At 47.2% G+C, this 71,595-nt stretch overlaps 2 protein-coding genes and 1 non-coding gene across 4 annotated transcripts; 1 reads left to right on the top strand and 2 right to left on the bottom strand.

Annotated features, from left to right (window-relative positions):
* Positions 1 to 4,185: 4,185 nt before the first annotated feature.
* LOC138097276 (U6 spliceosomal RNA) lies at positions 4,186 to 4,292 on the bottom strand. The gene has a single exon (XR_011146476.1). It is a non-coding gene; the product is annotated as a U6 spliceosomal RNA (small nuclear RNA).
* A 31,409-nt stretch (positions 4,293 to 35,701) lies between these two features.
* On the top strand, positions 35,702 to 38,464 carry LOC138096207 (protein VAC14 homolog). Its single transcript, XM_068992295.1, has one exon. It carries the CDS (start codon positions 35,702 to 35,704, stop codon positions 38,051 to 38,053), a length of 2,352 nt encoding a protein of 783 aa, XP_068848396.1. The 3' UTR covers positions 38,054 to 38,464.
* Positions 38,465 to 42,406: 3,942 nt separating this feature from the next.
* On the bottom strand, positions 42,407 to 70,798 carry ZFP1 (ZFP1 zinc finger protein). 2 transcript variants are annotated; one of them, XM_068992772.1, is made up of 5 exons: positions 70,727 to 70,798; positions 64,950 to 65,027; positions 64,798 to 64,856; positions 48,343 to 48,469; positions 42,407 to 44,205 (listed from the first exon to the last, which is right to left on the bottom strand). In XM_068992772.1, the coding sequence occupies exons 3-5, from the start codon at positions 64,810 to 64,812 to the stop codon at positions 43,121 to 43,123; spliced, it is 1,227 nt and encodes a 408-aa protein (XP_068848873.1). In that variant the 5' UTR covers positions 64,813 to 64,856; positions 64,950 to 65,027; positions 70,727 to 70,798; the 3' UTR covers positions 42,407 to 43,120. The 2 variants fall into 2 exon arrangements, with proteins under 2 accessions (XP_068848873.1, XP_068848874.1); XM_068992773.1 differs by lacking the exons at positions 64,798 to 64,856; positions 64,950 to 65,027; positions 70,727 to 70,798 and having other exon boundaries at positions 42,407 to 44,203; positions 48,343 to 48,433.
* Positions 70,799 to 71,595: the final 797 nt, after the last annotated feature.

Here is a 71,595-nt window from a genome sequence, read left to right as displayed (position 1 = left end):
GAGGACAGAAGAGAAAGGACCCTGTCTTGGAGGGGTAAAGCTTGCGGATTGCCAGAGACCACGGGAAGTGGAACTGGTGAGGGCAGTGGGGGTGGCTGGTAACTGGTCGGCGGGGTGTGCAGGCCAGGGCAGGGGGGCACAGAGAATCAAGCAAAATGGGGTCCCAGCTTGGTCCATTTCAGGGGTCACTTGCTTAAGGGTGACCTAAGAAGAGTCTCAGAAGGCTCTTCTGGTAGCTTCCTGGCTGTACGGAGGCTAGGTAGGGCTCTGCTGGCTCACTGCCAAGGGCCCAGGTTCAATCCCTGGTGGGGGAATCTAAGAAGTAAGATCCTGCAAGCTGAGCAGCACAGCCAAAAAGAAAATGAGTCTGTCCTGATGAAAAGCGAGTGCCCAGGTTAGAACCAGTAATGGCTGGCGATGCAGAGGGCACAAGATACACGCCATCAGGGAAGAGACGACCTGTTTGAGGGGCAGCCACAGCCGGGGTGGTGCGGAGGGGCCGGGAGTCAGAGGGCGATGGCTGTGGCTGCGGAGCGGTCAGCGGCCCAGGAAATCAGCCCGCCCGCAGAAGCGCTGAGTCTCCGCGGACGCATCTGGACGGCCTCCTTTGCTTGCTTTGGAATTAGAAGATGCAGTCCTTTATGGTAATCGCGGGGAGGCAGGGTTCCCCTCCCTTGAACCAAGTTGTTAAAAGTGTGAGTTCTCGATGCGCCCAATTCCTGTGGGCCTAATTCTCAAGCGGGTGGGAAGGGTCCCAGCGGGAGGGGCGTGGAGGGCCTGGCGAGTGTGGGGTGTCGTGCAGGAGGATTTCCAGTGTGGAACTGTTAGCACGTGCGGAAACGGGGGTAACCCTGAGCGAGTTGGGGTCTCTGATAATTCCTTCGATATCAGGGTGCCCTGCCCGGGCTTGCCTTTTGTGAGAAAATTGTCCCAAAGCTATGGATCGAACCCCCAGGCCCTTAGCCACAGCCCAGGGCTCTCCGAGGAGGAGGAGGCAGCTGCCCCACCCCCATCATCACTTGCTCCAGGAGCTCGGGTGCGGGACTGAGTACGGCGAAGCCACGTCCTCCAGTACTTTGGAAAGCCTTTTGGTGTCAGGCGTAGCCCTCCCCAGATGTCAGGCGTATGTCAGGTGTACCCCTCCCCAGAAGGTTCCGTTTCCATCTTACCAGAGGGGCTTCTGCAGGGAGGAATCTCTAAGCCAGGGCTTTTCAAGAGCGCATACAGAGCACACGCAGACTTTGGAGATCCTACAGGCCCAGACCATCAAAATAAAGCAGATAGTGAAGCAAGGTGAGTCACACAAACGCTGGGGTTTCCTAGTGCACATAAAAGCGACGTTTTATTTGTATAAAGTTCTTATTGCCAGTTGCTCAGATAGCAGGTGACAAAGCAGAGTTCTTAAAGTAAGTAAATTTCCTTAAACCTAAGGCTGAATCTTGTATACATTATTGAATTGTTTAATGTCCTGATGCCTAGCAGATTGACAGCTGCACGTTGGGCATGCTTTTTTTTTTTTCACTGCAGATTTATTTGGCAGTCTATAGTAAGTTTGTAAGCTTACATCAAATTTATGAATAAAGAACCATTAAAAATTTTTTTCAAGTTTTCTACCTGAAACTTAACACATTGTAAATTAACTATACTTCAATTAAAGATTTTTTTAAAAGTTATGTTTGCACTATACATAAATGGGCAGTAGCATTATGTCTAAAAAAATACAATGTATATGCCTTCCTTAAAAACCTTTATTGCTAAAAAGTGCTGAACATCATCTGAGCCTTCAGCAAATTGTAATCTTTTTGCAATAGTAACACCACAGATCACTGGTCACCATATCAACGATAACTGAAAAAGTTTGAAATATCGTAACAATTTTTGCAATGTGACACAGACACAAGGTGAGCAAATGCTGTTGGAAAAACATGGCACCAGTACACTTGGCTTGATGCCAGGTTGCCATGAACCTTCAATTTGTAAAACAAAACAAAATAACACAATATCCACAAAGTTGCTGAAAACTTCCCTGACCTAGGAAAGGAAACAGGCCTCCAGGTCCAAGAAACCTGGAGAGTCCCAAAGAAGATCCTCCCAAAGAGAATCAAGTGTAGCATTGACATATGTGTGTGAGCTAGACAGTTACCATGGGAACTGGAAAACTACCGGGAAGCTGCCGCACAGCACAGGGAACTCAGCTCGGTGCCCTGTGACGACCTAGAGGGGTGGGAGGGAGGGAGGGGGTATATATACACACACAGAGCTGATTCACTTTCTTGTACTGCAGCAACTCACACTACACTGTAAAGCAGTTATGTTGGTGTGTAGTCACTAAGTTGTGTCTGGCTTTTTTGTGACCCCCGTGGAGCCCACCAGGCTCCTCTGTCCATGGGATTTCCCAGGCAAGAATGCTAGAGTGGGTTGCCATTTTCTTCTCCAGGGGAACTTCCCGACCCAGGGATCAAACCTGTGTCTCCTTCATTGGCAGGCAGATTCTTTACCACTGAGCCACCTGGAAAACCCGTAAAGCAATTACACATTAAAAAAAAAAAAAAAAAAAACCCTCCCTAAGAACACTCTCCATTTGCAAAAAAAAAAAGGGGGGGGGACAAAAATTAAAGATAGTCTTAAAAGCAGCAAGTTATGTACAAAGGAACTCCCAGAAGGCTGTCAGCTGACTTTCTGGCTAATTGGAGGCAGAAAAAGGTGAGGTAATGGCTGCCCTGTAAAGCCATATCTGAGTTGCATGCTTCTTTGTGAGCTGCACATTCAGAGCGTGGTGGTGTCAGCATGATCCAAGGGTGGAGATTTTGGCCCTGACATCAAAAAAATTTGGCCCTGACATCATGTGCATTGGACACCCGTGCAGGCCCAGCTGGAGGGTCGATGGTCCCAACTTTGAACTTGGCAAGACTAGCTCCATGTTCCTGAAAAACAACTTAAGTACCTGTTACCATACAACCCTTATGTCATAGATATTACCCGTAGGGGGTGATAAAAGGAGTCTCACTACTTTTTGTGTCTAAGCTATGCAAATCTTCAGGAGTATGCAATTTGCAGGAACATTTAAGGCAAGCTTGGTTATGGGACATTATGTATTAAGCAAATTAGAGTCTAAGAGATCTAACTCTTGACTGCCCTCTGTTTCAACCTCACTGTGGGAGACATTTTCATATGGAATGCTGTGGACTGGATGGTTGTTAACGACTAAATGGGATTCTAGCAGTGTGCCAGTATCTTCCCACTTTTAAGATCGTTTTGCCATAAAGGATCCATGTTTGAAGACCACGGTGAAAGGAAAAGCAAAATGGAGTTGCCATTGCTAGAGAGCCTGGAGGCCCTTCAGGAATGTGGCTTTATGTACGTCTCAGCTGGGCAGAATCAGACCTTCTGGCCCCTCACCGTCATAATGGAGTCACTCAAAACATCCGCCAGAAGCTCAAGATGCTTGTCAGAGCCTTACCCTAAAATTACTCACCACAGCCTTTCTGCTTATCTCCCGGACCCTAAAATAATTTGCGAATCCTTAAGGACAGTATTTTCCAGCTTGCGTTCGAGTTGATCACAGTTCTTGCCAGGCAACTTTAATCCTCATGACTTCTTGCTTCTATAAGCGCCAACTCTCTTCCTGTGAACACGCTCTTGGTTTTACTTGAAGGTGTATCTTTTGAATTGGAATTCTTAGAACTCCCAATAAATTCTCTTTTTGTTGCAGCTTCCTGCACTATTTCTTGGTTGACAATTGTGATACTATGATTTACAATAAGAAATATATGTTTGATCTTCATCCCCATTTCTGTACAGAGCTCCTAAGACTTTTATGTTTGCTATTAAAAAAAGAATTGAAGTGTAATTGATTTACAATATCATATTAGTTTTGGGTGTGCAGCAGCACAGCAATTTTATGTGTGTGTGTGTGTGTGTGTGTGTGTGTGTGTTTATCCTTCTTCAGCTTCTTTTCCCTTCTGGTTATTGCAAAGTATTGAGTATAGTTTCTTGTGCTGTCAGTAGGTCCTTGTTGGTTATCTGTTTTATTTTAATTATTTTGGGGATTCAATAACTTTATTCAACAGTCAGCAGTTCTCATCCACATTAACCGTAGGGTTTTCAAAAGTGGTGACAGGCACATAGGTAACCAACATATAAAGCTTGTTTGATGAACCTTCCTTTGCATTATGTTTTCAGGACAAAAATACGGAATGCTTTGTGAATTTGCAGGTCTTCCTTGTGCAGGGGTCATGCTAATCTTCTCTGAATCATTCCATTTTTAGTATATGTGCTGCTGAAGCAAGCACTCTCTTTTATATATGCTAAGTCACTTCAGTCGTGTCCAACTCTGTGCGACCCCATAGTCGGTAGCCCACCAGGCTCCCCCGTCCCTGGGATTCTCCAGGCAAGAACACTGGAGTGGGTTGCCATTTCCTTCTCCAATGCATGAAAGTGAAAAGTGAAAGTGAAGTCGCTCAGTCGTGCCCGACTCTTAGCGACCCCATGAACTGCAGCCTACCAGGCTCCTCCGTCCATGGGATTTTCCAGGCAAGAGTACTGGAGTGGGGTGCCATAGTCTGTTCTTGCCTGGAGAAGCCCATGGACAGAGGGGCCTGTCTTAAACTCCATGGGGTTCTACACTCCATGAGGGTGTTGCAAAGAGTCAGACATGACTGATGTGACTTGGCACCCACTCAGTGTGTATGTCAGAGAAGGCAATGGCACCCCACTCCAGTACTCTTGCCTGGGAAATCCCATGGACAGAGGAGCCTGGTAGGCTGCAGTCCATGGGGTCACTAAGAGTCAGGCACGACTTAGCGACTTCACTTTCACTTTTCACTTTTATGCATTGGAGAAGGAAATGGCAACCCACTCCAGTGTTCTTGCCTGGAGAATCCCAGGGATGGCGGAGCCTGGTGGGCTGCCATCTATGGGGTCGCACAGAGTCGGACACGACTGATGCGACTTAGCTGCAGCAGCAGCAGCAGCAGCAGTGTGTACATGTTAATCCCAATCTCCTAAATTATTATTCCTTCTACCCCACTCCTTTCCTCTTTGGTAACTGTAAGATTGTTGTCTATGTCTGTGAGTCTCTGTTTTGAAAATAAGTTCATTTGTGTCTTTTTTTTTTAAAGATTCCAGGTGTAAGTGATGTCATATGATATTTATCTTTCTGTTTGGCTTACTTCACTTAGTATGATCATCCCTAGGTCTGTCTGCAAATGGCATTACTTCATTCTTTTTATCTTTTTAGGCCATGCCACCCAGCTCCTGAGATCTTAGGTCCCCAAGCAGGGATCGAACCTGGGCCATCAGCAGTGAAAGTGGAGAATCTTGACCACTGGACCACCAGATAAGTCCCTAGTTCATTCTTTTTTATGACTGAGTAATATTCCACTTGCTGGCTGTAGCTTTGTAGTATAGTTTGAAATCAGGGAGCCTGATTCCTGTGACTCTGTTTTTCTTTCTCAAGATTGTTTTGGCTATTTGAGGTCTTTCGTGTCTCCATAAAAATTTAAAACTTTTTGTTCTAGTTCTGTGAAAAATGCCATTGGTGCTTTGATAGAGACTGCATTGAATCTGTAGATTGCCTTGGGTAATATAGTCATTTTGACCATATTGATTCTTCCAATTCAAGAACCTCCTAAGACTTGGAATTTCTGATGTAATGAGAGCCATAAAGGTGTCTTTTGTTAATAGGGTGACTTTCAGAACTCACCTATATTTGGGGGCTGGTTGCCAGTGGAGACAGCCTTGTGGTTAGAGGGTTAGAGCTTCCAGCACCGCCCTCAGTGGGAGGAGAGGGGCTGGAATTGGAGTTGTCACCAGTGGCCCATGATTTAATCAATCGTGTCTGTGTAAGGAAACCTCCATAAAAACCCCAAAGGACTGGATTCAGAGAGCTTCCACATTGGTGAACAAGTAGAGATTTGGGGAGAGTGATGACCCTCAAAGCGACGTGGAAGCTCTGTGCCCCTGTCCATAATTTGTGGTCTATTCTGGCTGTTCCTGAGTTATATCCTTTTATAATAAACTGGTGATCTAGTGAGTAAACAGATTTTCTGAGTTCTGCAAGCCCCTCTAGCAAATTAATTGCATGCAAGGGAGGGGGTCATGGGAACATCTGATTTACAGATGGTCAGTTAGAAGGGCAGATAACAACCTGGATTTAAGACTGGCCTCTGAAATGGGGCCGGAGGCAGTCTTGAAGGACTGAGCCCTGAACTATGAAATCGAATGTAATCCCTAGGTAGACAGTGTCAGAACTGAGGTGAATATTAGGACATCCAGCCGGTGCCTCCGGGGCCTGAGAATTGTCCATTGGTGTGAGGAAACCCCCGCTCCCTCATACCCAAGGGGACTGGGTGTGCAGCACTCTCGCCATTGGCTCAGGCCAACTTTGCACAGCAGGAGACGGGTCTCAGGAGTGTGTCCATTCAGTGTGAGCTTTCCCAGTGACCCCTGTCATGGAGGGATAGGCCAGCCCCAGGCAGGGAATGTCCTCGTGAGGGGGAGGCCCTGGAATGAACGCTGGAGCCCTGGGCCCTTCCCTTCCCTCCTCTTCCACGGGAGGCCTCGACACCCGTCAGCCTTTCCCTCAGTGCAGGGAGGCCTCCTGAGGTGAGCTTCTTGGTGCTGCCCTGTTCAGAGGAAGGCCACGGGGCCATAGGATCTGTGGGATCTTGGAGGGAACAAGCTTGTAGCTAGGGTGGATCTTCACGAAGGTTATGGATTTCAGGGTCTTCAGAGATAATGGCCCGTTGACATTTTTTGGCAGCTGTGAGAACAGCTCAGAGCCTGACCTGCAGATGAGCAACAGCCAGTCAGCTCCCCTCTCTCCTTCCTACCGCACAGAATCTTTTTTTAAAAAAATTCTATTTGAGTGTAGTTAACTTACAGTGTCCTGTTTCAGGTGCACAGAAAGTGACTGTTACACATTCACATCGACTCAGTCTTTTCCAGATTATTTTCTCATACAAGTTATCACAGAATATTGAGAGTTCCCTGTGCTATGCCACAGGTCCTTGCTGGCTATCTTTTCTAAAATTTATTTTTAATTGGAGGATAATTGCTTTATGTCTGTCTTATATATAGTAGTGTGTGTGTTCATCCCAAGCTCCTGATTTATCCCTACGCTTACATGTCCCCTTTGGTAACCATGTGTTTTCTATACCTGTAAGTCTGTTTCTGTTTGGTAAATCAGTTCATTTGTATCATTGTTTAAATTAGATTCTGCATAGGATTTTGTCTTTCTTTGAAATATGTTACAAAGTATGATAGTCTCCAGGCCCTTCCATGTTGCTGCACTTGGCGTTATTTCATTATTTAGGGCTGAGTAATATTTCATTCTGTATATGTACACTATCTTCTTTATTCCTCCGTTGATGGGCATTTAGATTGCTTCCATATATTGGCTGTTGTAAACAGTTCTGCCGTGAACATTAGGGTCCCTGTATATTTTCTTTTCTTCTTTAAAATTTTACTTTTTTTAACTTTTAATTTTTATTGGAGTAGAGTTAATTTACAATGTGTTAGTTTCAGGTGTACAAGAAAGCGAATCAGTTGTAAATACACATTTATCCATTCTTTTTCAAACTGTTATTATTTCTTTACTTACTTTTTGACTTTGATGGTCTTCCTTGCTGCCCTCAAGCTTCCCATAGTCCTGGTGAGTGGCAGCCGCCCTCTAGCTGCCCTGAGCAGGGTTCTCACTGCGGCGGCTTCTCTGGATTCAGAGCACAGGCACCAGATCCTGCAGGCTACAGCGGTTGCAGCTTGTGGCCCGGTTGTGGTGCACGGGCAGCAGCTGGAATCTTTCCCCCGCAGGGATCCAGCCCATGTCCCCCACAGTGGCAGGTGGATTCTTAACCAGTAGACCCCCAGCATATTCATTTTCTTTATTCTCTCCTCATGCAGGATGTTCCAGAATACCGAGCAGGGCTCCTGTGCTATAGAGTAGGTTCTTATGAGTCACCCATGTTATGCATAGTAGTGTGTGCGTGTTGACCCAAATCCCTTAATTTACCCCTCCCCCTCCCCATATCCCCTGGGATAACCACGAATTTCTTTTCTGCATCTCTGACTCTGTTTCTGTTTTGCAGATGAGGTCATTGGTACAATTTTTTACATTCCACATATAAGCCATCTCATGTTTATCCTTCAGTGTCTCAGTTATTTGCCACAGCGTGATCATCTCTGGATCCTTCCATGTTGCTGCCAATGGCGTTTTTCATTCTTCCCTACGGCTGAGTAATTGCCCACATTCATCTGCGATGGACATTTCGGTTGCGTCCGTGCCTTGGCCATTGTAAACAGCGCCACAGTGTAAACAGCTCCCTCAGTGTAAGCGCTGGGGTGCCTGTGTCCTTTAGAAGGGCGGTTTGGGCTGGAATAGGCCCTGGAGTGGGATTTCACAATCTTCTACTGGCTTCGTTCTTCATTTTGAAAAAAACCTGGATACAGTTCTCCGTAGTGTCTGTTAGTGATTGCCATCCCCAGCAGCAGTGTAGGAGGGTTCCCTTTTCCCCACACCATCTCCAGCATTTACTGTTTGTTGATTTGGTGAGGACTGGTGCCAGATGATGGCTTGTTGGAGTTTTGGTCTGCGTTTCTTGAAGAATTAGGGAGGCTGAGGTTCTTTTCAGGTCCATGTTTTTTGCTTTTTTGTAAGTGTGAGCCAAATTTGCCTTTTGAAGTTGGCCCTGAAAGTCGGCCCTGTTTTAAATTCTTTTTCTATTACTTACAGCAAGATGTATCTTGAGGGTGGAGCCATTTAGAGTCTCACAGGCCTCCTGCGGAAAATGGGCCCATTAGCCCCAGTTTTAAAGCTGTGGTTCTCGTTTACAGCCATAAGGTAGCAGCAGTTCCTCATACTCCACTCAGGGTCCAGGGGCAAAAAGATCCTCAGCAAAAAGCGTGTGCCTGGGTTGTAAACGAATTGCAAAGTGCCAGAGCCAATACCCAAGGCCTCGAGTGTCATTACTTCTTACCCCTTCCTCTTCATCCCCAGATGTATCCTAACGTCTCCCTAAGTGCTGCACTGAGGCAGCTGCCCCAAGCGGCTCTCAGGAGGGAATTAGCGAGGAGACTGGAAGTGAGAAAACTGCCACCAGCAGATATGGAGACAGGAAGACTATTGAAAGCTCTTCCAGCCCAGAGCATCCAACATTTTTTGGGTGCCAATGGCTTGGTGTAGGTGTAGGAGAGCCCACCTAGATATGAAGCTCGTGGTCCCATCTGGAGAGGACTGGGCACTCAGGATCCAAGGGGGTTCATCTTCTGGCACGTCCTCTCCAGATCCCCCAGCCCAGCTGGAGTCCAGCCGTGGAGGTGACACCAGTCCAGGTCACTGAACCTGAGGTTTGATTCCAGTTGTAGCCTTTCATGTGATTTTTATTTTCTGTTGGGTAGAGTGGATTTACAATGTTGTGTTTGTTTGGGTGTCATGCAGGTTGTTGGGTGGAGCGGATTCACGATGTTGTGTTTGGGTGTCCTGCAGGTTGTTGGGTAGAGTGGATTCACAATGTTGTGTTTGTTTGGGTGTCCTGCAGGTTGTTGGGTGGAGCGGATTCACAGTGTTGTGTTTGGGTGTCCTGCAGGTTGTTGGGTGGAGCGGATTCACGATGTTGTGTTTGGGTGTCCTGCAGGTTGTTGGGTAGAGTGGATTCACAATGTTGTGTTTGTTTGGGTGTCCTGCAGGTTGTTGGGTGGAGCGGATTCACAGTGTTGTGTTTGGGTGTCCTGCAGGTTGTTGGGTAGAGTGGATTCACAATGTTGTGTTTGTTTGGGTGTCCTGCAGGTTGTTGGGTGGAGCGGATTCACGATGTTGTGTTTGGGTGTCCTGCAGGTTGTTGGGTGGAGCGGATTCACAGCGTTGTGTTTGTTTGGGTGTCCTGCAGGTTGTTGGGTGGAGCGGATTCACGATGTTGTGTTTGGGTGTCCTGCAGATTGTTGGGTGGAGTGGATTCACAGTGTTGTGTTTGGGTGTCCTGCAGGTTGTTGGGTGGAGTGGATTCACAGTGTTGTGTTTGGGTGTCCTGCAGGTTGTTGGGTGGAGCGGATTCACAGTGTTGTGTTTGGGTGTCCTGCAGGTCGTTGGGTGGAGCAGATTCACAATGTTGTGTTTGGGTGTCCTGCAAGTTGTTGGGTGGAGCGGATTCACAGTGTTGTGTTTGGGTGTCCTGCAGGTTGACTCAGTTCTGCATACACATGCATCTGTTCTTTTCTGGATTCTCTTCCCAAGAGCTTATGATAGAGTGTTGGTAGAATTCCTTGTTCTATCCCGTACATCCTTGTTCAGAATGCTCTCTATCGATTTGTGTATTTAGAAGTGTGTATGGTCTATTCCCAAATTCTACCTTATCTCTTTCCCTGCCTTCACCCCTCCCCGGACCCCTTCTTTTCCTTTGGTAACTCTTGAGCTTGTTTGCTGAGTCTGTGAGTCTGTTTCTGTTTGGCAAATCCTCACGTGTACCCATTTTTAGATTACACCTGTAAATTATGTCACACGCTATTTGTCTTTCTCTGAGTTTCATCACCTCTAGGTCTATCCATATTGCTGCAAATGGCATGAATTCATTCCTTTTTTATGGCTGATTAATAGTCCATTGCATACATGGAATCAGCGAACTAAGATGGACTGGAATGGGTGAATCTAACTCAGATGACCATTACATCTACTACTGCGGGCAGGAATCCCTCAGAAGAAATGGAGTAGCCATCATGGTCAACAAAAGAGTCCGAAATGCAGTACTTGGATGCAATCTCAAAAACGACAGAATGATCTGTTTGTCTCCAAGGCAAACCATTCAATATCACAGTAATCCAAGTCTATGCCCCAACCAGTAATGCTGAAGAAGCTGAAGTTGAACGGTTCTATGAAGACCTATAAGACCTTTTAGAACTAACACCCAAAAAAGATGTCCTTTTCATTATAGGGGACTGGAATGCAAAAGTAGGAAGTCAAGAAACACCTGGAGTAACAGGCAAATTTGGCCTTGGAATGCGGAATGAAGCAGGGCAAAGACTAATAGAGTTTTGCCAAGAAAATGCACTGGTCATAGAAAATACCCTCTTCCAACAACACAAGAGAAGACTCTGCACATGGACATCACCAGATGGTCAACACCGAAATCAGACTGATTATATTCTTTGCAGCCAAAGATGGAGAAGCTCTATACAGTTAACAAAAACAAGAGCAGGAGCTGACTGTGGCTCAGATCATGAACTCCTTATTACCAAATTCAGACTTAAAGTGAAGAAAGTAGGGAAAACTGCTAGACCATTCAGGTATGACCTAAATCAAATCCCTTATGATTATACAGTAGAAGTGAGAAATAGATTTAAGGGCCTAGATCTGATAGATAGAATGCCTGATGAACTATGGAATGAGGTTCGTGACATTGTACAGGAGACGGGGTCAAGACCATCCCCATGGAAAAGAAATGCAAAAAAGCAAAATGGCTGTCTGGGGAGGCCTTACAAATAGCTGTGAAAAGAAGAGAGGCGAAAAGCAAAGGAGAAAAGGAAAGATATAAGCATCTGAATGCAGAGTTCCAAAAAATAGCAAGAAGAGATAAGAAAGCCTTCTTCAGTGATCAGTGCAAAGAAATAGAGGAAAAGAACAGAATGGGAAAGACTAGAGATCTCTTCAAGAAAACTAGAGATACCAAGGGAACATTTCATGCAAAGATGGGCTCGATAAAGGACAGAAATGGTATGGACCTAACAGAAGCAGAAGATATTAAGAAGAGGTGGCAAGAATACACAGAAGAACTGTACAAAAAAGATCTTCATGACCCAGATAATCACGATGGTGTGATCACTCATCTAGAGTCAGACATCCTGGAATGTGAAGTCGAGTGGGCCTTAGAAAGCATCAGTATGAACAAAGCTAGTGGAGGTGATGGAATTCCAGTTGAGCTATTTCAAATCCTGAAAGATGATGTTGTGAAAGTGCTGCACTCAATATGCCAGCAAATTTGGAAAACTCAGCAGTGGCCACAGGACTAGAAAAGGTCAGTTTTCCTTCCAATCCCAAAGAAACGCAATGCCAAAGAATGCTCAAACTACCACACAATTGCACTCATCTCACATGCTAGTAAAACAATGCTGAAAATTCTCCAAGCCAGGCTTCAGCAATACGTAAACCGTGAACTTCCAGATGTTCAAGCTGGTTTTAGAAAAGGCAGAGGAACCAGAGATCAAATTGCTAACATCCGCTGGATCATGGAAAAAGCAAGAGAGTTCCAGAAAAAACATCTATTTCTGCTTTATTGACTATGCCAAAGCCTTTGACTGTGTGGATCACAATAAACTGTGGAAAATTCTTAAAGAGATGGGAATACCAGACCACCTGACCTGCCTCTTGAGAAATCTGTATGCAGGTCAGGAAGCAACAGTTAGAACGGGACATGGAACAACAGACTGGTTCCAAATAGGGAAAGGAGTACGTCAAGGCTGTATATTGTCACCCTGCTTATTTAACTTATATGCAGAGTACATCATGAGAAATGCTGGGCTGGAAGAAACACAAGCTAGAATCAAGATTGCCGGGAGAAATATCAATCACCTCAGATATGCAGATGTCACCACCGTTATGGCAGAAAGTGAAGAGGAACTAAAAAGCCTCCTGATGAAAGTGAAGGAGGTGGAGAAGGAAATGGCAACCCACTCCAGTATTCTTGCCCGGAGAATCCCATGGACGGAGGAGCCTGGTGGGCTACAGTCCACAGGGTCGCCAAGAGTCGGACATGACTGAGCAACTTCACTTTCACTTTTCAGTATCTCTGATAACCTGTTAAGTAAGTAAAAGTTTTGTATTAGGGTGAAGATAATGCTAGTCAAGAGATTTCTTTAGACCTGACCTGTTCATCTTGTTGTGATAATACATAACATTAAGTTGGTCTGGGAATATCATATATGACCTAATTCATAATTTCATAGCTTAAAAAAGAGCCAAATTTTAAAAGCTTGAATGATCAGGATAGTATTTATCAAATTTTAGTAATTACTGAATACATGAAAATACATTAGTTTCAATGTTACTAGAAATTAAACAGTACCTGAAGAATCAGCTTATTCAGCCAGAAAGCATGCATCTGAACAGCATGTCTTCATTCATTAGAGATATAATCGTTGATTACATGATTGTGAAATAGGATTGTTTTGTAGAATTCTGGAGATGGAGTTGAGTCTTTTCTGTAATCTCAAAGTACAGTAGACACTTCTCTGTTGTGGGCCCAAAGCCACAACCACTAAGAGCTTTAAACTGTCAGCAGCTGGAATCCCAACAAACAGCTGGATCAAACTTCATTAGCTAAGAACTTACATAGCCATGGGGAAGAAATGATTCCATGATTCCTGTACATAACTGGCCTGCCATCATTTGTGGAATACAGTCAAAAAGTAAAAAGGACTATTAAAAATCTTTGAACTTTATTTGGTAATTGTATGACCCTTGTATTGTGTCTCTGTTTTGGAACTCTTACTCTCAGATAAAGTAAAATGATATTTACTGGTAAAAAAAAAAAAAAGAAAGTGAAGGAGGAGAGTGAAAAAGTTGGCTTAAAGCTCAACATTCAGAAAACGAAGATCATGGCATCCGGTCCCATCACTTCATGGGAAATAGATGGGGAAATAGTGGAAACAGTGATAGACTTTATTTTTAGGGGCTCTAAAATCACTGCAGATGGTGACTGCAGCCATGTAATTAAAAGACGCTTACTCCTTGGAAGAAAAGTTATGACCAACCTAGGTAGCATATTCAAAAGCAGAGACATTACTTTTCTGACTAAGGTCCGTCTAGTCAAGGCTATGGTTTTTCCAGTAGTCATGTATGGATGTGAGAGTTGGACTGTGAAGAAGGCTGAGCGTCGAAGAATTGATGCTTTTGAACTGTGGTGTTGGAGAAGACTCTTGAGAGTCCCTTGGACTGCAAGGAGATCCAACCAGTCCATTCTGAAGGGGATCAACCCTGGGTGTTCTTTGGAAGGAATGATGCTAAAACTGAAACTCCAGTACTTTGGCCACCTCCTGCGAAGTGTTGACTCATTGGAAAAGACTCTGATGCTGGGAGGGATTGGGGGCAGGAGGAGAAGGGGACGACAGAGGATGAGACGGCTGGATGGCATCACGGACTCGATGGACGTGAGTCTGAGTGAACTCCGGGAGTTGGTGATGGACACGGAGGCCTGGTGTGCTGCGATTCATGGGGTCACAGAGAGTCGGGCACGACTGAGCGACTGGACTGAACTGCGCTCACCCCCAGTGTCTGTCCATCTCTGGAGGGAGGTTTTGACCACTTCTGTGCTTTGTCTGTTGTGGGTAGTGCCGCAGTGAATCACGGGATTCTCGTGTCTTTCTGAAGGAGGGTTTGCCTGAGTTAGGCCCTGAGTGGGACTGCAGAATCTTGTGCTGGCTTTGTATCTGGTTCTGAAAGGAGCTGCGTGATGTTCTGCGCCGTGGCTGTTAGCAGCTTCCATTCCCAGCAATAGCATTGGAAGCGTCCCTCTTCACCACACTGTCTCCAAGATTTACAGTCTGTGCATTTGATGAGGATGGTAAGCAGATGATAGCTCGTTTCAGTTGTGCTTTGCATTTCTCTCCATATTACAGAGGCACAGGTCTTTTCAGGTACAGATTTTGGGTGGTGTTTTTTTTTTTTTCTTTTGTAAGCATGAGACAAATTTGCCTTTTGAAATTGGCCCTGAATGTCTGGCCTGCTTGGAATTCTTTTTCTATTACCTACTGTAGGCTGTTTCTCCAAGGTGGGGGGTCATTTAGAGCCCACAGACCTACTGCATAAAACGGAATAAAACGTGCCCACCCCTGAGCTGTGCTCAGTCCTCTCCGACCTTTGCCGCCCCAGGGACTGTAGCCCAGCAGGCTCCTCTTTCCACGGAGTTTCCCAGGCAAGAATGCTGGAGTGGGCAGCCATTTCCTTCTCCAGAGAATCTTCCTGACTCAGGGATAGAACCCACATCTCTTGCATCTCCTACATTGGCAGGTGGGTTCTTTACCATTAGCGCCACCTGGGACATCTTAGCAAAAGGCATTTTCCTGGGTAACTAGAGTGCCAAGGGCTAGAACAAACACCCAAGGCTATTACTTTTTGCCCCTTACTTCTAGCCCTCCAGATGTATCCGAACCCGTAACTGCTGTGCTGAAGCAGCTGTCCCATGTAGCTGTCAGAAGGGACTCCAGGGAAGGAAGCTAGAAGTGGGGACCCCACCACCAGCAGAGGAGGAGACAGGATGACTGTCGAAAGCTCTTCCAGCCCAGAGCATCCGACATTTTTCAAGTTTAAAAGATGGGTGTAGCTGTAGGAGGGCCCACCTGGATGTGAAACTTGTGGTCCCCTTAAGAGGGGACCAGGCACTCCAGATCCAAGGTGGGGGGTCATTAGCTGGCATATCCTCTCCAGCTCTCCTAAAGTCCAGTCTCAGGAAGCAAGCCTGCTCAGGCCTCAGAGATGTGGCTTCCACCGAGGTCACCTGAGGGGAATGGGGTAGCTATTTGTCTTCGTGTAATTTTTATTTTCTCTTACAGCAGCGTTGATTTACAGTGTTGTGTTTGCCTGAGGTGTGCAGCAAGTGGTTCAGGTCTGCGTATATATGTATCTGTCCTTTTTCAGATTCTCTTCCCATAGAATTGTGACATAGTGTTGTGTAGTGCTCCTTGTTCTAGCCCACACTTCCTTGTTCAGTATACTTTGTTTCTGTCTGTCTATGTATTTGAAAGAGTGTCTGGTTTACTCCCAGCACCCTACCTTATCTCTGTGCCTGCCCCTGCCCCTCCCCTGGCTCCGTCTTTTCCTTTGCTAACTCCTGAGTTTGTATTCCAAGTCTGCGTCTGTTTCTCTCTGGTAAATTCATTCAAGTGCGGTCGTTTTTGGATTCCTCCTATGAGTGATGTTGTATGGTATTTGTCTTTCTCTGACTTAGCTGGGTCATCTCCAGGCCCATCCATATTGCTGCAGATGGCATGATCTCATTGTTTTTCATGACTGAGTAACAGCCCCTTGGCACATCTGTAGCCCATCTCTGTGTCCATTCATCTGTGGATGGACAGTTGGTTCCTTCCACTCCGTGGCTATTGTGAATACTGCCGCAGTGCACGCTGGGGTGCACGTGTCTTTCTGAAGGATGGTTTTGCCCATTATAAGCCCTGGAGTGGGATTGAGGCTAGCTTTGTCTGTGGTTCTGAAAGGAGCTGCGTGATGTTCTGCAGTGTGGCTGTTAGCAGCTTCCATTCCCAGCAGCAGCGTAGGAAGATTCCCTTTTCTCCACGCTGTCTCCTAAATTTCTCCTCTGTGGATTTGGTGAGGATGGTTGGTTATAGTTGTGGTATAGATTTCTCTAAGAATCCGGGTCTTTCCAGGTCCCAATTTTGTGTTTGTTGGTAAGTAGGAGCCAAATTAGCGTTTTGAAATGGGCTCTGAAAGCCAGGCCCGTTTGGAATTCTTTTTCTGTCACCTGCTGCAGGATGTTTTCCGGGAGCGGGGCTCAAATGGAGCCCCACAGCCCCACAGGCTTCCTGAGGGGAGTACGCCTGAAGTCCTGGTTTAAAACCTGCTGTTCCAGTTAATGCCCACAAGGCGGCAGCACTTCCTCATGCCTCTATTGGGGGAACCAAGGCAACCAGAGCCTTAGCCAAAGGCAAGTTCCTGGGTGGTGAACCGGGGAGCAGAGTGCCAGAACACACCCCCACGGTCTCGAGTGTCATCACTTCCTGCCCCTTACTCCTAGCCCCCCGGTCATATCTGAACCCCCAAATAAGTGCGGTGCTGAGGCAGCTGTCCCACGTAGTTATCAGGAGTGATTCTAAGGAAGGAGGCTGGAAGCGGGAACCCAACCACCAGCAGAGGTGGAATCAGGGACGGTTGAAAGCTCTTCCGGCCCAGAGCATCCACCAGCTCTTGGGTGCAAAAGGCTTAGTGTAGCTGTAGAAGTGCCCACTGGCTGTGAATCTTGTGGCGCCACCCAGAGGGGACCAGGCGCTCCAGATCCAAGGGGACGGTGGTTATTTGCTGGCACGTCCTCCCCAGCTCCCCCAACTCAACCCCAGTTCAGCCTTGGGAACCCAGCCTGGTCAGGCTCCAGGGAGGTGACTCCTGCCCAGCCACGGAACTGGAGGGGAGTAAAGTAACAGTTTGTTTTCGGGTTTATCTTCTCATATAATTCTTACTTTCTATGGGGGTAGAGCTGACTCACACTATTGTGTGTGTTTGAGGTATATATCAGGTTGACTCAGTTCTAGACGTAGGTGTACCTGTTCTTGTCTGGATTCTCTTCCTATAGGACTTACGCCAGTGTTGGCAGAGCTGCTTGTCCTATCCCACACACCCTGGTTCAGTATGCTTTGTTTCTCTCTACCTATCTGTGTGTTTAGAAGCATGTGTGGTTTAGTCCCAGCATTCTACATTATCCATATCCCTGCCTTCACCCCTCCCCCGGCCCCTTCTTTTCCTTTGGTAACTCTGAGTTTGTTTTTCTAAGCCTGTGAGTGTGTTTCTGTTTGGTAAATTTGTTCATGTGTATCCAATTTAGATTACACCTGTACGTGATATCATAAGCCATTTGTCTTTCTGAGTTAGTTTGATCGTCTCCAGGTCTATCCATATTGCAAATGGAGTGTTTCCATTCCTTTTTCATGGCTGAATAATACTCCATTGCATATACGTAGCATACCTTCAGTATCCACTCAGCTGTGGAGGGAAGTTCTGATCGCTTCTGCACTTTGTCTGTTGTAAATAGTGCCGCAGTGAATCATGGGATTCTTGTGTCATTTCGAAGGATGGTCTGCCTGAGTACAGGCCCTGAGTGGGACTGCAGAATCTTATACTAGCTTTGTTCTTCGTTTGAGAGGAGCTTCATGATGTTCTGCATCGTGGCTGTTAGCAGTTCCCATTCCGAGCAGTAACACTGGAGGCTTCTGTTTTCACCACACCCTCTCCAAAATTTATGGTCTGTGGATTTGTTGTGGTTGTGGTTTGCACGTCTCTATGTATTTTGGAGGCAGAGGTCATTTTGGTTCAGGGTTTGGTGCTTTTTTGTTATATATGAGACAAATTTGCCCTTTGAAAATAGTCTGGAAAGTTGGCCCTAGTCACAGTTCTTCTTTGATTACACACTGTTGTATACTTCTCCGGGAGTGGGGTCATTTAGAGTCCCACGGCCTGTTGAACAAAATGTGTCCATCCTTGTGCTGTGCTCAGCCATGCCTGATCTTTGCCGCCCAGTGAACCGTCGCCCGCCAGGCTCCTCTGTCCATGGGATTTCCCAGGCAAGGATACTGGAGTGGGCTGCCATTTCCTTCTCCAGGGATCTTCCCGACCCAGGATCTAACCCGCATCTCTTGTGTCTCCTACCCTGGCAGACCCATCTACCCCTCGTGTCGCCTGAAAGTGAAAATTGAAAGTCATGTCCGACTGCTTGCAGCCCCAGGGGCTATACAGTCCACGGAATTCTCCAGGCCAGAATCCTGGAGCGGGTAGCCTTTCCCTTCTCCAGGGATCTTCCCGACCGAGGGATCGAACCTAAAAGTGAGTCATGTCCGACTCTTTGCGACCCCAGGGGCTATACAGTCCACGGAATTCTCCAGGCCAGAATCCTGGAGCGGGTAGCCTTTCCCTTCTCCAAGGGATCTTCCCAACCCAGGGATCGAACCCAGGTCTCTCGCATTGCAGGTGGATTCTTTACCAGCTGAGCCACAGGGAAGTCCCCAAATGGGACGATAAGCCCCAGCTTTAATGCTGTTGTTCCAGGCATCAGCCACGAGGTGGCAGCACTTCCTCACACCCACTAGGGAAACTGGGCAACCCGAGCCTTAGTACCAGGCGTGTTCCTGGGCTGTAAACTAGGGTGCAGCGCCAGAGCAAACACCCAGGGCCTCGAGTGTCATCACTTCTTGCCCCTTACTCTTCTCTCTCAGTCATATCTGAACCCCCCACCCAGTGCTGCTCTGAGGCAGCTGCCCCGGTAGCTGTCGGAGGGACCCTAGGGAAGGAGGCTGGAAATGGAAGCCCGGCCACCGGCAGACGAGGAGACAGGACGGCTGCTGAAACATCTTCCAGCGCAGAGCATCGAACACTTTCTGAGCGAAAGGCCTGCTGTGGGTATAGGAGGGCCTGCCTGGGTGTGAATCCGTGGTCCCACCCAAGTGGACCAGGCGCCTCAGATCCGGGGGGCTCATTTACTGGCACCGCAGCCCCTCAAGCTGGCTGAAGCCCAGCTTGGGGAAGCAAGCCTGCCCAGGCCCCAGGGTGCTGAGTCCAGCCCTGGGCATCAAAACCAAGGGGAGTAGCCATTTGTTTTCGGCTTTATTCTTTCATGTAAGTTTTATTTTCTGTTGGGGAGAGCTGATTTACAATGTTGAGTTTGTTTGAGGTGTACAGCGAGTTGATTCACTTCTACACATCTGTGTATCTGTTCTGCTTTCGATTCTCTTCCCATAGAGCTTGTGACTGAGTGTTGGGTAGAGTGCCTTGTTCTACCCTATACATCCCTGTTCAGTGTGCTTTGTTTATATCTGTGTATTCAGAAGTGTGTGTGGTTTATCCCCCACATCCTACATTATCACGGCTCCTGCCCCTGCCCCTCCCCTGCCTCCTTCTCTTCCCTTGGTGACTGTGAGTTTGTTTTCAAAGTCGGGGAGTCTGTATCTGCCTGGTAAATTCGCTCATGTGCATCATTTTCAGATTCCACCTATAAGTGCTCTTTGTCTTTCTCTGACTTAGTTTCATCATTTCCAGGTCCATCGGCATGGCTGCAGGTGACATGGCTTCATTCTTTTAACGGCTGAGTAACAGCCCCCTCCAGCGTCTACTCCTCTGCGGATGGGAGTTTCAGCTGCTTCCATGCCTTGGCTGCAGTCAGTAGCGCTGCAGTGGCGTTGAGGTGCAGGTGTCTTTTTGGAGAATGGTTTTGTCCAAATATAAGCCCTGGAGTGGGATTTCAGGATGTTATGCTTGCTTTGTTCTTCCTTCTGAAAGCAGCTACGTGATGTTCTGTGTTGTGGCTGTTGGCAGTTTCCACCCCCAGCGGCAGCGTAGGAGGGTTCCCTTTCCCCCACCCCGACTCTAGCATTTACAGTTTGTTGATCTGCTGAGGGCTGGTGCCCACTGACAGCTCGTTATACTGGTTTGCGTTGCGGTTTGCATTTGTATATTATGGTTTGCATTTCTCTAAGAATGAGGGAGGCTGGGGCTCTTTTCAGGTCCAGGTTTCTGTTTTGTCCTGTGTGAGCCAAAATTGCCTTTTGAAATTGACCCTGAAAGTCAGCCCCGTTTGGAATTCTTTTCCTGTTACCTACTGCAAGCTATTTCTCGGGGGGTGGGGGTAGGGGAGGTGGAGTGGGCGACGATGGGTGGGGGAGGTGGGGTGGGTGGGGGGAGTGGGGAGGGGTGGGGATAGGTGGGCGGCAGTTGGTCTCTGCGGGCCTCCTGAAGAAAATGTGCTCATTAGGTCTGGTGTTAAAGTTGTTGCTCCAATGAACAGCCACAAGGCGGCAGCACGTCCCTCAGCCGCACTCCTGAACTGCGCAAGCAGAGCCTCAGTAAAAGGCATGCTCCTGGGCTGTAAACTAGAGAGCAGGGAACCAGAACACCCAGGGCCTTGAGCATCGTTACATTTTGCCCCTTATTCTTCCTTCTGCAGACATAAGCCACACGCTAAGTGCTGTGTGAGGCAGCTGACTTAGAGCAGCTCTGAGGAAGAGGCTGAAGTGGAAACCCCACCGCCCGTGGATGTGGAGACTATTGACACCAGTTTCCATGTTGCTGGAAACTGCATGGTCTGTTCTTCTTTATGGCTGACTAATGGTCCACTGCGTATACGTAGCACATCTCTAGTAGCCATTCATCTGTGGATGGGCACTTTGTCTGCTTCCACGTCTTTGCTCTTGTAAATAGTGCTGCAGTGAAGGTTGGGGTGCCTGTGTCTTTTTGAGGATGCTTTGCTTGGGTATAGTCTTCAGAGTGGGACTGCAGGATTTTATGCTAGCTCTGTCATTTTCAAAAGAACCTGAATGATGTTCTCTGCAGTGGCTGTTAGCAACATCCATTCCCAGCAGCAGCGTAGGAGGCTTTCCTTTTTTTCCACACCTATTCCAGCATTTATTGTTGGTAGATCTGGTTATGACTGGTATCTGGAAATAGATCGTTATTGTTTTGATTTCCATTTCTCTAAGAACCAGGGAGGCTGAAGTTATTTTCAGGTACTTTAAAAAGTGTGAGCTAAATTTGCCTCTTAAAGTTGAGTTTTGAAAGTAGGCCCTGTTTGGATTTCTTTTTCTATTTCCTGAAGCTGGATTTTTCTTGCTGGTGGAGGTCATTTAAAAGCCACAGTTCAGTTCAGTCACTCAGTGATGTCCGACTCTTTATGAAACCCCATGGACTGCAGCACACCAGGCTTCCCTGTCGTTCACCAACTCCCAGAGCTTGCTCAAACTCATGTCCATCGAGTCGGTGATGCCATCCAACCATCCCATCCTGTCGTCCCCTTCTCCTCCCGCCTCCAGTCGTTCCCAGCATCAGGGTCTTTTCCAATGAGTCGATTCTTCGCATCAGGTGGCCAAAGTTAGAAGCCACAGGCCTCCTGTAAAACGTACCCGTAGGCTGCAGTTTTAAAGTTGTTGTTCCAGACAAAGGCCACAAGGCGGCAGCACTTCCTCTTGCCTTCCTTGGTTAATGGGGGCACCAGGCCTTGGCAGTGGTCATGTTCCTGGGTTGTAACGTAGAGAGACACCTAAGGCTTCGGGTGTCATTACTTCTTGCCCCATCCTTCCCCCACCCCTCAGACATATCCCTACCCTCTCCAAAGTGCTGCACGGAGGCAGCTGTCCCAAGTAGGTACGATGGAGGACCCTGAGGAAGGAGGCTGAAGTGGGAACCCACCACCAGCAGAGGTAGGGTAACTGCTGAAAGCTCTTTTTGGCCACGGCATCCACCATTTTTGTGTGCAGGGGGGTTGACTTAGCAATAGGAGGACCTGCCTAGGGGGAAGCTCTGGTCCCATCCGGGGGGACCCAGGACCCAGGATCCAAGGTGGGGCTTGTTTACTGGCCCACCCTCCCCAGCTCCTACTGATGGGCCAAAGCCCAGGCTTGGGGACCAGCCCTGCTCAGGCACCAAGGGTGTGACGCCAGCCTGGGTCTCCAACGCCAAGGGGAATAATGTAGGCATCTGTTTCCGTTTTTATCTTTTCATGTAATTTATATTGTGTACTGGAGTAGAGTGTGTTTACAGCATTGTTTGTTTAGGTGTACTGCAGGGCGATTCAGTTACACAGACACACGTGCTTGTCCTTTATTGGACAGTGTTCTCATATAGCTTATGACATGGTGTTGAGTTCCTTGTTCTATCCAGTAGTCCTTTCCAGTATTCTGTTTATCTATCCGTCCTATCTGAAATGGTGAGTGGTTTACTCCCAACATCCTGAACGATGCAGTCCCTTGCATACGCAGTCCATCTTCAGTGCGCACTCATCTGTGGATGGGAATTTGTGTTTCTTCTGCGCCATGGCAATTGTACATAGTGCCGCGGTGCACGCTAGGGTGCACGCGTCTTTCTGAAGGATGGTTTTGCCCAGTGTAGGCCCTGGAGTGGGATTGAGGCTCTTAGGCTGGCTTTGTCTGTGGTTCTGAAAGGAGCTGCGTGATGTTCTGCACTGTGGCTCTCAGCGGTTTCCACCCCCAGCAGCAGCGTAGGAGGGTCCCCTTTCCTCCACACCGACTCCAGCACTCACTGTCTGTGGATTTGGTGAGGACTGTTACCAGATGACAGCTGGTGGCCGTTATGGTTTGCATTTCTCTGTCTTAGGGAGGCAGAGGTCTTTTCAGTTTCAGATTTTGTGTTTTTTTCCTAAGTGTGAGCCAGATTTGCCTTTTGAGATTGGCCCTGAAAGTCGGCCCCACTTGGAATTCTTTCTGTATTACCTGCCTCAGAGTGATTCCTGAGGCTGCTGTCAGCATTTAGAGCATCGCAGGTCTCCTGAGGAAAGGTGCCTTTACGCAGCTGTTTAAAGTCGTGGTTCCAGTTACCGGCCACAAGGGGCAGCACGTGCCCACGCCGCTCACTGGGACGGCCTGAGCCTTAGCGAAAGCCCTGTTCCTGGGCTGTAAACTAGGGTACAAAGTGCCACAACAGACACCCAAGGCCGCGAGCATCACTGATTCTCGCCCCTTATTCTTCCCCCCAGTCATATCCCAGACTGCCGGTGAGTGCTGTCCTGAGGCACCTGTCCCATGTAGCTCTCGGGAGTGACTTTAAGGAAGGAGGCTGAAGTGGGAACAGCACCCCCAGCAGAGGATGACTGAGGTGCGCTCCTCCAGCCCAGAGCCTCTACCACTTTTGGGTGCAAAAGGCTGGGTGTAGCTATGGGAGGGCCTGCCTGGGTGCGAAGCCTGTGGTCCCATCCAGAGGGGACGAGGCGCTCCAGAGCCAAGGGGGGGCTCCTTTGCTGGCACATCACGCCCAGCTCCCCAGCCTGAAGTCCAGCCTTGGGAGCCAGCCCTGCTCAGAGTCCAGAAGGTGACTCCAGCCCAGGCCACCGAACCCAAAGGGAAAAAGTAGCCAGTTGTTTTCGGTCTTATCCTTTCACGTGATTTTTATTTTCTATTGGGGTAGAGCTGATTTACAATGTTGTTTGAGGCGTACAGCAAACTGATTCAGGTCTACACGCACATGTATCTGTCCTTTTTGAGGTTCTCTTCAGCCATGGAGCTTATGACAGATTGTTGGACTTATTATAGAATTCCTTGTTCTGTCCCGTACATATTTATTCAGTACGACCTACTTCTATTTATGTATTTAAAAGTGTGTATAGTTTATTCTCAACATCCTATGTTATCATTGGCCACCTGATGCAAAGAACTGACTCATTTGAAAAGACCCTGATGCTGGAAAAAACTGAAGGCAGGAAAAGGGGATGACAGAGGATGAGATGGTTGGATGGCTTCACCGACTCGATGGACATGAGTTTGAATAAGCTCTGGGACCTGGTGATGTACAGGGAGGCCTGGAATGCTGCAGTCCACGGGGTCGCAAAGAGTCAGACATGACTGAGCAACTGAACTGACTGACTGATGCGGGTTCCTTTCAAAATGACAAAACAGCTAGCTTAAGATACTGCATTCCCACTCTGGGGCCCATATCTGGACAAAATCATCTTTCAAAAAGACACGTGCACTCCACCGTGGCCCTATTTACAATAGCCAAGGCATGGAAAGAACAAAAATGTCCATCCACAGGTTCAGTTCAGTTCAGTTGCTCAGTTGTGTCCGACTCTTTGCGACACCATGGACTGCAGCACACCAGGCCTCTCTGTCCACCACCAACTCCCATAGTTCACCCAAACCCATGTCCATTGAGTCGGTGATGCCCTTCAGCCCATCCTCTGTTGTCCCCTTCCCCTCCTGCCCTCAATCTTTCCCAGAATCAGGGACTTTTCAAATGAGTCAGCTCTTCGCATCAGCTGGCCAAAGTACTGGAGTTTCAGCTTCAGAATCAGTCCTTCCAATGAATATTCAGGACTGATTTCCTTTAGGATTGATTGGTTTGATTTCCTTGCAGTCCAAGGGACTCTGAAGAGTCTTCTCCAACACTACAGTTCAGAAGCAACAATTTTTGGCGCTCAGCTCTCTTTATAGTCCAACTCTCACACTCATACATGACCACTGGAAAAACTATAGCTTTGACTAGACAGACCTTTGTTGGGAAAGTAATGTCTCTGCTTTTTAATATGCTACCTAGGTTGGTCATAACTTTCCTTCCAAGGAGCAAGTGTCTTTTAATTTCATGGCTGCAATCACCATCTGCAATGATTTTGGAGCCCAAGAAAAGAAAGTCTATCACTGTGTCCACTGTTTCCCCATCTATTTGCCATGAAGTGATGGGACCAGATGCCATGATCTTCGTTTTCTGAATGTTGAGCTTTAAGCCAACTTTTTCACTCTCCTCTTTCACTTTCATCAAGAGGCTCTTCAGTTCTTCACTTTCTGCCGTAAGGGTGGTGTCATCTGCATATCTGAGGTGATTGATATTTCTCCCGGCAATCTTGATTCCAGCTTGTGCTTCTTCCAGCCCAGCGTTTCTCATGATGTACTCTGCATATAAGTTTAATAAGCAGGGTGACAATATACAGCCTTGACGTACTCCTTTCCCTATTTGGAACTAGTCTGTTGTTCCATGTCCAGTTCTAACTGTTGCTTCCTGACCTGTATACAGAATTCTCAAGAGGCAGGTGAGGTGGTCTGGTATTCCCATCTCTTTCAGAATTATCCAGAGTTTGTTGTGATCCACACAATCAAAGGCTTTGGCATAGTCAATAAAGCAGAAATAGATGTTTTTCTGGAACTCTCTTGCTTTTTCAATGATCCAGCAGATGTTGGCAATTTAATCTCTGGTTCCTCTGCCTTTTCTAAATCCAGCTTGAACATCTGGAAGTTCACAGTTCACATACTGTTGAAGCCTAGCTTGGAGAATTTTGAGCATTACTTTACTAGCATGTGAGATGAGTGCAACTGTGCGGTAGTTTGAGCATTCTTTGGCATTGCCTTTCTTTGGGATTGGAAGGAAAACTGACCTTTTCCAGTCCTGTAGCGACTGCTGAGTTTTCCAAACTTGCTGGCATATTGAGTGCAGCACTTTCACAGCATCATCTTTTAGGATTTGAAACAGCTCAGCTGGAATTCCGTCACCTCCACTAGGGTGTTCTCCATAGTGGCTGTTAGCAATAAAACACAAGCACCAGTTTTAAAGCTGTTGTTCTAGTTAACGGCCATAAGGTGGCAGCACTTCCTCGCGTCCCAGTCGGTGAACAGGGGCTACCTGAGCCTTCGCGACGGTCGTGTTCCCTGGCTGAAGTATAAAGTGCCAGAAGAGGCGCCCATTGCGTCGAGCGTCACTGCTTCTTGGCCCTCACTCTTCAGTCCTCAGCAGATCCCACTCACTTCCAGAGAGCTGTGCAGAGGCATCTGTCCCTGTTAGGTGTCAGGAGTGATTCTAAGGAAGGAGGCTAGAAGTGGGAGCCCCACCACCAGCAGAGGTGAAAATGGGGCTATTGATGGAAGCTCTTCCAGTCCAGAGCATCCACCATTTACTGGGTGCAGTAGGCGTGCTGCCTTCCCTGGAGGGCCTGACCGGGTGTGACGCCTGTGGTCCTATCCGGAGGGGACCGGGCACCTCAGGTCCTGGGGGCCCCGTTTGCTGGCACGTCGTCTCCAGCTCCCCCACCGATTAAAGCCCCACTTTGGGAGGCAAGCCTGCTCAGGACCCATGGACGGACCCATGGACGGGACCAAAGCGCAAGGATAAATTAGGCGTTTGTGTTATCTTTCATGTAATATTTATTTTCTAATAGAGTTGTTTTACCATGTTGTATTTATTTGAGGTGCTCAGCAAGTTAATTGTATTATACATATACATGGTTTGGTTTTTTTTTTGTTTTTTTCCTTTGGATTCTGATCCCATCTAGCTTATGACAGAGAGTTGAACAGAGTTCCTTGTTCTATCCCATACATCCTTATTCATATGCTTGCTTTCTGTCTGTCAAATCTGAAAGTATATGGTTCAATCCCAGCATCCTAAATTATCTCTGCCCACCCCACGCTTTCTCTTTCCCTTGGGTAACTCAGAGTTTGTTGTCTGACTCTGCAAGTCTGTGTCTGTCTGGTAAATTACTTCATGTGTATCCATTTTTAGACTCCGCCTCTAAGCGGTCTCATGTGGTCTTTGTGTTTCTCTGTCCTACTTAGCGTGATCACGTTCAGGTCCATCAGAGTGGCTGCGATCCGCATGGTTCCCTTCTGTCTTGATGACTGATAGTCCATGGAATATACAGGGCGCATCTTACGAGTCCGTCCCCCTGGGGAAGGTCACTGCCTGTCCAGGCCGTGGCGCTTGTCCAGGCCTTGGCTGTCTAAGTAGTGTCGTGTTGAATGTTCCGCTGCATGTGTGTTTTCGGATGGATGGTTTACTCAGATACAGGACCTGGAGCAGGATTGCAGGGTCTTAGGCTAGCTCTGCTTTTTGTTACGTGAGGGACCTGCATACCGTTCTCCATTGTGACTTTTTAGAGGCTTCCACTCCCAGCAGCAGCGTAGGGGCCCCCCTTTTCTCCATGGGGGTCTCCATGCATCGTTGCAGATTCGCTGATGGCTGGTGCCGGTGGCGCTGGTTGTCGTTCTGGCTGCATTTCTCCCGCACATCACCTGTGCACTGCATCGTGGCTCCTTCTACGTGCATGTCCCTTAGTGGCTCTCCTAGGCCGTGTGTGGACGAGTGTGGGCTGTCCCGATAGCCCTGAAGTAAATCTGTCCAGGTACATCGTTGCGTTTGTCCCCAGTAGAGGTTAGTCCACTTAAAGGCAAACAGAGATGAGGGGTGAGCTGGGATTCAAGAGGAGGCATCCTTGAGGTCAAGCACCGGGACCCACTTGGCATCTCCAGGAATCTGGACTAATACGCTGTAAGAATTGGCCGTAGGGGGAGTATCGGGTCACTGCCTCATCCACTGCTCTGAAGTTCTGTGTCATTCGACATTCCCCATTTGGCCGAACAACAGGCAGAACAGGGGATTACAAGGAGACTGACAGGGTACCAAGAGGCCATGTTTTTAAGAATTTATCTATGAGAGGTTGTAAATCTTATTTTGCTTCCAACTTTATGCAGTCCTGTCTCGTTAGGATAAGCGACTTCTGGCTTAAGGCTAGGTTTTACAGGTTGGATGCTTATAGCGTCCCCAGGGATTCCTTTGTCCTAAACTTCAGGTTCACTGCATGTAGAATATGGCTGGGAACAGGTTCTTGTTCTTCCAGCTGATTTGTCAAGAAAGTGGCTGCTTGGGGCCTAACTGTACTGTGGCTCTGAGGGAGCCGGGAAGGTGTCTCCTCAGTAGTGGGGCAGGACACCCCAACATAACCAGAAAGCCACATGAGGTCAAACACTGTTCAAACTGAGTGGGTGAGTGAAAGTCGCTCAGTCGTGTCTGACTCTTTGCGACCCCATGGACTGTAGTCCATGGAATTCTCCAGGCCAGAATACTGGAGTGAGTAGCCTTTCCCTTCTCCAGGGGATCATCCCAAGCCAGGATCGAACCCAGGTCTCCCGCATTGCAGGTAAAGAATCCGCCTGCAATGCGGGAGACCTGGGTTCGATCCCTGGGTTGGGAAGATGGAGAAGGAAATGGCAACCCACTCCACTCCGGTATTCTTGCCTGGAAAATTCCATGGACGGAGGAGACTCATTCAAACTGAGAGGCCTAGTAAGGAGATTGAGAGGCCAAGTAAAGAGACGGGTGTGAGGCTTTCCAGGGACTCTGCTCACAGTACAGCTTTTGGAGGAAAGCGGCCCAATGTGAGAAGGCAGGGCAGAGGAGGTGACTCCGGTATCAACTGGAGAATTGATTTTCTTACCTGTCACGTCACGGACCACCCAGGGCTCCCCGCTGGAGACAGACACCTGGCTGTGGGGGAGCCGCCAGAAGCCCTGGGCCCCGTCAGGTATCGGCGTGGCCATCTCGGGAGCAAGACCCCTGCGCCCCTTCAGGACGGGGACAGCACCGCTTGGAACGACCTGTCCGTCTGCAGGCTGGCAGGGGCTGAGGGCTCCTTCAGGCACTTCAGGGCCCACGGGCCGGTGACTTGCCTTTGAAGCATTTCCCTGGCTGGTCTTACCTCCTGGCAGAGGGTGAAACTTCCTTGCCCCTTGGGTTGTCCTGAGGTCACAAGTCATGGCTGACAGGTATGACCATCAGTTTCGCTTGAGCCCTGGCCTGTGTGTTTTCACGCTGGGTTCTCTCTTCCTCCTCAGCTTGTTCTTGATTATTAATACCCTAACCGACATCTCTAGGAGTTGGAAATCGGGGTTTGTGGGCCTCAGTGTGACTTCTGGAGACTGTGCCTAAAATGAGGGGCAGACTGGCTGATGAGGTGTCATCCCAGCTGCGTTGACTCTCAGGAGCAGATGGATCAGGATTTGTGAATATTCTGAAAGCCTGCACAAGGCGTCCCTGAAAGAGGACTGATTTTTTTTTAATCTAGGATCACTACTTTAACCTTTTCATAGTTAACTGGCTTCTGATACGCTTTCCTGACCCTTCTATACACACTGAGTCATGAGCTTCCCAGCTTCTGTTCCCTCCCGAGAGTTACAGTTCCGCTGGGGCTCCTGATCTGGGACTCCGACTCCACCCATAACAAAATGCCTGGGTTGGTCCCTGGCAAGCTGGCCAGCATGTGCCCCCGACTGCCGCCTGGCTCTCTGCGTTTCCTCAGGAGCACAGCAACTGGAGTGCACTGCTAGGACATCCTTCCGAGTTCAGTCACAGGCCAGAGTTAGAGCCGGAAACCCTTCAGCAAACTTGCTGGAGTCCTCAAGGAACCGGCCCAGTCTTTGCATTGGGCTCAATCGGTGCAAGAGAAGGGCCTATGTATTCTGATTGCCTCTTTGCTATTTACCACTTCCCTAAGAGAACATGGGCTTCCCGGTGGCTCAGATGGTAAACAGTCCACCTGCAATGCAGGAGACCTGGGTTTGATCCCAGGGTGGGGAAGATCCCTGGAGGAGGAGATTGCCACCCTCTCTAGCATTCTTGTCTGGGAAATCCCATGGACAGAGGAGCTTGGTGGGCTACCATCACTGGGGTTGCAAGGAGTCGGACACGACTAAGCAACCAACACTTTCACTTTTTCTTTAAGAGAGCATATTGCCCTGATCCTGGGTGATACAAAGTTCCACTACAAGTTGCCCAGAGGACTAGTCTCTCCCCTATGGGGTTACAGAGGGCATAAAGGGACACAGGGGCTGGAGTTTGGGACCCACCAGAGGGATCTGGGGAAGTGACTGGCTCTGGAGAAGCAGGGGAGACTTGGTTTCCCCAACCCCTGAGAGCTGGGGAAGTTTCAGTCCAGTTCAGTTCAGTTCAGTCACTCAGTTGTGTCCGACTCTTTGCAGCCCCATAAACTGCAGCACACCAGGCCTCTCTGTCCATCACCAAATCCCAGAGTTTACCCAAACTCATGTCCATCGAGTCAGTGATGCCATCTAGCCACCTCATCCTCTGTCGTCCCCTTCTCCTCCTGCCCCCAATCCCTCCCAGCATCAGAGTCTTTTCCAATGAGTCAACTCTTTGCATGAGGTGGCCAAAGTACTGGAGTTTCAGCTTCAGCATCATTTCTTCCAAAGAACACCCCAGACTGATCTCCTTTAGGATTGACTGGTTGGATATCCTTGCAATGTAAGGGACTCTCAAGAGTCTTCTCCAACACCACAATTCAAAAGCATCAATTCTTCGGCATTCAGCTTTCTTCACAGTCCAACTCTCACATCCATACATGACTACTGGAAAAACCATAGCCTTGACTAGAGGGACCTTTGTTGGCAAAGTAATGTCTCTGCTTTTGAATATGCTATCTAGGTTGGTCATAACTTTCCTTCCAAGGAGGAAACATCTTTTAATTTCATGGCTGCAATCACCATCTGCAATGATTTTGGAGCCCAAGAAAAGAAAGTCTATCACTGTGTCCACTGTTTCCCCATCTATTTGCCATGAAGTGATGGGACCAGATGCCATGATCTTCGTTTTCTGAATGTTGAGCTTTAAGCCAACTTTTTCACTCTCTTCTTTCACTTTCAAGAGGCTCTTTAGTTCTTCTTTGGTTTCTGCCATAAGGGTGGTGTCATCTGCATATCTGAGGTTATTGATATTTCTCCCGACAATCTTGATTCCAGCTTGTGCTTCTTCCAGCCAGCATTTCTCATGATGTACTCTGCATATAAGTTAAATAAGCAGGGTGACAATGTACACCCTTGACGTACTCCTTTTCCTATTTGGAACCAGTCTGTTGTTCCATGTCCAGTTCTAACTGTTGCTTCCTGACCTGCACACAGGTTTCTCAAGAGGCAGGTCAGGTGGTCTAGTATTCCCATCTCTTCCAGAATTTCCCACAGTTTATTGTGATCCACACAGTTAAAGGCTTTAGCATAGTCAATAAAGCAGAAATAGATGTTTTCTGGAACTCTCTTGCTTTTTCCATGATCCAGCGGATGTTGGCAATTTGATCTCTGTTCCTCTGCCTTTTCTAAATCCAGCTTGAACATCTAGAAGTTCACGGTTCCCGTATTGCTGAAGCCTGGCTTGGAGAATTTTGAGCATGACTTTACTAGTGTGTGAGATGAGTGCAGTTGTGCGGTAGTTTGATCATTATTTCGCATTGCCTTTCTTTGGGATTGGAATGAAAACTGACCTTTTCCAGTCCTGTGGCCACTGCTGAGTTTTCCACATTTGCTGGCATATTGAGTGCAGCACTTTCACAGCATCATCTTCCAGGATTTGAAATAGCTCAACTGGAATTGAGAAGGTTAGAAAGAGATAATTCCCTAGGCTTTTGATTATAGCAACCTCAAAGAGGAGCATTTTGGTAAAGAATCATGAATGCCTGAACATGGGAACCTCAGTCCATTCTCCCATCTTGGGACAGGAAAATCCAGCTGTAAGATGGTATTGTAATTGAATGAAAGTGAAAATGTTAGTCGCTCAGTTGTGTCCAACTTTTTGCAACCCCATGGACTGTAGCCCACCAGGCTCCTCTGTCCACGGGATTTCCCAGGCAAGAATACTAGAGTGGGTTGCCATTCCCTTCTCCAGGGGATCTTCCCACCCCAGGAACTGAACCCAGGCCTCCTGCATTGCAGGCAGACTCTTCACCATCTGAGCTATAAGGGAAACCCTTGAAGGCCCCGGAGACAAATACTGTATGGCATTACTTATATGTGGACATGCTCAGTCATGTCCAGCTCTTTGTGACCCCAAAGATGGTAGCCCACCAGGCTCCTCTGTCCACGGGATTTCCCAGGCTAGAATACTGGAGCGGGCTGCCATTTCCCTCTCCAGGGGATCTTATCGACCAGGGATCAAACCTGCATCTCTTGCGTCTCCTGCATTGGCAGGTGAATGCTTTACCGCTAGTGCCAGCTGGGGGGCCTATATAACTATAACTGAGACACCCATTTTCTCTCCATCCCCCCGGCTTATATGAAGTCCAGGCAGTGCTACAGTGGAGTTTGCGTTTCCCTTTTCTTGTATGAAATGGCCTGGCTATTAAATGAATTCCTTAGATTTAAGTTACCAAAGTTTGGAGGGACTAGTTTAGATGGAAATCTTCAAAAGATAATTAATTATTCCTACAGAGTTTACCAAAAAGTTCTTATCTCAGTTAAATTTACTTAAAAGGTTAGTCATGTCAGTTTATTTTCCCTGTTGACAAATTTCATAACAGAAACAATATGCACTCACTTCCACAACCCTAGGCATAATGACAGTATCATACCTGATGCTCTAAAGCCAGGTCTGTGTTAATTAAACCCGCAAGCTTAAACTAGCTTTAATACCAGATATTAATATTGAATAGTTCCCAGATGACATGAGCCTGAAATGTAAAGTGCATTGTTTTTTCTTTTTTTTTTCTGAAAATGCATTTACCGCTGAGCCACCTGGGAAGCCTAAAACAAAGATACGAATGACAGAAACTCACAGACACAGAGAAGAAGTCTTTAGGACGAAGGGAATGGGAGTGTAGGTTGGAGGACCCAGGGAGACGTTAAGGGAGGAGGGACAGGAAAGACTGAGAAAGAGACAGACGGCAGGAAGACAGAAGTCAGGGACGATCAGACCCAGCCACGACACGAGAGGGGGTTTGCACGCCTTTCAGAAGCTCCCATTGGGGAGAGCCCGCCGGACCGGAGTCTGCACTGTGTGGGTGAGCCCCTACGCCTCTGCTTGTCGCCTGCCAGGGGAGCCCGCCGCCAGGGCATGGCTCACAAGCTCAGAGAGTGATGCTGTGGCTGCCCAACGTCCACTCTCCGGGGGAGAGGATGGAGGAGAGAGAGAGGGACAGAGGGGAGGGCAGAGTGTCTCCTGAATGAGAGTCCTGTGGGCCCAGGGGCCAGGAAGGCAGCCTTGCCAAACGTGATGAGGAAACAAGGCGTTCAGGCGGCCACTTGTCACCCATGGGGCCCCTGCACTTGGGGCCTCGGAGGTGCCCAGGTCCCCTCCCTAGAAGGGGACAAGTGCCCCACGATGGGCGTCACTAAGTCTGACACCAACCAGGGCTCTTGGCCTGCCCCAGTCACTAGAAACGGACCAAAGGCCGGAAGGAAATTTGGGTGGGGCTTTACCGAGGGCCCTGCTGCAGCAGGAGGGGCTGAGACCACGTGACAGGCCCCACCCCACCCCCGGCTAGCTCTGCGAGGGGGCCGCTGGTTCCCCGTGTGGGCTGAGGGTAGTGGTCGGCCCAGGGGTGGAGCCAGGGGCCGGCGTAGAGGGTCGCCAGCCCTCTCGGGGGCACGCGCTGTACTCGCCTGCTCCTGACACCCTGTTTTTGATCTCAGCTCTCCAGAGTGTCAGACTTTGGGGGTCTTTTTTGGTATCATTTTGTCCAGAATTTGCCCAGTGCCCCCCGCATGCAGTTATTTATAGCCCCTTATGGTTTCTTGGTATTTTGTTCCTCGAGGAGACCTTTGTCCAGGTGCCAGCCTGTCTCACTATTATTACGTCCACTAACCAGTCTGGTGGTAGCTGCTGTTGCTGTTGTTGTCATTTGACCTCTATTAGCCTTTGACCTCCCGAGGCCACGGGGGAGCCATGCTGACATCCTCACCAGCTTGACCCCCTTGAGGTCATGTTTTCCCATCCATTCCTCTGGGTGGTCCGCTCCACTGATGACAAGTTTTGTCTCCGCAGGGCACCCCTCAGCGGCCTCTTCCTTCCCCAGACCTGGCCATCCTCTACCCGCTCTTCAGGCTGCCTGTCTCCAGAAGCCAGGTCGCCCCGAGGCTGGTCCTCAGCACAGCGGAAGCCGGGCTTGTCGTGAGCCACTGCCCCCCAGGCCTCCTGCTGTCTCCAAGCCAGGACGCCCTCGAATCGCAGGGACCGCCCCGCGCAGCCCTGCTCTCTCTCCACTGGTCCTTTTCCTTCTCTCAGTAGCGGCCTCAGCAACCCGCGCAACACAGGAGACCTCCCCGCGCTGAGCCCCCAGCGCAGAGGAGAGGTGCTGGGGTCAGCCCCAGACAACCTGCACTCACTGCTCAGAGTGGTTTTCGGGGTGTGGAATCCCAAGTTTTGAGGTGGGCACAGGTAATCCGCAGGGGTTTTGTTAGGCTGGAGGCAGGAGGAATGGGGCAAATGCCGGAAGACACTAGAACAGATCCATGGAAGCGGAAGGAAGTGACCCTGGATCCTGGCAAGGTGATGTCTTGATGTCTACCTGCCAGCCACCAGGGACAGAGGGAAGCTCGGTTCCTCTCTGAAGTTCTGAAAGCAATCCAGGCAGGAGCTGTAAACGGGCAGAACTCCATCCGAGGCTTCTAAGTGGGGGTTTCAGCTTCTGGGCAGCTCTGCCCAAATTCTCCTCCCTGTTAGCATGAAGCTCATTTATTTTTTAAAAAGCAGATGATGCTACTCCTTGTTTAAAGCCCCATTGTGGCTTCTCATATTTTCTCATAGGGACAAGCCCAGCTGGTACCGGCAGTTCAGCCTCATGGAGCCCGTCCTCTGCTCCGAGTGTCTGCTCTCGGATATTCCACCAACATGTAAAGACTCCAAGGGCAGGAGCCCCATCACGGCGTCCTTTTGTTCCCCAACGTCTCCCCGCAGTGCCCACTCCCTTGGTGCTCGCGATGTCTTTTTGGCGTGAATGAATGTCCCACATCCACTCCCACGATTCGCGTCACAAGCCACGGTCCCGACGTCTCCTGGGTTTACGCTCCCGTAAGTTCCCCGGTGCCCATCTCTGGGTTCTTTCACGAGTCTCTAACCTGTGGAGGTGTGCTGTGGCTTGTTCATCGCATTTTAACATCCTGACTGTCCTAAAACCGAGAGAGGTGGGCTCTCCTTCAGTCAAACGTGTCACACGTGGCCTGATTCAGTGAGCGTCCGGGCCAGAGGGCGGCCTCTCTTTGGGGCAGGAGGAGGGCAAACCTGCGGAGAAGACGGTCACCAGCACCCAGCCGAGCTGGGGAACCCAGCAGGACCTGACTTCAGGTAAGGGGTCGAGCCCGACACGGCCCAGGAGGGCACAGCGTCCTGACTGCCCACACCAGCTGCCCTGCTGGGAACGGGGCGGTGTGTCGGTCCCTCAGCTGAAGAGATGAGGACGGACTGTGCCCGAGAGGTTAGAACGTGAGAGGAGACAGCAGGGCTGCCGGGATAAACCTCCAGTGACGCCGCACCGAGCCGAGCCTCCCGGGGAGGACCCGTGTCTCACATCTCCGTGCTGAGCTCTGTTCCCCGTGTCTGACCAGTCCTGAGACCAACAGGAGAGCGATGCCAATTCCACTCAGCCAGGCCGGCTTTACGCCACGAAGATGATCCCAACTGTGGATTTACATAGCATAAAACGATGTGGAGAAGTTAAGGCACTCAAGCACTCTAGTTATGGAAAATTATCTATGGAAATGGGAAACCAATGTCTAATTAAAATCAGTGGAGTCACTGATCTTGTGAGCTGCTGGCTGGCCCGGGGCAGGGGGACGGAAACGAGGCCCACGCCGGGGCTCCGAGGCGGCGCGCGGCCCCGCGAGACTCGGGCTGAGGCGGCGTGGCCCATGAGCCGACGCCGGAGGCAGCGCGGAGCCGCAGACGCCCCTGGCCCCGGCGCGGCCCCGGCTGCCGCGGGCTGAGGAGCCGCCGGGCTCCGGGAGGCGCACCCGCGCTGCTACCATGAACCCGGAGAAGGATTTCGCGCCTCTCACGCCCAACATCGTGCGCGCCCTCAACGACAAGCTCTACGAAAAGCGGAAGGTGGCTGCCCTGGAGATCGAGAAGCTAGTCCGGGAGTTCGTGGCCCAGAACAACACGGTGCAGATCAAGCATGTGATCCAGACCTTATCTCAGGAGTTTGCCCTGTCTCAGCACCCCCACAGCCGGAAAGGGGGGCTCATCGGCCTGGCCGCCTGCTCCATTGCACTGGGCAAGGACTCGGGGCTCTACCTGAAGGAGCTGATCGAGCCGGTGCTCACCTGCTTCAACGACGCGGACAGCAGGCTGCGCTACTACGCCTGCGAGGCCCTCTACAACATCGTCAAGGTGGCCCGAGGCGCCGTGCTGCCCCACTTCAATGTGCTCTTCGACGGGCTGAGCAAGTTGGCTGCTGACCCAGACCCCAATGTGAAAAGCGGATCTGAGCTCCTAGACCGCCTCTTAAAGGACATTGTGACGGAGAGCAACAAGTTTGACCTGGTGGGCTTCATCCCCTTGTTGCGGGAGAGGATTTACTCCAACAACCAGTACGCCCGGCAGTTCATCATCTCCTGGATCCTGGTGCTGGAGTCCGTGCCTGACATTAACCTGCTGGACTACCTGCCAGAGATCCTGGACGGGCTCTTCCAGATCCTGGGCGACAATGGCAAAGAGATCCGGAAAATGTGTGAGGTGGTCCTTGGGGAGTTCCTGAAGGAAACGAAGAAGAACCCCTCGAGTGTTAAGTTTGCTGAGATGGCCAACATCCTGGTGATCCACTGCCAGACCACGGATGACCTGATCCAGCTGACGGCCATGTGCTGGCTGCGGGAGTTCATCCAGCTGGCCGGCCGCGTGATGCTACCCTATTCCTCGGGGATCCTGACCGCCGTCCTGCCCTGCCTGGCCTATGACGACCGCAAGAGGAACATCAAGGAGGTGGCCAATGTCTGCAACCAGAGCCTGATGAAGCTGGTCACCCCCGAGGACGACGAGCCCAGTGAGCCCAGGCCAGTGGTGCAGAAGCAGGCAGGCCCCAACCCCGAGGACTGCGCAGCAAAGCAGGAGGGGCCGGCCAGCGGAGGGCCTGATGGTTCTTGTGACTCTAGCTTCAGTAATGGCCTCAGTGTCTTCACTCCAGCCAACGCGGAGAGGGCCCCCGTCACCCTCCACCTGGACGGGATCGTGCAGGTGCTGAACTGCCACCTCAGCGACACGGCCATCGGCATGATGACCAGGATCGCCGTCCTCAAGTGGCTCTACCACCTGTACATCAAGACCCCCCGCAAGATGTCACGGCACACGGACAGCCTGTTCCCCGTGCTCCTGCAGACGCTGTCGGACGAGTCTGACGAGGTTATCCTGAAGGATCTGGAGGTGCTGGCAGAAATTGCTTCTTCCCCTGCAGGCCAGACAGATGACCCAGGCCCCCTCGATGGCCCTGACCTCCGGGTCAGCCACTCGGAGCTCCAGGCGCCCACCCCTGGCAGAGCCGGCCTGCTGAACACACCCGGTACCAAAAGCTTGGAGTGTTCTCCTTCCACCCCGACCATGAACTCCTACTTTTACAAGTTCATGATCAACCTTCTCAAGAGGTTCAGCAGTGAGCGGAAGCTCCTGGAGGTCAGAGGCGCCTTCATCATCAGGCAGCTCTGCCTCCTGTTGCACGCGGAGAGCATCTTCCACTCGCTGGCAGACATCCTGCTCCGGGAGGAGGACCTCACGTTTGCCTCGACCATGGTCCACACCCTCAACACCATCCTGCTGACCTCCACGGAGCTCTTCCAGCTGCGAAACCAGCTAAAGGACCTGAAGACCCCGGAGAGCCGGAACCTGTTCTGCTGCCTGTACCGCTCCTGGTGCCACAACCCCGTCACCACGGTGTCCCTCTGCTTCCTCACCCAGAACTACCGGCACGCCTACGACCTCATCCAGAAGTTCGGGGACCTGGAGGTCACTATGGATTTCCTCACGGAGGTGGACAAGCTGGTGCAGCTGATTGAGTGCCCCATCTTCACATACCTGCGCCTGCAGCTGCTGGACGTGAAGAGCAACCCGTACCTGATCAAGGCCCTGTACGGCCTGCTCATGCTGCTGCCGCAGAGCAGCGCTTTCCAGCTGCTATCGCACCGGCTGCAGTGCGTGCCCAACCCTGAGCTGCTGCAGACCGAAGACGGTCTGAAGGCAGCACCCAAGTCGCAGAAAGCAGACTCCCCAAGCATCGACTACGCGGAGCTGCTGCAGCACTTCGAGCGGGTCCAGAAGAAGCACCTGGAAGTGAGGCACCAGCGGAGCGGCCGTGGGGATCACCTGGACCGGAGGGTGGTCCTCTGACGGCCTGGCGTGGAGACAGGCCCACGGAGTGGTGCCATGGCGTACTGGGGGTCTTCAGGCCTCCTCCCCGCAGAGCCCAAGGGTCTGCCTCGAGGGCAAGGCTGGGCCTGGCCACCAGCGCAGGGCAGGGTGGTGGGCTGGAGGCGCTGACCACTGCGCTGCTCTCACAGCCCAGCCCCAGGCCCCCAGCTGCACTGGGGATCAGACAGAGCTGGCTTCCCACCAGCGTGGGGCCACAACCTCAGACATCCCTGTTTTCTGGAATCGGGTTCTTTCTAACGCCCTCTTGTAAAGAGCTTGACGCCCCAAGCCCACCAGACCTCTGACCTCGTGCAGATGTGTGTACATACACGTATACCCGTCTGTGTGCACGTAGGGACCAGCACAGATCCGTATGAAGGATGCCCCCCTCCCCAATAAAGAAGTGACAGAAAACTCTCCAAAAAAAAAAAAATAAATAAATAAATAAAAAATAAATAAAATCAGTGGAGTAAGGACAGGTCACAGGGCCGGGTACGTGGGCGTGGGGCTTGGAGTCCAGATAGGGAGTTTACCGTGCAGTCTGCCTGTTCTTGGGCTGCGACTTACCAGTGAAAAGACAGCCCCAGCTCCCAGCCTGCTCTGAGGCTGATGAACACAGCCCTGTGTCCAGGCTGAAAGAACTCATCTTTAGGAGGAGGTTCCTCTAAAACCAGTCCGCTGTATGAGGATCGAAAAAGGAAACGCTTGAAAAAGGAGACCTGAGGAGCTCTGATCTGGATTTCTAGGGCTTTGGGAGCAAACAGCTCGAGAAAGGACAGTCACCGTGATGGTCATCTGTGCAGCTGTAAAGGCGGTTATGTTGGATTTTCTCAAAGCACTGTAATTTGCTAATTTAAAGTAATAATAACCTTGACATTCCCTGCCTTTTTTCCAATGGTTTTTCTGTCTTTATTAGCTTTTTTTTTTAAGCTTCCATCATGTGGACAGTGGCTGTCAAATGTGCGCTTTGTTGGGAACACAGGCTAAGGAGCACAGCACGGCCGCAAAGGCTGGGCACACGCGACAGCCAGCCGCTGGCCCGGGCCAGAGGGCAAGCACCTGGCTGCGCTGGGCACCTCTCACTAGCTGATGTGCCCACTTTCAGGGCTATGGTGGCATTCCAGTCCAGACAAATGTCAGCGACTAAGGAAAGCATGAAAAATCTCCATTTTTGAAAATAATGTTAAGTAGATTTTTTACTTCAGAGAATTCTATTCTCCAGGCCCATAAAATCCTACATAAATTAACACAGCTTTTAATTTTACAAACTTTGCTGTGCACACACTCATACACACACTCTCCCCCACCCCATCTGTTCTGGTGTACACACACACACACACACACACACACACACACACACACAGAGTTGCTGTCTCTCACCCACCCCATCTATCCTGGTATACACACACACACACACACACACCACTCCATCTGTCCTGGTGTACACACACTCACACACACACATTCCCCACCCCATATGTCCTGGTATACACACACACACACACACCACTCCATCTGTCCTGGTGTACACACACTCACACACACACATTCCCCACCCCATATGTCCTGGTATACACACATACTCACATTCCCCCACCTCATCTGTTCTGGTGTACACACACTCTCCCCTACCCCATCTGTCCCGGTGTACAACACACACACACACTCTCTCCCCCACCCCATCTGTCCTGGTGTACACACTGACACACACTCTCCCCCACCCCATCTGTCCTGGTGTACACACTGACACACACTCTCCCCCACCCCATCTGTCCTGGTGTACACACTGACACACACTTTCCCACTCCATCTGTTCTGGTGTACATGCACACACACACTCACCCATCCCATCTGGTGTACACACATTCTCCCCTACCCCATCTGTCCTGGTGTATACACACACACACACACTCCACAACCCCACTGTCCTGGAGTACACACACACACTGCACAACCCTATCTGTCCTGGTGTATACACACTCTCCCCTACCCCATCTGTCCTGGTGTACACACACATACACACACTCCTCCACACCATCTGTCCTGGTGTACAACACTCACACACATTCTCCCACCCCATCTGTTCTGGTATACACACACTCTCCCCTACCCCATCTGTCCCGGTCTACACACACACACACACACACACACACACACACACACACACACACTCCCCAACCCCATATGCCCTGGTGTACACACTGACACACACTCTCCCACCTCATCTGTTCTGGTGTACACACACTCTCCCCTACCCCATCTGTCCTGGTGTACACACACTCACACACTTTCCCACTCCATCTGTTCTGGTGTACATGCACACACACACACACACTCACCCACCCCATCTGGTGTACACACACTCTCCCACCTCATCTGTTCTGGTGTACACACACTCTCCCCTACCCCATCTGTCCTGGTGTATACACACACACACACACACACACACTCCACAACCCCATCTGTCCTGGAGTACACACACACACTGCACAACCCTATCTGTCCTGGTGTATACACACACACACACACACACTCTCTCCACAACCCCATCTGTCCTGGAGTACACACACACACACACACACACACACTCCCCAACCCCATATGCCCTGGTGTACACACATTCACACACATTCTCCCACCCCATCTGTTCTGGTGCACACACACTGTCCACTACTCCATCTGACCTGGGGTACACACACACACTCCCCCACACCATCTGTCCTGGTGTACAACACTCATACACATTCTCCCACCCTATCTGTTCTGGTGTACACACACACTCCACAACCCCAACTGTCCTGGTGTATACACACACACACACACTCCCCAACCCCATATGCCCTGGTGTACACACATTCACACACATTCTCCCACCCCATCTGTTCTGGTGCACACACACTGTCCACTACTCCATCTGACCTGGGGTACACACACACACTCCCCCACCCCATCTGTCCTAGTGTACACACACTCTCCCCTACCCCATCTATCTTAGTGTACATACACACACATACTCTCCCCTACCCCATCTGTCCCGGTACACTCACATACACACACTCTCCCACCCCATCTGTCCTGGTGTACACACACACACTCACCCTCTCGTCTATCCTGGTGTACACACACACATACTTACCCACCCCATCTGTCCATCTGTCCTGGTGGCACTTGCCCCTACACGCTTTCTCTTTTCCATGATTGCGTTCTAGCTGTGGTACATCTTTATCACAGTTTATTCAATCATTCCCTTACCAATGGTCCTTCATATTGTTTCTTTTTCCCTTACAGGAAAATACAATATACATTGATAAACATACAGTTTAAGGTGCTGGCACTTTTTTTCTTAGGGATGGATTCCCAGAAGCAAGTCTGCTGGGTTGGCCCTTGACCACCACAGGGGATAAAGGCACAGACCTTCAGTTTAGTTGAAAACCCAAGTATAACTTAAGTCGGTCCTTTGTATTCGAGGTTCTGCATCCACAGATTCAACCAATGGAGGACTGGAGTACATACTCACTGAAAAAAATCGTGGATAAATGCACCTGCACATTTTAAACCAGTGCTGTCCAAGGGGCAACTGTATGTATGTTTTTGATGTTAAAAGACAGAGTCATAATTATCCCCAAGGAGGCTGTCACAATTTGTATTTCTAACAGCAGTGTATTAAGTTACCCTCTTCCGCTGCTTCCTTGCCAGTAGGAGATGACAGTTTAGAAAGACAAGACTTACTGGACCATGGATATTCTGACAGATTTGTTCAGAAAATCACTCATGTTCATATACAGTCACAGCACATCAATAATCTCCAAAAACACCTACAAGAAAGGCCAGTTACAGCAGCCATTTGCTGTATCAATGCATGATCTGTGATGAATAAGGAAAGGAACTTGTGAATTTGAAATGAGGCCTAAAATGATATCTTTGAGTTGTGCAAAACTGAGAAATTTTTTAGGTTAATAAAGTGTTTGTGAGCCTTTAAAAGAACTCACACCAAGTCACATTCCAAAGGGAAATGCTTTTGGTTGATGACAGTGAAACTCATGGAAGTAGAACTATCTCCTTTAAATAGAATTCTGCAAAAGTTTATTTCTAAAGTGGACTATGCACATGGAAGTTTTTAAAAGCAATAAGACATTTATTGACAGTTACTTAAAATAAATTATTTCTCTAAGTCTCTGAAATGTGACACGAACTACATACACATTCTATTTGTTGCAAGACAATGTATAAAATAGTAAGAGAAATAAGGAAACACAGAATACAAGTGGTTCCTGGGTTATACAGTATTTTGGTAAGACATGCATTTGTACGTAAATACCCCAGTGAAACACAAGCACACGTTGGGTGCGGCTGTTCTTTACACAGCCCGTGTGTTCTGTGCTGCACACTGCCTCCTTTTCACTCTCTCTGTTACCTCACACTTGCATACTTATGTGTCAGGAATACTTCTGGGAAGTCTTCAGCAAACCCAGAAGGCTAAAACGTCAACAACACTGTCTTCTGTTGACTGACGAGGTAACTCAGTAACAGTGTGCCCGCAAGAGGAGAAAACGTATGCTCTCTGGAATGCATCCTGGATTGTAAGGTACTGGAAAACATGTGATGCTCAGTGTGGAAAATTGTGTTTGGATGTCCTAATTAGGACAAGAATGTCAAACTCTCAGTGTCTGTTAAATTTACATGCGCAGATCTAAAATACAGTGTTTTGTGTGTGCGGCATATTCTTGCACATAACCACTGAATCCTTAGAGTACTGTCTTTAGCTCCTTTATGCTGCCCAGAATACTTCATTACTGAATAATTCACTCAGGATTTCTAAAAGCTCACTGTAATACATGGAAGTTTGTCTATTTACAGTTGGATATATTCTGGTACATACTGTTTACCTGGGTATCATACCTAACTGTTGGTACAATATTGTTCTTAGGGGACCCCGTTTTTACACATTTGCGTCGATAGACTGCCTGAGTTCCCATGTTCCTTCAGCACCTTTGTGAGGTTCCTCCCCAAGGGAAGGGTTCTCCTTGGTACAAATGGGCTGCAGTGTCAGGGTCTGTCCCCCGTGTGAACTCTCTGATGGACACTGAGTCGGGACTTCCTGCTGAAGGCTTTCCCACACTCAGCACACTCATACGGTTTCTCTCCTGTGTGGATTCGCAAATGTAATCTAAGAGTTGACCTCTGGCTGAAAGTTTTGCCACACTCAGTGCATTCATAGGGTTTTTCTCCAGTGTGAGTTCTCATGTGTATAATGAGTTGTGAGTTCTGGATAAAGGATTTTCCACATTCACTGCACTCATAGCGTTTCTCCCCTGTGTGAATTTTCTGGTGTATAATGAGATTTGACTTCTTGAAGAAGGTTTTTGCACATTCATTACACTCATAGGGTCGTTCTCCAGTATGAATTCTCTGGTGTGTGGTAAGTTCAAATTTCTGGGCAAATGTCTTGCCACATTCACTGCATTCATAGGGCTTCTTCTCCATGTGTGCTCTCTGGTGTACAATGAGGTTTGACTGGTGGGTGAATGCTTTTCCACATTCCAGACATTCAAAGGGTTTCTCCCCGGTATGAATTCTCTGATGTTTAATGAGGTTTGCTTTATGGGAGAAGGTTTTCTTACACACATTACATTCATAAGGCTTTTCTCCAGTATGTATTCTCTTATGACTAATGAGGAGTGATTTAAATGAGAAAGCCTTGTCACAATAATTACAGATAAAAGGTTGTACCAAATTTCTAATTTTCTGGTGTTTAAAAATGGCTTCTTTATGGCTGAAGGCTTTCCCACTTTTATTATATTCCGAGTATTCCACTCCAGGATGGGTTTTCTCTTGTTTCAGATAGAAGAGTGCTTTTCCAAATCCATTACAGTCATCTGCTTTCTTTCTTATATAGTTTCTATTGCTAGTAAGTATGTCTGAATTGTATCTCAAAGTTTTTTCATATAAGTCATATTTATAGGGTACTTGTCTTAAAGAAACAAAGTCTGTGCTAAGGTTAAATGTTTTTCCAAAGAGATTATTATCTCTTTCTTCAGTTGGGGTTTGTTCCTTAAAGATTACAAACGGCCTCGCCTGCTCATCTGGGTTTCTGTGGTCCGTCTCCATCTGGTCATCAGCCTTCCATACCTCTAGGAAAGAGCACATGAAACACTGTCAGCCTTTCACCATAATGTTACAGAATGTGAAGCTCCACAAATGTTCCACTGCAGGGCTGTCTCTTTCTTTAATTTGGGACCCAGTCTTTCAGTATAAAAAAGTCCCCAGTTCTGAGTTTTCCTAGCTCTTAAACAATGAAAGAAAAAGACAAAGCCTGTGGCAAAATGGACACAGACAACACCCCAGGTTACAAAACGGCCTTAAAAGTGGGTAAAGTGAAATAAAAACAACTGATGTGGGAAGGCTGGCAATTCCAAAGACAAATGCGACCTGGTGTCCAAGGACACCAGCTGCCACAGAACAAGATAATAAGTAGATGTTAAGGGAAAAAACCAGGCAGATCTAAGTTGAGCAGCCAATGTTGAGACTCTTAACTGTGGTCGGATGGCCACCACATCTACACACTCAAGGATCTTTCCCCTTTCCTCTCCTCTGTTCCTCTAGCAGGTTTACCAGTAACTTCCTAAAGGCAACATTTCTCACAGGTTTGCAGACAGAACCCTACACAGCATTCTAAAGCTCCAAAGTCAGACTTTTCCAAGTGGAAGGCAAAATCCAGAAACTCATATATTCTGTAGGAAATATAAAAGGAATCCAAGATCCTTTTGGCAGAATCACTCACTGCTACTGTTGGGCACACTATTTTTTTCAATCGAAGTTGTTGGAGAAAATGTTTCTATCATTATATCTTATTTTTCTCTAATGTGTTTCATTTCTTTCTCAAAGCAGTCTAAAGTCCCAGCTTTTATTCCAAGGAATCGCAAGGATCAAATTTACCTGACCTCCACCTATGCTGTACGAACCTTTAATTGCATCTCTGTATTATTGGTTATTCCTGACCATTGGGATCCTGTTGCCATTTGTGGCACTCGTACTGAAAAACGTGTATTTTCCTTGCGGTTATATACCAATTCCCATGACCTAAAATATAGAAGTCACCAGGCTGGCTAGATGACAATACTAATGAAAGAGAAACTAATCATGAAACAAAGGTTTATAACATGCCAGGAAAGAATCAAGGCTTGATTGTGAGAGGCAAATAGATATAAAAATTAAACAGGAAAAAAGCTAAGCATGAAGAAACTGATGTTTGGAGGTATGACTCAAGATATATGAGGTGCACAAGTCATCTGTCCTCAGCTTTCTCTAAAGGGTTAGGGATTTGAAAAACAGATTCCTAAACATACTTCAAAGGTACCAACCCATTCATAATCTCTAGGATATTACTTCCAATGGCTTCTAACAGATTCTCCTTCCCACCTTCCACATTTTTCCTAGTATGTTTTTTTTTGGGGGGGACTTGGTATATTTTATTAAGACCATTTGATTAATAACAGAAGCAGCATTTCTGGTTAAGTCTTGAAAAAAGTATGAAAATCTTTCAAAAACAAATATCAATACTTACAGTTCACTCAAGACCTATGCCCAAATGTTTTATTTTTTGTAGGAAAGGTAAAAATAATTCTGGATTCAGATCAGTTCAGTTCAGTTCAGTCGCTCAGTCATGTCCGACTCTTTGCAACCCCATGAATCGCAGCACACCAGGCCTCCCTGTTCATCACCATCTCCCGGAGTTCACTCAGACTCACGTCCATTGAGTCGGTGATGCCATCCAGCCATCTCATCCTCGGTCGCCCCCTTCTCCTCCTGCCCCCAATCCCTCCCAGCATCAGAGTCTTTTCCAATGAGTCAACTCTTCGCATGAGGTGGCCAAAGTACTGGAGTTTCAGCTTTAGCATCATTCCTTCCAAAGAAATCCCAGGGCTGATCTCCTTCAGAATGGACTGGCTGGATCTCCTTGCAGTCCAAGGGACTCTCAAGAGTCTTCTCCAACACCACAGTTCAAAAGCATCAATTCTTCAGCACTCAGCCTTCTTCACAGTCCAACTCTCACATCCATACATGACTACTGGAAAAACCATAGCCTTGACTAGACGGACCTTAGTCAGCAAAGTAAAGTCTCTGCTTTTGAATATACTATCTAGGTTGGTCATAACTTTTCTTCCAAGGAGTAAGCGTCTTTTAATTTCATGGCTGGAGTCACCATCTGCAGTGATTTTGGAGCCCCCCAAAATAAAGTCTGACACTGCTTCCCCATCTATTTCCCATGAAGTGATGGGACCAGATGCCATCATCTTCGTTTTCTAAATGTTGAGCTTTAAGCCAACATTTTCACTCTCCTCTTTCACTTTCATCAAGAGGCTTTTTAGTTCCTCTTCACTTTCTGCCATAAGGGTGGTGTCATCTGCATATCTGAGGTTATTGATATTTCTCCCGGCAATCTTGATTCCAGCTTGTGTTTCTTCCAGTCCAGCATTTCTCATGATGTACTCTGCATAGAAGTTAAATAAGCAGGGTGACAATATACAGCCTTGACGTACTCCTTTTCCTATTTGGAACCAGTCTGTTGTTCCATGTCCAGTTCTAACTGTTGCTTCCTGACCTGCATACAGATTTCTCAAGAGGCAGGTCAGGTGGTCTAGTATTCCCATCTCTCAGAATTTTCCACAGTTTCTTGTGATCCACACAGTCAAAGGCTTTGGCATAGTCAGCGGTGGCGAGCCGGCGCACTAAGCATGGCGGAAAGGAGCTACCCCACGTCCGAGGTCAGGGGCATCGGCCTGGAGTACCAGGCTGCGACCGCGCAGAAATGGCCGAGAGGAGCTACCCTGTGTCCGAAGTCAGTGGCAGCCGGGAGGAGCTACCCCGTGTCCGAGGTCACAGGCGGCGGCCAGGAGGAGACACCCCGTGTCCGAGGTCAGGGGCGGCCGGGAGAAGCCACCTTGCGCCCGAGGCCAGGGGCAGTGACTTTGAGGAGCCACCTCGAGCCCGAGGCCAGGGGCGGCAGCTGGGAGAGGCAACCCGAGGAGCGATGGCTGCGCAGGCACAGGAGGGCCTAGAGGAGCTATCCCACGTTGAAGGTCAGGAACGGCAACGGTAAGGAGATACCCCTCATCCAAGGTAAGGAGCAGCGGCTGTGCTTTGCTGGAGCAGCCGTGAAGAGGTACCCCACACCCAAGGTAAGAGAAACCCAAGTAAGATGGTAGGTGTTGCAAGAGGGCATCAGAGGGCAGACACACGGAAACCATACTCACAGAAAGTTCTCATAGTAGAATAATATTTTAAACATTAATTGATCAAATACTGTTTTATCTAAAACTAAACTAGCAAGTATTTAAGAACGAAAAAAGTGAACTGGTGGTTTTGTCTTCATCATTTTCTTTTTTTGTTTTTTTAAATTAAATTATTTAATTGGAGGCTAATTACTTTACAATATTGTGGTGGTTTTTGCCATACCTTCACATGAATCGGCCATGGGTGTACCTGTGTTCCCCATCCTCAAGCCCCCTCCCACCTCCCTCCCCATCCCATCCCTCTGGGTCATCCCAGTGCACCAGCCCTGAGCACTCTGTCTCATGCATACAACCTGGACTGGCAATCTGTTTCATATATATGTTTCAATACTATTCTGTCAAATCATCCCACCCTCACCTTCTCCCACAGAATCCAAAAGTCTGTTCTTTATATCAGTGTCTCTTTTGCTGTCTCGGATATACGTATGGTCATTGTTACCATCTTTCTAAATTCCATATATATGTGTTAATATACTGTATTGCTGTTTTTCTTTCTGATTGACTTCACTCTGTATACTAGTATGTTCTTTTGTTTGGGGGAAAAAAAAAAAAAGAATTTGGCTTACGATTGGCATGAGTGGTGGCATGGGGGATCTCGTTCCCTGACCAGGGACTGAACCCAGGCCCCTTGCATTCGGACTGTGGAGTCTTGGCCACTGGACCACCAGAGAAGTCCCTCCCTAGGAAGTTCTGAACTGGAAATTCTAACTCTGATACCCACAACTATTCTTACTGATCCAACTTGAAAATCTGGTTTGATAATATTAGAGACCTTGATAATGGGACACCGCTCCTAACTGCTTGGACTTGAGAAAGCCTGAAAATAAAGAAGGCAGAACTTCAGAGTCTGCACTATCTCAGCTTTAATACATGAAGCTTGAGACCAAAACCAAGAAGCTTGTAATTTTGGGTAACTGAGAAAGGACCTAAACGCAACTGGGCAAATGCTGAATTACACCCGAAAGCTGTCCTTACCCACTGATAGTAAGTTGCTGTAATTCTCCAGCATCACGTCCATGTAGAGGATCCTCTGAGAGGGCTCCAGTTGCTCCCATTCCTCCTGGGTGAAGTCCACAGTCACATCGGTGAATGAAACTGACCCCTGAAATAGCATATTGCTATTTATTCTGATATGATTAGCATTTGGTGATGCAGGAAGGACACATAAAAACATACTCTATGTTGTAAAAGAACCATCTTTAAAATTTACGTATGACACAAACTGTAAAATTTCATTGTTTTGTCATGCCTCCAAAAATATCTTTATAAAAGTTAAAGCATTTATTCAGATTCCCATAAATTCCAGCATTGTCATATTTGGCAGATATTAAGATTAAATATTAATATGTAGTATTTAATGTTACCAGTTAGTGATGATGCTTATATAGGTATTATCTTCGTGGTCTCCAACTAGACAATATAAAGAGTTAAATCTTTGAATATTTAAAGGTAGAATATGAAATTCCAACTATAAGATAAACTATCAGGCATAGGTAAAGATCTCTCTACCATATCCAAACCATAAGAAAGGCAGACAAATAAAAACTAACAAGTGAGACTACAAACTAAAAGGCTTCTGCACAGCAGAGGAAACCATCAACAAAATGAAAACCTTATCTGATACGATTTGCAAATATTTTCTTGCAATCTACCAAATGAGAAAATATTTGCAAGTCATGTACCTGATGAGGGGTTAATTTAGCAGAAAAAAATACCAATCTGATTAAAAAACAGGCAGAGGAAACAGACATTTTTCTGACGACATACAAATGGCCAACAGGTACATGAGGTGTTCAGAATCACTAGTCATCAGGGAAATGTGAATCAAAATCACAGTGAAATAGCCATTCTTATAGGTGTGGTGCCTATTTATATACATAAAGACAAAACTATTTACATGTCCTTTATGTTGTACAGGCACTTTAAATTATCTAGAGATGATTTAAAGTACATGGGAGGATGTATGTGGATTACATGGAAATACCACCCTTTTTATATAAGGGACTTATATAAAGTCTATTGAAGATACTGAGGGATGACTTATCACTGTGTTTATTTCAGTATAATTTACAAAAACCAAATATGCAAACAAACTGAGTATCCACTGATGGAATATCATTCAGCCATAAAGAAGAATGGAATTTGTGACAACATGGACCTTATGCTACATGAAATAAGTCAGATAAATTACATATCCCAATTACATGTTTATAATTAAATTATATATCTTAATTATCTCAATGAAATAATCTCAATTAAATTATATATCTCAATTACATTATATATATAATTATGAGATATATCTCAATTATGTTTATAATTACATATCTCAATTAAATAATCTCAATTACATTATATCTATATTTCTCAATTATGTTTATAATTAAATTACATATCTCAATTATCTATTAAGTTATCTCAATTACATTATATATATAATTATGAGACATATATCTCAATTATATGTAGAATCTAAAAAAAACCCCACAAACATGTAGATACAGAGAATAGACTGGCTGTCAGAGGCTGGATGGTGGAGGTAAGAAAATTAGGTAAAAGGGGCCAAAAGGTACAAATTTCCCCTTATAAAGTAAGTCAGGTAATGTTACAGCATGGTGACTGTGGGTAATAATATTGTATTGCATGCTTGAAAGTTGCTAAGAGAACAGATCTTAAAAGTTCTTAGACTCAGGAAGTTACGGGTGTATGCTCAGTCTTGTCCAACACTCTGCAGCCCCACAGACTGTAACCCGCCAGGCTCCTCTGTCCATGGGGTTTTCCAGGCAAGAATAAGAGTGGGTTGCCATTTTCTCTTCCAGGGGATCTTCCTGACCTAGGGATTGAACCTGCGTCTCTTGTGTCTCCTGCATTGACAGGCAGATTCTTTACCACTAGTGCCACCTGGGAAACCCAGAAAAACTTAAGAGGAAGTAAGAAAAAAAATATGAGATAAAGATCTGAACACTACAAATGACCTAGTCATATTGCACAAATTTTCAGGTAACCCAGAAGTATTGTTTCATGACATCTTACAGAAATCTTTAGCCATGTGGCCTGGGAGCAGAGAATGCTGGTGGTAGGTCATCTATGCCTAGGATCACTGAGGTCAGCAATCATAGAGTCAAGATTTTCCCAGCAGTAAGTATTTATTCCCATTTTCAGATCCCTTCTGAAATCCGTTACAAAAAACAGGAACACTGGGAATTTCCCAAGGAATAAACTGAGTCCTGAGGACCAAGCTCAGTCTTCACCCTTAGAGGCAAGCTGCAGACCCCACGAGTCTAACCTTCGCTTCCTTTCACTGCATCTCAGCTGCTACCAATGATTCCTAACTCTTTATTTCCTAACTCCTCTTATTCTCATCTACTACACATTATAAGCTAGTATGATTTTTCTAAAGTATAGCTCTAACTATAGGATTGGCTGGATTAGAAACACTGTCCATTATATCTTAAATTAGTGACTAGCCCAGCATTCAACACATTTCAAATTCCTCCTCCATCCCTCCTTCCCCTGACTCCACTCTCTATGCACAGATTCTCTCACTTAGGTCAGGTCACACACTGCTTAGATGGGAACTTCCATAATTTGAGTCCCTCCTCTTAAACTCTGGAGCACTTTGGTTATACTTCTCATGTTGTATGTATTTCACTCTGCTCTCTTAAAAAAAAAACACCTTATTTCTCTTACTCTCCCCATTAGATGTTATGATTTTTTAGACCAGAAACTGTTATCTCTGTATTTCTGTTAGCACGAACTACATGAGTACAAATTAGGTACTCAAAGAAAATAACTTTATATGAGTTAGAAAACTAGAGCTGTTTCTCTTTAGAAGCAAAAGGAGACAAACAGTATTTCCGGTTCATTTTTGATATAAATTTCTCAGGGTTGAGGTACACTGACTCAAAGATCTTCTTTCTCCATGAGACCCTCAACTTCTGTAGGTAACTTCACTGCAGACAGCCAGAGGGAGGATATCGGCAGGAGGTCCCCAAACTGCCGCGTGGGCCGCGCGGGGAGGAGGCCGGCGAGCCTTCAGAGCCACGCCCACTGGAGGCCTGCCGCCCAGTCGGGGGCTTCCGACTCTCTGGCCCAAACTGGCTGCTTCCCAGACAGAAACCCGCCGCAGGACCCCACTGGGCAGCTACAGCCTGATCAAGAGGCAGAGCCTGGACACCTCGGGGGGCTGGCTGTGCTCCGACTGCGTGTTCTTTCACCAGAGGCAGGGCTCAGAAACACACTGCTCGACCATTGGGCTGACAGCTGTGCAGGAACCTGGAACATGGAGCGGGTGGTTGTGACAGGGCATGTGGAAGATCGGGTGGTATTTTAAGGGTGGGCTAGTGCCCTCCCTGGAGAAGGCAATGGCACCCCACTCCAGTACTCCTGCCTGGAAAATCCCATGGGCAGAGAAGCCTGGTAGGCTGCAGTCCATGGGGTCACTGAGGGTCGGACACGACTGAGTGACTTCACTTTCATGCATTGGAGAAGGAAATGGCAACTCACTCCAGTGTTCTTGCCTGGAGAATCCCAGGGATGGGGGAGCCTGGTGGGCTGCCGTCTATGGGGTCACACACAGTCGGACACGACTGAAGCGACTTCTGCAGCAGCAGCAGCAGCAGCAGCAGCAGCACCCTCCCTCTCCAGTCTCCCAAACTTCATTCTTTCCTTTTCATCTGAGCCTCTTCCTCCTGTCTGCACACCCCTGACCTCAGGAGAAGGGTCTCACTTCTGTACCACTTGAACGATCGGCAATCACAGAATATATGCCCAAGCTACATTCGGTGCTGGGACAAACATGAGGCTCCTAGCGTGCGAAGCTGCAGGTTGCGGGGCAGTCTTGGTACTACAAGTCGAGGGGTGGGGGTCGGGGGTGGGGGGGGAATGGCGCTCAGCCACAGGACAGTCCAGCCTGGGCCCAGCCTACTGTGGCCCCAGGGATGTGACACCAGCCAGAATCAGTGGGGTCTAAAGGAATGCTGCAGGCATGTCTGTTTCTGAGTTTAATTTTGGTTTTAAACCGACGAGTTGTTGATTTAGGATGTCATGTTCACTAAGACTTCCCACGCGGTCCCGTGTTTAAGATTTTGGCTTCCAGTGCAGGGGTGCCATTTGACCCCTGACTGGGGAGCTAAGACCCCACACACCTTGCTGCCAAAAAACCCCACCAAAACATAAAAAAAAGCAAGACTGTAACAAATACAATAAAGTTTTAAAAAATGGTCCACACCAAAAAAAATTTTTTTAATGTTGTGCTTAAGTTTTTTTTGTATATATTAATTTTTATTTTTACTTTACAATGTGCTTAAGTATTTAGCAACTCAATTCACTAATATACATGGGTATCTACATATTCCTGTGCTATACAGTAGGCACTGATTGTCTCTTTTCCAGGGTGTATATGGTAATTCCAACCTCCTAATTTATCCCTCTCCTCAACCCTTGAAAGTTTGCTTTCTACATCTGAGATTATTTTGTAAATTATTTCATTTGTACCAATTTTTAGATTCTACTGGGCTTCCCTGACAGCTCAGTTGGTAAAGAATCCGCCTTCAATGCAGGAAACCCCAGTTCAATTCCTGGGCCAGGGAGACCCCCTGGAGAAGGGATAGGCCACTCACTCCAGTATTCCTGGGCTTCCCTTGTGGCCCAGCTGGTAAAGAATCCGCCTGCAATGTGGGAGACCTGGGTTCGATCCCTGGGTTGGGACGATCCCCTGAAGAAGGGAAAGGCTACCCACTCCAGTGTTCTGGCCTGGAGAATTCCATGGACTATACAGTCCAAGGGGTTGCAAAGAGCCAGACACGACTGAGCGACTTTCACTTTCACTTTGGGCTTCCCTGACAGCTCAGCTGGTAAAGAATCCACCTGCAAGGCAGGAGACCCTGGTTCGATTCTTGGGTCGAGAAGATCCGCTGGTGAAGGGACAGGCCACCCACTCCAGTATTCTTGGGCTTCCCTGGTGACTCAGCTGGTAAAGAATCTGCCCGCAATGCAGGAGACCTGGGTTTGATCCCTGGGGTAGGAAGATCCCCTGGAGAAGGGAAAGGCTAGCCATTCCAGTATTCTAGCCTGGAGAATTCCATGGCCTGTACAGTCCATGGGGTCACAAAGAGCTGGACATGACTGAGCTACTTTCACTCAGATTGCACCTGTACGTGGTATCATATTTGCCTTTATGTCTGACTGACTTCACTATTACCTCCAGGTCCATCTGTGTTATTGAAAATGGCATTACTTTACGGCTGCCGAATGTTTCTACCACATCTCCTTTGTCCATTCATCTGTCAGTGGACATTTTGCTGTGAACAGTGCTGCAGTGAACCTTGCGAGCACATGCCCTTTCAAAGTGGTTTTCCCTGGATAGGCACCCAGGAGTGGAACTGCCGAATCATCTGGCAGGTCTGTTTTTAGATTTTAAAGGAACCTCCATACTCATCTCCACAGTGACCGTTACCAAGTTCACATTCCCAACAATGGCTTAGGAGGGGTCCCTTTCTCCACGGCCTTTCCAGCATTTCTCGTTTGTAGACTGTGATGACGGACTGCTGCGAGCGGACACCTCATTGCAGTGTTGATTAGTATTTCCCCAATAATTAGCAATGTTGACGAGCTTTTCATGAGTAAAACTTACCTCTTGAACTTGGGTTCCTGAAAGCCTACCCTATTTGAAGTCGTTTGTGATTATCTACCCAAGACATTTTTTGAGGGCCCCTATCATTTACAGCCCCAAAGGTCTAGTGATTATGAAGTGCCCCTAAGCACTGACTTTAAAGCTGTTTTTATAAGAAATGGCCAGAAGGTGGCAGGATTTATTCTTGCCCCATTCTGGTTACTCAGGGAATATGAGCCTGAGGGAGGGAAGGTCCTGTTCCTGGGCTGTAAATCAGAGTGGGATACGCCTGACCAAACACCCAAGGGCCTGAGTCTCATCCCTCTTACCCTTCATCTTCTGGGCAGACCCCTAGCCCTGAAAACCTCCTGTGAATGGTACTGTCATCAGAGGGGGCAGCTCTAATGGGGCAGGCTGGAGACGGTCTCCCACCACAAGGAGAGGTGGGGACAAGGTGGCTTTTCAGGTCTCTTCCAGGCCAGAAGGTCCACCGTCCTGCGGCTGCCCAAGTCGTGTCCTGGCTGCCCCTGGACTTGGAAGACTGTGGCTCCACGCAGAGGGGCCCAGGCACTACGGGTCAAAGGGGACACGTTTCTTGGTACATCCTCCCCAACACCCTGTGTTTCATGACAGTCCAGCCTTGGGACCCAAGTCTGCTCAGGCACCAGGGATGTGCCACCAGCCTGGGTGAGTGGGGCCCAAGGGAATACAGCAGGCACTTCTGGTTTTCTTTCTGAATTAATATCCACATTTGAAACTGGAGAATATTCGCTTTACAGTGCTGTCTGTTCTGCGCACACCGACCTGACTCTCATACTGACAGGTACCTACATGTCCGGTTTTAGACTCTCTTCCACCTCTAAGCACAGTGTGAGCACAGCGCTATACAGTAGCCTGTCGATTAGCTCTTCTCCATATGCAAGAATGTCTGTATGTTCCAACCTCCTAGCTTGTCCGTCTGTCCCCTTTCCCCTCTGGTAACGATAAGTTTGTTTTCTACAGCTGTGACTCTTTCTTGTTGGTAAATTAGTTCATTGCTCTCAACTTTTACATCCAGCCTATGGATGGTATCTTACGTCTGCCTCTTTGTGTGGCTTCCATCACTCAACAGCATCATCTCTAGGTCCTCCCGTGTTGCTGCAAGGGCACGATTTGTTCCTGAGCCAGTAGTGTTCCGCTGGCTTTATCTTAATCCATTCATCTACTGGTGGACACTTCGGTGCTTCCACTCTTGGCAACTGTCAATAGTGTTACAGTGGGGCTTCCTGGCGGTCCAGGGGCTCAGACTATGAATGAGCTCCTGACGCACGGGGTCCCGATTTGATCCCCGGCCAAGGAGCTAGATGCCACATGCTGCAGTGCAGACTGCGGGTGCCTTGTGCCGTAAGTGAGGTCTGAGGCAGCCAGATAAATACATACTTTCTAACAACAGTGCCACAGAGAACCAGGGTGCCTGTGTCTCTCCCGGCTGTGCTTCTCCTAGATACAGGTCTGGGGTTGGGGCTGCCGCATCATCTGGCAGTTCTATGCTTAGAACTTTTTTAAGATTTTTTTTTTAATGTGGACCATCATTAAAGCCTTTATTAAATTTGTTACAATTATCTTCTGTGTAATATTTTGGTTGTTACTGCTACCAGGCACCTGGGATCCCAGCTTCCTGACAAGAGATCGAAGCCCTACCCTCTGCATTGGAAAGCTAAGCCTGAAGCATCAGACCACCAGAGAAGTACCTCTTCTAAGATTTTTAAGGAAGCTCCACACATCTCCCTAGTGGCTGTTACCACTGACATGGCCACCAGAAGCCTAGAGACGGTTCCCTTTTATCCTCTCCCACTCCTGTATTTCTTTGTAGTTTCTGTGAGGAGGACCATTCTGAATGGTGCCAGAGGAGCAGCTCATTGTATTGCTGACTAGCATTTACTGCAAAATTAGTGATGTCACAAATCTTTTCATGTTCTTGGTTCTTAAACAATGTGAGTCAAATTTAACTCTTGAAACTGGTTTCTTAAGTCTTTCTCTATTTGCAACAGTATTTTTGTGAGGGCACCTGTCATTGAAGGCAGGGCAGACCTAGTACACAGAAGTGCCCATAAGCACCAGTATGAGAGGTGCTGCTAGGGACAATGGCCAGAAGGCTGCAGAACTTCCTTCAGCCCGCTTTGTGGTCTCAAGAAAAGTGAGCCATAGAGAAAGTCTGGCTTGTGACATGGAAATCAGAGTGAACACACCTGACAAACCACCACCAACTTGAGGCTCTTATGTCCTCCTCGCTACTGTCATCCCTGAATACATTCCAGTCCCGGGAAAATGACCTGTTAGGACCCTGTGAGCAGGAGGTGGAACCAGAGGAAGGATAGAGGTGGGAACCCCTGCGAAAGGACCTGTGGAGATGAGGTAACATTCCAGTTTTATCGGAGGAAAGGCAGTTCACCATGATTTCGGTGCCCAAGGACAGCCTTAGCTGTAGAAAGACATCAATGGTCAACAGTATGTGGTACCGAGCACAGGAAACAGCCAGCACATCCAGTGGGGGTGGGGGCATTGTTGGTGCATCCTCCCAGCTCCCTGAGCAGAAGGACAGGCCCGGAAAAGGACCAAACACGGATCAGACTGCAGCGAGGGGACAAGAGCGATGGCGTAGGAGTCCGGACAATATGGAGTCTCCGCCATACTTCTCTTTAACTGAATAAATATTCTTACAATACAGAATATATGACTTCAAAGATTCTGATAAGTTCAACACCAACTTGATTAGAAATCTATATATAACTAAATAAATTTCTTCTACCTAAAACTAAAAACAATGTAAAACTATTATATTTCCATGAAAAAAAAAATTACATGGGAAGGAGAAAATGAAAAAAAAACAAACGACCACTCTCGTCCACCCAGGCCTCGGTGACCTGGGTGGTCATACTCCTGGGGACCCAGCAGCCTAGGGTCTAAGGGCTGGACACTACGGGGCTGGGGGCGCTAGAGAGGACTGCCGGGACATGAACCCCTCGCTGCATCTACAGCGCCTGGTCCCCTCGGGAGCAGACCACAGCTGACCAAACAGTCAGGCACACCTGCACCGACACCCAGACTACTGCACCCCAAAATACTGGACACTCTGTGCTGGGAGCACTTGGAAAGGTCCCCTTGTCTCCATTTCTCCTGGTAAGGGGGTCCCCAAGTTCAACTTCTTACAGTCTCTCCACCTACGTAGGAAACAGCCTCAAAACAGGACTTTTCTGGGTCTCAGATGGCTCTTGCCGGCTCAGACCCGGGGGAGGGAGTGGGAGGGTGGTTGTGAGAGGAAAGAGGCACGGAGGAAGAGCACTCAGGCCCTCGGGAGAGGCCCTCGGGAGATTCCTCAGGCGGTCTGCACGTTCCCTGACGACCCACGAACGCCACGCCGGCTCGGGTTCTGGGTGCCCACCGGGCAGACCGCGGCTGGCGGAAGTGCTGCCGCCCTGTGGCCGTTTCCTGGAACAACACCGCTAAGCCAGGGGCGAACAGGCGCTTCCCAGACAGAGGCCTGCCCGATGCTGACGGAATCCGCCCTCGAGAAATACCCTGGGGTAGCTCAGCAAGAGAGGATTTAAAACAGGCCCAACTTTCAAATACCAAATACAAGCGGTAAATTTTCCTTACGCTTAATGGAAACCAACTCTCCGCACCTCTAAAGAAACTCCGCCTTCCTCATTCTTAGAGAAATGCCGAGCAAACCTACAACCAACTATCACCAGGCAGCCCTCCCCAGCAAATCAGGACAATAAATGCTGGAGACCCGCAGGGAGAGAAGGGAACCCCCCTCCGCTGCTCCTGGAAATGGACATTGCAACCAGCCACGATGGAGACAGGCTCCTTTAGAACAAAACCAGCACCTACCACGAGATCCTCCAAGCCCTCATCAGGCCCTATATTCAGGGAAATGCATCCTTCGAAACAACACAGGCACCCCACATTTCAGGAAGGCACTCTTTCCCGGCGCCAAGGCGCCGAAACAGCCATAAAGTCCTTGCACACGGGTAAATACTGAGGCTGTGCTTCATATATGCCTTGGACAATTTACTCAGGCATAGAAAAGAATGAAAAAATCCCATTTGAAGCAACGTGGAAGGATCTAGAGATGATCACAGTGTGTCAAGTAAATCAGACAGAGAAAAATGGCACAGGGTATTGTTTATAGGTGGAATTGAAAAATACAATCAACTAAAACTTACTAGCAAACACAGTCCAACTCCCAGTCACACAACAAATTTAAGCTTATCAAGCACAAGACGACCCTGGGAGTCGGGGTGCGGAGATCACTGAGGAAGTTGGGATTCAACAGTACCCCGTAGACACAGACACATGGTCAAAAAGAGACCCACAGACACATCAGAGAACAATGAACAAGCATAGACTGGACAGAATCAGGAAGTGTGCTCAACACTCTGTCAACAGCTACAGGGGAAGTGAATCCAAAAAGAACAGATGCATGAATATAAAGGAATCCACTTCTTGTTCCACCACAAACAAACACGATAACAGGAATTGAGTAGACTCCAGTGCAAAATACACACTACAGAGACAGGAGAAAATGAAAACAAACACATACCCCCAACCCCCTCAGGCCTGGTGACTGGGGTGCCGGCGCACCCCCGGAGCCCCGCAGGCCCGGCTTCGGGGCTGCGGAGGGTGCACGGGCGCAGAAGCCCCTCTGCATCTACAGCGCCAGTCCCCTCTGGGACACGCCACAGCTGACCAAACTGCCAGGCGCTCCTGCACCTACGCCGGGGCTACTGCACCCCCACTTCCACGCTGGGCTGGAAGCATTTTAAAAAGTCCCCGTCTCCATTTCTCCTGGTGGGGGGGTTCCCAATTTCAACTTCTTCCTTACAGAATCCACATATATAGGAAACAGCCTCGACACAGCACCTTTCTGGCGGCTGAGATGGCTCTGGCCAGGGGGAGGTGGTGAGGGGGCTTTATGAAAGGAAAGGGGGGTGGAGGAATGGCACCCAAGCTCTCTGGTGTTTACTCGGGCAGTCTGCATGCCACTTTACAACTCAGGAACACGACTTTGGCTCAGGTTCTAGGTGCCCACTTGACTGACCACAGCCCGCAAAAGCGCTTCTGCCTTGTGGCCGTTTCCTGGAACAACATTGTCGAATCAAGGGCTCTGACCTGTGCTGTTGGAGAAGACTCTTGAGAGTCCCTAGGACTGCAAGGAGATCCAACCAGTCCATCCTAAAGGAGATCAGTCCTGAATAATCATTGGAAGGACTGATGCTGAAGCTGAAACTCCAATACTTTGGTCACCTGATGCGAAGAACTGACTCCTTGGAAAAGACCCTGATGCTGGGAAAGATTGAGGGTGGGAGGAGAAGGGGACGACAGAGGATAAAATGGTTGGATGGCCCCACTGACTCAACGGACACGAGTTTGAATAAGCTCCAGGAGTTGGTGACGGACAGGGAGGCCTGGCATGCTGCAGTGCACGGAGTTGCCAGAGTCGGACACGACTGAGCAACTGAACTGAACTGAACTAACACGACTTAGTGACTGAACTGAACACGCTCTTCCCAGTCAGAGGCCTGCCTGCTTAAGCTAAATGACCCTGCCCTTGACAAATAACCTACGGTAGCTCAGTTCAGTTCAGTCGCTCAGTCGTGTCTGACTCTTTGCGACCCCATGAATCGCAGCACGCCAGGCCTCCCTGTCCATCACCAACTCCCGGAGTTCACTCAGACTCACGTCCATCGAGTCCATGATGCCATCCAGTCATCTCATCCTCTGTCATCCCCTTCTCCTCCTGCCCCTAATCCATCCCAGCATCAGAGTCTTTTCCAGTGAGTCAGCTCTTCGCATGAGGTGGCCAAAGTACTGGAGTTTCAGCTTTAGCATCATTCCTTCCAAAGAAATCCCAGGGTTGATCTCCTTCAGAATGGACTGGTTGGATCTCCTTGCAGTCCAAGGGACTCTCAAGAGTCTTCTCCAACACCACAGTTCAAAAACATCAATTCTTCGGTGCTCAGCCTTCTTCACAGTCCAACTCTCACATCCATACATGACTACTGGAAAAACCATAGCCTTGACTAGACAGACCTTAGTCAGCAAAGTAATGTCTCTGCTTTTCAATATGCTACCTAGGTTAGTCATAACTTTCCTTTCACAAAGTAAACGTCTTTTAATTTCATGGCTGCAATCACCATCTGCAATGATTTTGGAGCCCCCCAAAATAAAGTCTGACACTGTTTCTACTGTTTCCCCATCTATTTCCCATGAAGTGATGGGACCAGATGCCATGATCTTCGTTTTCTGAATGTTGAGCTTTAAGCCAACTTTTTCACTCTCCTCTTTCACTTTCATCAAGAGGCTTTTTAGTTCCTCTTCACTTTCTGCCATAAGGGTGGTGTCATCTGCATATCTGAGGTTATTGATATTTCTCCCAGCAATCTTGATTCTAGCTTGTGTTTCTTCCAGTCCAGCGTTTCTCATGATGTACTCTGTATAAAAGTTCAACAAGCAGGGTGATAATATATAGCCTCGACGTACTCCTTTCCCTATTTGGAACCAGTCTGTTGTTCCATGTCCAGTTCTAACTGTTGCTTCCTGACCTGCATACAGATTTCTCAAGAGGCAGGTCAGATGGTCTGGTATTCCCATCTCTCTTAGAATTTTCCACAGTTTATTGTGATCCACACAGTCAAAGGCTTTGGCATAGTCAATAAAGCAGAAATAGACGTTTTTCTGGAACTCTCTTGCTTTTTCCATGATCCAGCGGATGTTGGCAATTTGATCTGTGGTTCCTCTGCCTTTTCTAAAACCAGCTTGAACATCAGGGAGTTCACGGTTCATGTATTGCTGAAGCCTGGCTTGGAGAATTTTGAGCATGACTTTACTAGCATGTGAGATGAGTGCAATTGTGTAGTAGTTTGAGCATTCTTTGGCATTGCCTTTCTTTGGGATTGGAAGGAAAACTGACCTTTTCCAGTCCTGTGGCCACTGCTGAGTTTTCCAAATTTGCTGGCATATTGAGTGCAGCACTTTCACAGCATCATCATTCAGGATTTGAAACAGCTCAACTGGAATGCCATCACCTCCACTAGCTTTGTTTGTAGTGATGCTTTCTAAGGCCCACTTGTCTAGAAGAGTGATCACACCATCGTGATTATCTGGGTCATGAAGATCTTTTTTGTACAGTTCTGTGTATTCTTGCCACCTCTTCTTAATATCTTCTGCTTCTGTTAGGTTCATACCATTTCTGTCCTTTACTGAGCCCATCTTTGCATGAAATGTTCCCTTAGTATCTCTAATTTTCTTGAAGAGATCTCTAGTCTTTCCCATTGTGTTGTTTTCCTCTATTTCTTTGCATTGATCGCTGAAGAAGGCTTTCTTATCTCTTCTTGCTATTCTCTGGAACTCTGCATTCAGATGCTTATATCTTTTCTTTTCTCCTTTGCTTTTCACTTCTCTTCTTTTCACAGCTATTTGTAAGGCCTCCCCAGACAGCCATTCACAGAGACAGAATTCAAAACAGGCCCGACTTTGAAAACCCGACTGCAAATGGTACATTTTCCTCACACTTAGTGGAAACCAACTATCCGCACCTCTAACGAAACTCTGCCTTCCTCATTCTTAGAGAAATGCCGAGCAAACCTACAACCATCTATCACCAGGCAGCCCTCCCCAGCAAATCAGAACAACAAATGCTGGAGACCCGCAGGGAGAGAAGGGAACCCCCCTCCGCTGCTCCTGGAAATGGACATTGCAACCAGCCCCGATGGAGACAGGCTCCTTTAGAACAAAACCAGCACCTACCACGAGATCCTCCAAGCCCTCATCAGGCCCTATATACATGGAAATGCATCCTTCAAAACAGCACAGGCACCCCACATTTCAGGAAGGCACTCTTTCCCGGCGCCACAGTGCCAAAGCAGCCATAATATCCCAACACAGGGATAAATACTGAAAGTGAAAGTGGTGTCCGACTCTGCGACCCCCACAGAATTCCACAGTCCCTGGGATTCTCCAGGCCAGAATACTGGCGTGGGTAGCCTTTCTCTTCTCCAGGGGATCTTCCCAAACCAGGGATCAAACCCAGGTCACCTGCATTGCAGGAGGATTCTTTACCAGCTGAGCCACAAGGGAACCCTCCTCCACTGCCTCTGGGAATGAAAATTGCCGAGACAAGATGCAGAACCTTATGTAGGTTCCTTTAAAAAGAAACCCAGACCTACAGTGAGATTGTCCAAGCCTATATGCATGGAAAACTATACTATGAAATAAGGTACCCCAACATTCAGGAACCCATTATTTACAATAGCCAAGATATGGAAACATCCAGAACATCTATGAGCTTTATATACTGAAGTTGTGCTACATATATGCCATGAACAATTACTCAGCCTTAGAAAAGAATGAAATCATGTTATTTGCAGCAACATGGCAGATACTGGAGATGATCAGACTATATCAAGTAAATGAGACAAAGACAATCGGCTCAGGGAATTCCTTACAAATGCAATCTGAAAAGACAAATGGCACAGGGAATTCCCTAAAGCCTCAATCTAAAAATACATACAATGAATTAATTTAGGAAATGCAAATAGACTCCCAGAGTTAGACTAAAGCTTAGGCTTAAAAAAGGCAAATATTCAGTGGTTGAAGAGATAACCGAGGAGACTGGGATGAAACCATACACACTTAGACACAGAGAGAGTGTCACAAAAAGACACCCAGATACATCAAAGAAAAAATGAACAAGCATTGGATAGAACAAGGAAGTGTGCTCAACACTCTGTCACAAGCTACAGGGGAAGAGAATCCAAAAGATCAGATACTTAGGTATAATGGATCCACTAGTGGTCCACACACAATAGCATACTAGGTGGAGTAAGTCAGAAAGAGAATGACAGAGACCATATAAAACTACTTATATACAGAATCTAAAAAGTAAAACAAACTAACCTATCTGTGAAACAGAAACAGAATCGTGCCCATAGAGAACATCCCTGTGGTTGCCAAGCGGCAGGGGTGGCGGGAGAGATGGAGTGAGAGGTTAGGGTCTGCAGATGTAAGCTATGACATACAGATAAACAACAAAGTCCCCAGATATAACACAGGGAACTGTATTCAATATCCTATGATAAACCATAATGAGAAAGAATATTTTTTAAAAAGAATGCACATGTATGTATAAATGAATTACTTCACCGGACAGCAGAAAGTAACACGACATTGTACATCAACTATACTTCAGTAAAAAAAAGAAATTGTTTTAAGGGCCAAAGACCTTAACAGGCACTTCACTAAACAAGATATACATATGGTAAGTAAACATGTGTAAAGATACTTAAGATGTCAGAGAAGTATCAAATTATACTGCAAAACACCTATTAAAGTGGCCAAAGTTCACAACACTGACAATACCAAATGCTGGCAAGGACATGAAGCAACACAAACTCTCATTCACTGCTGGTGGGAATGCGAATATTATAGCCACTCTGAAAGACAGTTGGGCAGTTTCTCACAAACTACTCTTGCTGTACAATCCAGCATTAGTTTTCCTTAGCATTTACCCAAATGATTAACTTACATTCATAAAAACACTACACAGACATGTTTATAGCTGCTTAATTCGTAACTGTCAAAACCTGGAGGCAACCAAGATGTCCTTCAATTGCTCAATGGGTAAATAAATAGTGGTACATTCAGACCACGAAATATCATTGGGTGCTAAAAAGAAATAAGTCGTCAAGTCATGAAAAGACATGGAAGAACTTTAAATGCAGAGTATTAATGAAAGTCTGAAAAGGCTACATACTGACTGATTTCAACTTTATAACATTCTGGAAAAGGAAACCACTGATATATATAGGTAATATGTATCTTTTTTACTGCCCCTCCAATTCTGCCAGGTACTCAAGGAAAGGGAGGGAAGGATGAATAGATGAAGCACAGGGGATTTTGTGAGTAGTGAAACTACTCTCTAAGATACAATAATGGTGGACACATGCACACATTTGTCAAAACATACAGAACGCACAACACCAAAAGCAAATCCTAATGTCAACTATGAACTTTAGTTAGAGGATCATCAGTATTGGCTCATCAGTTTTAACAGCTATACCACATTAATGCAAGATGTTAATAAGAGAAGAAACCATGTGTGCAGAGGGAGGAAAGGAATTCTGTACTTTTCACTCAAATTTTCTGTAAGCTCAAAACTATTCTAAAAAAATGAAGTCTATTCATTAAAAGCAAAACAAAACACATATAAACAGAACAGTATAATCAGTATGCCATCTCATAATAACCTGTACTCATACTTGTGTAAATATGTCGAAGTACATTCTGGAATGCTACTCAAGAAAGTAACGACAATGGAACTCGTGTAAGTTAGGGGGGGAATTTAAATACATATCCAGCTCTTTAGTGAGTTCTCTGGCATCATGTTAATCTCACTGGAAAAATAAAATACACACTGTATTACCCTGAAGAATTCTATACGAAATAACTAGTGATAAAATAATAATCTGTTTTTCTTCCTGGGAATGCTGCTCAAAACACCATCTATATGAATGTTCATAAAACTAACTTAGACCTAATACTTGAGAACCAAGGAAATGGTATTCATAATCAATGCAATAATTGCTTAATTAACTTGATTTACTTTTTAACTTTTTAAAAAATACCTGATTAATTTGATTTTACTTTTTGTCTGCTGGTATTGATTATTCTTACTATGTTTTTCTGAATTTTACTCATTTATACCTTTCATTTCATTTTCTACGTCCTTATATATTTCCTCAAATCCACAGAAAAGTTAGGAATAAACAACTCACCTGCGATTTGTTCATTTTCTGCAGCTTTTGGATAAAGGCAGAGAACTATGAAGGCAGAACTGGAATAGAGGAAAACAGAAGGTATTATTATTAAAGGTCTGACTTGCCTCAGAACTTCCAGAATGACTTGTTTATAAATTGTTACACATCACCTGAGAAAACTCCACCTCATGGGCTAGTCCTTTTGCCTGTTCAGAAAGGGCAAAAAGGATCATGCTGGCAGAACCCACCTTCAATCAAACATTATGAAACATCTGAAAAGGTAAGACTAAGACAATTGTTAACTGACAAAACAAACAACAGAAAACATAACTGGTTAAATTATCAAACAGGGAATTTAAAATTATTATTCATATATTAAAGCTTTGTGGGAAAGACTTACAAAATGAATTAACAAATAGGGAACTTCAAGAGACGGAACCATCAGGAAAAAAATGGAAATGCTAAAAAAATGCAGTAACAGAGTTGAAAGACCATCTTCAATATGCAATGCTACAACAGAGCTGAGAAAATTTTCAGTAAATCTGAAGATAGGTCCAAAGAAACCACCCAAACTGAGACACAAAGAGGAAGTTTAAAAAAAAAAAAAAAGACAAGGAATCCAAGGGCTGTAGTGCAATATCAAATGGTCTAACAAAAATGTATTGGAGGGACATCCCTGAAGGTCCAGTGGCTAAGACTCCACACTCCCAATACAGGGGGCCCAGGTTCAATCCTTGGTCAGGAACTAGATCCCACATCCCACAAGTAAGAGTTTGCATGCCACAGCTAAAAATAAGATGCCACATGCTGCAGTGAAGACTGAAGATCCCATGTGCCCCAATTAAGACCCAGCACAGGTAAATACATAGATAATTATTTTCAAAAATAATGCATTACCAAAAGCTTGGCAGTCCAGTGGTTAAGCCTCCACATCTCCAACGCAGGGGGTGCAGGCTCGATCCCCGGTTGGGGAAGTAAGAACCCATGCCCCTCGGAGCAATTAAGCATGCTCATTGCAATTACTGAGCCCGCACGCCACAACTATAGTCTGGGGACCACAACAAAAGATTCCACATGACACAATGACCATCCCACGGGCTGCAACTAGGACTCAACATAGCCAGATATATAAATAAATATTTTTAAAAGTAGTATTTGAAGACATAATGACCAAGAATTTCCCAAAAATGGCTAATATCAAACCTCAGATCCAAGAAACCAGGATAATTTATCCAAAAAGGGTAAGTATCAAAAAACAAAACAAAGACACACCTGGACATATCATATTTAAGTCAAAGTTAAAGAGAAATTCTTGAAAGCAGCCAGAAAAAAAACCTGACATATTACATATAGACATACCTTTTTTTTTTCCCTCTCTTCAGATTCTTTTTTTAAAAAACAAATTGAAAGTTTGTGGCAACTCAGCACTGTTAGATAATGGTTAGCACTTCGTAGTAAGAATATTTTTAATTATTTATTTATTCATTTGGCTGCACTGGGTCTTAGTTGCAGCATGCAGGATTTTAAATCTTAGTTGAGACATAAGATCGCCTCATTGCAGCATACAAACTCTTAGTGGTGGCATGTGGGATCTAGTTCCCCAACCAGGGATTGAACCCAGGCTCCCTGCGTTGGAAGCACAGAATCTTAGCCACTGGACCTTCAGGCAAGTCCCGGTAATGACACATTTTTAAATTAATGTATGTAGAGGACTTCCTGGTCGTCGAGTGGCTAAAACTCCACGATCTCAAAGAAGGGGGCTTGGATTCGATCTTTGGTTGGGGAACAAGATCCCGCATGCTGCACCTAAGAGTTCACAGGCTCCAACCAGAAGATCCATGTGTGTGCTCAGTCAGGAAGTCAAGTCTGACTCTACGACCCCATAGACTGGAGCCCACCAGACTCCTCCGTCTATGGAATCTTCCAGATGAGAATACCAGAGTGGGTTGCCATTTCCATCTCCAAGTAATCTTCTCAACCCAGGGATAGAACCCAAGTCTCTTGCACTGGCAGGTAGATTCTTTACCAATGAGCCACCAGGCATGGCCCTGCCACAACTAAAGGTTCCACTTGCTGCAACTAAGATCAAAGATCTCGCCTGCTGCAACTAAGACCCAGCACAGCCAAATAAACACATGTTTTAAAAATAAAGTTATATACAGTTTTTTAGGCATAACACTATTGCAGACTTAATAGACTGAAGTATAAAGGTAAACAAATTTATATGAATTGAGAAAACAAAAAATTCACGTGACCTGCTTTATTGTAGTGATCTGGAACTGAATGCTGTTTCGGAGGTTTGCCTGTACAGAGGAATCAACATAAAAAAAAATCACAATTTCTCATCAGAAACTATATAAGCTGGAAGGCAATGTAGTGACATCTTTAAAAAAAAAAAGAAAGAAAAAACTACCAATCCAGTATTCTATACCCAGCAAATATATCTCACAAAAAAAAAGAAAGTGAAATAAAAACCTTATCAAACAAAAACAGAGAATGCATTACCAGTAGTCCTATACTACAACAAAAAATTTTAAAGACATTCTTCAGGTAGAAGGGATACCAGACAGAAATGTGGGTCTACACAAAGAAATAAAAGATCTCTGGGAGTCGTTAAAATGAAGAGAACTATAAAACACATTTTATCTTACTTTTAATCAATCTAAAACATAATTGAATGTCTAAAGCAAAAAGAACAGAAAAGTTTTGCAAACTTATAGGATATAAAGTATGACATTAATAGCATAAAAGATGAGATGATGAAATTGTTGATGGAAGTATAGTTTTAAGGATCTTATCTTACACACAAAGCAGTGGAATATATTTAAATGTTCACTGAGATTCACTCAAGAAGTTTGAGCCTCCTCCCTCCCTGTTTAGTATGATATGTCCATCTGCATTACACATTAACCAGACCGCCTCAAAGGTAGGAATGCCTACTTGCCATAAAGATCTGTTTTCTTTTGAGGCAAGCAATGTAACTTCTTAAAAGAGTAACATTCTTTCTCAACTCTGTAAGGGGTCATGATGACTTGAGGTTCACTCTGCATATGCTTACTTGAACTACCGTATACTTGGTGAACTTTATGTCACTATGTCATTTTGATAAATGATCCTCTGTCTCAAAAATGGACAAGAGATTGTCATGGTGACTGAAGTAGTCAGAAGAGTGTCTAATATCCCTTATATATGTGAAATCTAAAAAGAAATGATACAAATAAACTTACAAAACAGAAAAATACTCAACAGAGTTGGAGAACAAACTTGGTTTGGTTGCTGAACTGAGGGGAAGGGATAGTTAGGGAGTTTGGGATGGACATGTACACAGGGCTGTGTTTAAAATGGATAACCAACAAGGACCTACTGGATAACATAGCGAACTCTGCTCAGTGTTATGCAGCAGCCTGGATGGGAGGGGAGTTTGGGGAAGAATGGATACATGTATTTGTATGGCTGAGTCCCTTTGCTGTTCATTTGAAACTATCACAAAGTTCTTTATCGGCTATACTCCAATACAAAATAAAAAGTTCAAAAAAAAGTATATGACTACGCCTTCAATATCTAATAGGCAGAACAGTTCTCAGAGCTCCTAAGTCTGTCTCTTTATAAAATTTTCTTGACTGTTAACTGAATTTTCACCAACAATAGCTAGATCAAAACAAAAAGGATAGGGACTCTCCTGGCAGTCCAGTGGTTAAGACTGGACTTAACCAGGGAGCAGGAAGCATGGGTTCAATCCCTGGTTGGGAAACTAAGATCCTGCATGACATGCAGCACAGTGGGGAAAAAAATAGTAAAGGGATAAGAAAAGATTCCTTGCATAATCAAAAGAAAGCTGGATTAACATCAAAGTAGACTGAACGAGAAAAATTACCAGGGATAAAGTGTGATATTACATAATGTCATTTCAATAAATGACAATGATAAATGTATCAAGTCACCAGAAAACGTTAACAATCCTAAATGTTTATGCACAAAAGAACTTCAAAATAAAAGAACTCAAAGTTGATAAAACTGAAAGAAAAGATAGGTAAAATCCACAATCGTAGCTCAAGAATTCAGGATTATTTTCTCAGTAGGTGACAAGACACGTATATAGAAAACCAGTAAGGATACAGAAAAACTGAACCACATTACCAACAAACTTGACCCATTTAGTATTTACAGAAAACTCTACCACTAACAGTACAATAGTCATTAAAGTACATAAAAAACATCCTCAAAGTATAACATATCCTTGGCCATAAAATAAAACAAAACTTGTATTTTTTATTTTTGGCTGTGCTGGGTCTTCGTGGCTACAAGCAGGCTTTCTCTAGTTGCAGTGAGTGGGGGCTACTCTTCATCACAGTGTGCAGGCTTCTCATTGTGGTGGCTTATCTCGTTGCTGAGCATGGACAGTAGCTGCCCCAGGAATGTGGAATCTTCCCAGGATTGAAGCATGTCCCATGCATTGGCAAGTGGACTCTTAACCACTGGACCTCCAGGGAGATACAAGTCAACAAGGTTTAAAGAACTGAATTATGTAACAAAGTAAATTCTTTAATCAAAACAGAATTACACTAGAAATCAGTAATAGACAAAAGATTTAGAAAATCCCTAATGTTTGGAAATTAAACAACAAATTTCTAAACAACCAATAGGTGAAAAAGGAAGTCACAAGGGAAGTTTAAAAAACTGAATGGAAATGAAAAACAAAACATACCAGAATTTAAGGGATGCAGCTAGAGCAGTATTTAGAGGACAGTTATAGCATTAAAATCAATGTCAGTAATAATGGGAGAGACATTACTACAGATGCTACAGACATTAAGAAGTTATTCTTTTGCAACAAAAAAATTAATAACCACTAGCTACATTAACTAAGGAGAAAAAGGAGCAATCTCAAATACACATAATAAGCAAAGTGGGAAATATCAAATACGAGAGAAAAAAGATGAAATAATGGGGAAAAGATTCCATCTTCATAGCAATAAGTTACTACAGAACAATAATATAAAAACGCAAATATTTATGAAAAAACTTACAAAGTGCTCGTAAGGGGAAAAAAATGGGACTTGAACAAACGGGAAGGCCTATAGTAAGAGCCAACATTATAAAGGTGTCCACCCTCCCCCCCATTAAATGTAACCATCAACTGGATCATAGAAGCACGAACAGATTTTTTAAATTAATTTATTCTAAAGTATCAGTGGGAATCATTAGCAAAGGTGTATAATCTCAAAATGGTGAAGGTTTTGGGGTGTCCAATAAAGGAAGAGCAGTAAACTCAACCACGGAAGAAATCGTAACGCCTCCACGCTAAAAACTACTGGTGAGCAAAATTAAGAGGCAAAATAAAAAATGTTTGCCGTTCGTGTGACAGGACCAGCTGGCTGCGCCACCTCGGGAAAGCGCGGGAACGAGCGAAGACGCAGGGGAGGGCGCGCCTCGGGGAGCCCCGGCTGAGGGGCCCGGCGGGGAGGTCGCGGCGTCGCCGTCCGCGCGGCCCGCGCCTCGCCTGGGCGCTCCGGCCGCCCTCCGCGAGGCTGCGGCCGCGGCGCACGCGGCGCCCGCGCGCTCTGAGGCGCGCCCGGCCCCGCCCCGGCCTCGCCCCGCGCCGCCCGCAGGGTCACGCGCGCGCCCGCCCGCCGGCGCCCGGAGCGCGGCGGCGCGGCCGGAGACCTCCGCGGCCGGTCGGAGGCGCCCCGGCGGACAAAGGGAGGGAGACCGGCCCGCACCGCCGCCCGCCGCCGCGCCGTCCCCGCCCCCGCACGTCCGGCCGGGCGGCACCGCCGGCCCCGCGCCGCCGACAGCGCCGGGCCGCCGCCGACGCCGCCCCGAGGGTCGCCGCCCCGAGGGGCTCCGAAGTTTGGGCTCCCGCCGCGCGCGGGCACGAGCCCACCCCTCGTCCCCTGCCCCTCGGCCCCCGCGGCCCCGCGGGGCGGCCTGGCAGGCCCCCTCCTACCTGGAGGGGCACAGCCTCCGCTCGTGGCGCAGGGCCAGGCTGGGTCACGGCGGGGAGACCGGGGCCCTGTCACCTACTCGCGGCTGCAGGTGGGGGAAGGGTGGCCCCCGGCGCGCTCGCAGCAGTGCGCATGCGCAGATGCAAGGGGCTGCACGCCGTCCCAGGGTCCTCCGAGGGGTGGTCCGTCAAACTTCGGGACTACATTTCCCATAAGCCCGCAGGGCCACACCGTAGGGACTCTCAGGAAAGTTTTCACCTTGTTCAGCCAGTCGGAGGAGTGCTGACCGTGATAATCCCTTGGCCTGGACCTCATTTCCGCCAAAGGGGATATGAGTTACAACCACCACCTCCCCTAAAATAGGAGTCCTGGCTTTTCGAGATTACACAGGTAATCTATGATCACAGCATTTGAATTAGAAAATATGTATAAAATAGAGCAAATATCACCCATGATCTCACCTTTCAAAGATAACTATATATAAAATTAAGTTACCTTTCTGATATTAAAAATAAATAAAACTGGCCATAAAGGTACCATGTGTAGGTCAGTAGGTCTAGTAGGGTTCTTTTTTTTTAGTTTTGGATTTACAGTGAAATTTGAGGAGAAAATTCCAATGTACCACGTGTGCCCACACATGAATGGCCTCCCGCACTATCAACACCCAGTACCAGAGTGGTATATTTGTTACAATTAAACATACACTGACAAGACACCCAAAGTCCATAGGTTACATTGGCGTTCACGCTGGGTCTTGAACGTTCTGTGGGTTTTGCCAAACATAGGGTGACATGTATCCACCACCATAGTATCACACGGAGTAGTTTTACTGCACACAAATTCCCCTGTGCTCCATCTATTCATCCCTCCC

Source organism: Capricornis sumatraensis, chromosome 20 (genome assembly GCF_032405125.1).
Source record: "Capricornis sumatraensis isolate serow.1 chromosome 20, serow.2, whole genome shotgun sequence".
NCBI classification, from domain to species: Eukaryota; Metazoa; Chordata; class Mammalia; order Artiodactyla; family Bovidae; genus Capricornis; species Capricornis sumatraensis.
This window is presented reverse-complemented; position numbering and strand designations above follow the sequence as displayed.

Coding starts and splice junctions, on each gene's coding strand:
- ZFP1 (XM_068992772.1), bottom strand. Junction 44,206..48,342: donor CAGCAACTTACTATCAGTGG/GTAAGGACAGCT, acceptor GCTCTTTCCTAG/AGGTATGGAAGGCTGATGAC.
- LOC138096207 (XM_068992295.1), top strand. CDS start 35,702: ATGAACCCGGAGAAGGATTTCGCGCCTCTCACGCCCAACATCGTGCGC.